Here is a 67890-nt window from a genome sequence, read left to right on the forward strand (position 1 = left end):
TGTTTGTCAGGGTGCTGCTTGTTTGTCAGTGTCAGGGTGCTGCTTGTTTGTCAGTGTCAGGCTGCTGCTGGTTTGTCAGTGTCAGGCTGCTGCTGGTTTGTCAGTGTCAGGCTGCTGCTGGTTTGTCAGTGTCAGGCTGCTGCTGGTTTGTCAGTGTCAGGCTGCTGCTGGTTTGTCAGTGTCAGGCTGCTGCTGGTTTGTCAGTGTCAGGCTGCTGCTGGTTTGTCAGTGTCAGGCTGCTGCTGGTTTGTCAGTGTCAGGCTGCTGCTGGTTTGTCAGTGTCAGGCTGCTGCTGGTTTGTCAGGCTGCTGCTGGTTTGTCAGGCTGCTGCTGGTTTGTCAGGCTGCTGCTGGTTTGTCAGGCTGCTGCTGGTTTGTCAGGCTGCTGCTGGTTTGTCAGGCTGCTGCTGGTTTGTCAGGCTGCTGCTGGTTTGTCAGGCTGCTGCTGGTTTGTCAGGCTGCTGCTGGTTTGTCAGTGTCAGGCTGCTGCTGGTTTGTCAGTGTCAGGCTGCTGCTGGTTTGTCAGGGTCAGGCTGCTGCTGGTTTGTCAGGGTCAGGCTGCTGGTTTGTCAGTGTCAGGCTGCTGCTGGTTTGTCAGGCTGCTGCTGCTTTGTCAGGCTGCTGCTGCTTTGTCAGGCTGCTGCTTTGTCAGGCTGCTGGTTTGTCAGTGTCAGGCTGCTGCTGGTTTGTCAGTGTCAGGCTGCTGCTGGTTTGTCAGTGTCAGGCTGCTGCTGCTTTGTCAGTGTCAGGCTGCTGCTGCTTTGTCAGTGTCAGGCTGCTGCTGCTTTGTCAGGGTGCTGCTTGTTTGTCAGTGTCAGGCTGCTGGTTTGTCAGTGTCAGGCTGCTGCTTTGTCAGTGTCAGGCTGCTGCTTTGTCAGGCTGCTGCTTTGTCAGGCTGCTGCTTTGTCAGGCTGCTGCTTTGTCAGGCTGCTGCTTTGTCAGGCTGCTGCTTTGTCAGGCTGCTGCTTTGTCAGGCTGCTGCTTTGTCAGGCTGCTGCTTTGTCAGGCTGCTGCTTTGTCAGGCTGCTGCTTTGTCAGGCTGCTGCTTTGTCAGGCTGCTGCTTTGTCAGGCTGCTGCTTTGTCAGTGTCAGGCTGCTGCTTTGTCAGTGTCAGGCTGCTGCTTTGTCAGTGTCAGGCTGCTGCTTTGTCAGTGTCAGGCTGCTGCTTTGTCAGTGTCAGGCTGCTGCTTTGTCAGGCTGAGGCTGCTGCTTTGTCAGGCTGAGGCTGCTGGTTTGTCAGGCTGAGGCTGCTGGTTTGTCAGGCTGCTGCTGGTTTGTCAGGCTGCTGCTGGTTGGTCAGGCTGCTGCTGGTTGGTCAGGGTCAGGCTGCTGCTGGTTGGTCAGGGTCAGGCTGCTGCTGGTTGGTCAGGGTCAGGCTGCTGCTGGTTGGTCAGGGTCAGGCTGCTGCTGGTTGGTCAGGGTCAGGCTGCTGGTTTGTCAGGCTGCTGCTGGTTTGTCAGGCTGCTGCTGGTTTGTCAGGCTGCTGCTGGTTTGTCAGGCTGCTGCTGGTTTGTCAGGCTGCTGCTGGTTTGTCAGGCTGCTGCTGGTTTGTCAGGCTGCTGCTGGTTTGTCAGGCTGCTGCTGGTTTGTCAGGGTCAGGCTGCTGCTGGTTTGTCAGTGTCAGGCTGCTGCTGGTTTGTCAGTGTCAGGCTGCTGCTGGTTTGTCAGTGTCAGGCTGCTGCTGGTTTGTCAGTGTCAGGCTGCTGCTGGTTTGTCAGTGTCAGGCTGCTGCTGGTTTGTCAGTGTCAGGCTGCTGCTGGTTTGTCAGTGTCAGGCTGCTGCTGGTTTGTCAGTGTCAGGCTGCTGCTGGTTTGTCAGTGTCAGGCTGCTGCTGGTTTGTCAGGCTGCTGCTGGTTTGTCAGGCTGCTGCTGGTTTGTCAGGCTGCTGCTGGTTTGTCAGGCTGCTGCTGGTTTGTCAGGCTGCTGCTGGTTTGTCAGGCTGCTGCTGGTTTGTCAGGCTGCTGCTGGTTTGTCAGGCTGGTGCTGGTTTGTCAGGCTGGTGCTGGTTTGTCAGGCTGGTGCTGGTTTGTCAGGGTCAGGCTGCTGGTTTGTCAGTGTCAGGGTCAGGCTGCTGCTTTGTCAGTGTCAGGGTCAGGCTGCTGCTTTGTCAGTGTCAGGGTCAGGCTGCTGCTTTGTCAGTGTCAGGGTCAGGCTGCTGCTTTGTCAGTGTCAGGGTCAGGCTGCTGCTTTGTCAGGGTGGTGCTGCTTTGTCAGGGTGCTGCTGCTTTGTCAGGGTGCTGCTGCTTTGTCAGGGTGCTGCTGCTTTGTCAGGCTGCTGCTGCTTTGTCAGGGTGCTGCTGGTTTGTCAGGCTGCTGCTGGTTTGTCAGGCTGCTGCTGGTTTGTCAGGCTGCTGCTGGTTTGTCAGGCTGCTGCTGGTTTGTCAGTGTCAGGCTGCTGCTGGTTTGTCAGGGTCAGGCTGCTGCTGGTTTGTCAGGGTCAGGCTGCTGCTGGTTTGTCAGGGTCAGGCTGCTGCTGGTTTGTCAGTGTCAGGCTGCTGCTGGTTTGTCAGGGTCAGGCTGCTGGTTTGTCAGGGTCAGGCTGCTGGTTTGTCAGGGTCAGGCTGCTGGTTTGTCAGGGTCAGGCTGCTGGTTTGTCAGGGTCAGGCTGCTGCTGGTTTGTCAGTGTCAGGCTGCTGCTGGTTTGTCAGTGTCAGGCTGCTGCTGGTTTGTCAGGCTGCTGCTGGTTTGTCAGGCTGCTGCTGGTTTGTCAGGCTGCTGCTGCTTTGTCAGGCTGCTGCTGCTTTGTCAGGCTGCTGCTTTGTCAGGCTGCTGCTTTGTCAGGCTGCTGCTTTGTCAGGCTGCTGCTTTGTCAGGCTGCTGCTTTGTCAGGCTGCTGCTTTGTCAGGCTGCTGCTTTGTCAGGCTGCTGCTTTGTCAGGCTGCTGCTTTGTCAGTGTCAGGCTGCTGCTTTGTCAGGCTGCTGCTTTGTCAGGCTGCTGCTTTGTCAGGCTGCTGCTTTGTCAGGCTGCTGCTTTGTCAGTGTCAGGGTGCTGGTTTGTCAGGGTCAGGCTGCTGCTTTGTCAGGGTCAGGCTGCTGCTTTGTCAGTGTCAGGGTGCTGCTGGTTTGTCAGGGTGCTGCTGGTTTGTCAGTGTCAGGCTGCTGCTGCTTTGTCAGGCTGCTGCTTTGTCAGGCTGCTGCTTTGTCAGGGGGCTGCTGCTTTGTCAGGGTGCTGCTGCTTTGTCAGGGTGCTGCTGCTTTGTCAGGGTGCTGCTTTGTCAGGGTGCTGCTTTGTCAGGCTGCTGCTTTGTCAGGGTGCTGCTTTGTCAGGCTGCTGCTGCTTTGTCAGGCTGCTGCTGCTTTGTCAGGCTGCTGCTGCTTTGTCAGGCTGCTGCTGCTTTGTCAGGCTGCTGCTGCTTTGTCAGTGTCAGGGTGCTGCTTTGTCAGTGTCAGGGTGCTGCTTGTTTGTCAGGGTGCTGGTTTGTCAGTGTCAGGCTGCTGGTTTGTCAGTGTCAGGGTGCTGGTTTGTCAGGGTCAGGCTGCTGCTTTGTCAGGGTCAGGCTGCTGCTTTGTCAGTGTCAGGGTGCTGCTGGTTTGTCAGGGTGCTGCTGGTTTGTCAGTGTCAGGCTGCTGCTGCTTTGTCAGTGTCAGGCTGCTGCTGCTTTGTCAGTGTCAGGCTGCTGCTGCTTTGTCAGGGTGCTGCTTTGTCAGGCTGCTGCTTTGTCAGGCTGCTGCTTTGTCAGGCTGCTGCTTTGTCAGTGTCAGGCTGCTGCTTTGTCAGTGTCAGGCTGCTGCTTTGTCAGTGTCAGGCTGCTGCTTTGTCAGTGTCAGGCTGCTGCTTTGTCAGGGTGCTGCTTGTTTGTCAGGGTGCTGCTTGTTTGTCAGGGTGCTGCTTGTTTGTCAGGCTGCTGCTGGTTTGTCAGGCTGCTGCTGGTTTGTCAGGCTGCTGCTGGTTTGTCAGGCTGCTGCTGGTTTGTCAGGCTGCTGCTTGTTTGTCAGGGTGCTGCTTGTTTGTCAGGGTGCTGCTTGTTTGTCAGGGTGCTGCTTGTTTGTCAGGCTGCTGCTGGTTTGTCAGGCTGCTGCTGGTTTGTCAGGCTGCGGCTGGTTTGTCAGGCTGCTGCTGGTTTGTCAGGCTGCTGCTGGTTTGTCAGGCTGCTGCTGGTTTGTCAGGCTGCTGCTGGTTTGTCAGGCTGCTGCTGGTTTGTCAGGCTGCTGCTGGTTTGTCAGGCTGCTGCTGGTTTGTCAGGCTGCTGCTGGTTTGTCAGGCTGCTGCTGGTTTGTCAGGCTGCTGCTGGTTTGTCAGGCTGCTGCTGGTTTGTCAGGCTGCTGCTGGTTTGTCAGGCTGCTGCTGGTTTGTCAGGCTGCTGCTGGTTTGTCAGTGTCAGGCTGCTGCTGGTTTGTCAGTGTCAGGCTGCTGCTGGTTTGTCAGGCTGCTGCTGGTTTGTCAGGCTGCTGCTGGTTTGTCAGGCTGCTGCTTGTTTGTCAGGCTGCTGCTTGTTTGTCAGGCTGCTGCTGGTTTGTCAGGCTGCTGCTGGTTTGTCAGGCTGCTGCTTGTTTGTCAGGCTGCTGCTTGTTTGTCAGGGTGCTGCTTGTTTGTCAGGGTGCTGCTGGTTTGTCAGTGTCGTGCTGCTGGTTTGTCAGTGTCGTGCTGCTGGTTTGTCAGTGTCAGGCTGCTGGTTTGTCAGGCTGCTGGTTTGTCAGGCTGCTGCTTTGTCAGGCTGCTGCTTTGTCAGGCTGCTGCTTTGTCAGGCTGCTGCTTTGTCAGGCTGCTGCTTTGTCAGGCTGCTGCTTTGTCAGTGTCAGGCTGCTGCTGCTTTGTCAGTGTCAGGCTGCTGCTGCTTTGTCAGTGTCAGGCTGCTGCTGCTTTGTCAGTGTCAGGCTGCTGCTGCTTTGTCAGTGTCAGGCTGCTGCTGGTTTGTCAGTGTCAGGCTGCTGCTGGTTTGTCAGTGTCAGGCTGCTGCTGGTTTGTCAGGCTGCTGCTTGTTTGTCAGGGTGCTGCTTGTTTGTCAGGGTGCTGCTTGTTTGTCAGGGTGCTGCTGGTTTGTCAGGGTGCTGCTGGTTTGTCAGGGTGCTGCTGGTTTGTCAGGGTGCTGCTGGTTTGTCAGGGTGCTGCTGGTTTGTCAGGGTGCTGCTGGTTTGTCAGGGTCAGGCTGCTGCTGCTTTGTCAGGGTCAGGCTGCTGCTGCTTTGTCAGGGTCAGGCTGCTGCTGCTTTGTCAGTGTCAGGCTGCTGCTGGTTTGTCAGTGTCAGGCTGCTGCTGGTTTGTCAGTGTCAGGCTGCTGCTGGTTTGTCAGTGTCAGGCTGCTGCTGGTTTGTCAGTGTCAGGCTGCTGCTGGTTTGTCAGTGTCAGGCTGCTGCTGGTTTGTCAGGCTGCTGGTTTGTCAGGCTGCTGCTGGTTTGTCAGGGTCAGGCTGCTGGTTTGTCAGGGTCAGGCTGCTGGTTTGTCAGGGTCAGGCTGCTGCTGGTTTGTCAGGGTCAGGCTGCTGCTGGTTTGTCAGTGTCAGGCTGCTGCTGGTTTGTCAGTGTCAGGCTGCTGCTGGTTTGTCAGTGTCAGGCTGCTGCTGGTTTGTCAGTGTCAGGCTGCTGCTGCTTTGTCAGGCTGCTGCTGGTTTGTCAGGCTGCTGCTGGTTTGTCAGGCTGCTGCTGGTTTGTCAGTGTCAGGCTGCTGCTGGTTTGTCAGTGTCAGGCTGCTGCTTGTTTGTCAGTGTCAGGCTGCTGCTTGTTTGTCAGTGTCAGGCTGCTGCTGGTTTGTCAGGCTGCTGCTGCTTTGTCAGGCTGCTGCTGCTTTGTCAGGCTGCTGCTGCTTTGTCAGTGTCAGGGTGCTGCTGGTTTGTCAGGCTGCTGGTTTGTCAGTGTCAGGGTGCTGGTTTGTCAGTGTCAGGGTGCTGGTTTGTCAGGCTGCTGGTTTGTTTGTCAGGCTGATGCTGGTTTGTCAGGCTGCTGCTGGTTTGTCAGGCTGCTGCTGGTTTGTCAGGCTGCTGCTGGTTTGTCAGGCTGCTGCTGGTTTGTCAGGCTGCTGCTGGTTTGTCAGGCTGCTGCTGGTTTGTCAGGCTGATGCTGCTTTGTCAGGCTGCTGCTGCTTTGTCAGGCTGCTGCTGCTTTGTCAGGCTGCTGCTTTGTCAGGCTGCTGCTTTGTCAGGGTGCTGCTTTGTCAGGGTGCTGCTTTGTCAGGGTGCTGCTTTGTCAGGGTGCTGCTTTGTCAGGCTGCTGCTTTGTCAGGCTGCTGCTTTGTCAGGCTGCTGCTTTGTCAGGCTGCTGCTTTGTCAGGCTGCTGCTTTGTCAGGCTGCTGCTTTGTCAGGCTGCTGCTTTGTCAGGCTGCTGCTGCTTTGTCAGGCTGCTGCTGCTTTGTCAGGCTGCTGCTGCTTTGTCAGGCTGCTGCTGGTTTGTCAGGCTGCTGCTGGTTTGTCAGGCTGCTGCTGGTTTGTCAGGCTGCTGCTGGTTTGTCAGGCTGCTGCTGGTTTGTCAGGCTGCTGCTGGTTTGTCAGGCTGCTGCTGGTTTGTCAGTGTCAGGCTGCTGCTGGTTTGTCAGGCTGCTGCTGGTTTGTCAGGCTGCTGCTGGTTTGTCAGGCTGCTGCTGGTTTGTCAGGGTCAGGCTGCTGCTGGTTTGTCAGTGTCAGGCTGCTGCTGGTTTGTCAGTGTCAGGCTGCTGCTGGTTTGTCAGTGTCAGGCTGCTGCTGGTTTGTCAGTGTCAGGCTGCTGCTGGTTTGTCAGTGTCAGGCTGCTGCTGGTTTGTCAGTGTCAGGCTGCTGCTGGTTTGTCAGTGTCAGGCTGCTGCTGGTTTGTCAGTGTCAGGCTGCTGCTGGTTTGTCAGTGTCAGGCTGCTGCTGGTTTGTCAGTGTCAGGCTGCTGCTGGTTTGTCAGTGTCAGGCTGCTGCTGGTTTGTCAGTGTCAGGCTGCTGCTGGTTTGTCAGTGTCAGGCTGCTGCTGGTTTGTCAGTGTCAGGCTGCTGCTGGTTTGTCAGTGTCAGGCTGCTGCTGGTTTGTCAGGCTGCTGCTGCTTTGTCAGGCTGCTGCTGCTTTGTCAGGCTGCTGCTGCTTTGTCAGGCTGCTGCTGCTTTGTCAGGCTGCTGCTGCTTTGTCAGGCTGCTGCTGCTTTGTCAGGCTGCTGCTGCTTTGTCAGGCTGCTGCTGCTTTGTCAGGCTGCTGCTGCTTTGTCAGGCTGCTGCTGCTTTGTCAGGCTGCTGCTGCTTTGTCAGGCTGCTGCTGCTTTGTCAGGGTCAGGCTGCTGCTGGTTTGTCAGGGTCAGGCTGCTGCTGGTTTGTCAGGGTCAGGCTGCTGCTGGTTTGTCAGGGTCAGGCTGCTGCTGGTTTGTCAGGGTCAGGCTGCTGCTGGTTTGTCAGGGTCAGGCTGCTGCTGGTTTGTCAGGGTCAGGCTGCTGCTTTGTCAGGGTCAGGCTGCTGGTTTGTCAGTGTCAGGCTGCTGCTTTGTCAGGGTGCTGCTTTGTCAGGGTGCTGCTTTGTCAGGGTGCTGCTTTGTCAGGGTGCTGCTTTGTCAGGGTGCTGCTTTGTCAGGCTGCTGCTTTGTCAGGCTGCTGCTTTGTCAGGGTCAGGCTGCTGCTTTGTCAGGGTCAGGCTGCTGCTTTGTCAGGGTCAGGCTGCTGCTTTGTCAGGGTCAGGCTGCTGCTTTGTCAGGGTCAGGCTGCTGCTTTGTCAGGGTCAGGCTGCTGCTTTGTCAGGGTGCTGCTGGTTTGTCAGGGTGCTGCTGGTTTGTCAGGGTGCTGCTGGTTTGTCAGGGTGCTGCTGGTTTGTCAGGGTGCTGCTGGTTTGTCAGGCTGCTGCTGGTTTGTCAGTGTCAGGCTGCTGCTGGTTTGTCAGTGTCAGGCTGCTGCTGGTTTGTCAGTGTCAGGCTGCTGCTGGTTTGTCAGGCTGCTGCTGGTTTGTCAGGCTGCTGCTGGTTTGTCAGGCTGCTGCTGGTTTGTCAGGCTGCTGCTGGTTTGTCAGGCTGCTGCTGGTTTGTCAGGCTGCTGCTGGTTTGTCAGGCTGCTGCTGGTTTGTCAGGCTGCTGCTGGTTTGTCAGGCTGCTGCTGGTTTGTCAGGGTCAGGCTGCTGCTGGTTTGTCAGGGTCAGGCTGCTGCTGGTTTGTCAGGGTCAGGCTGCTGCTGGTTTGTCAGGGTCAGGCTGCTGCTGGTTTGTCAGGCTGCTGCTGGTTTGTCAGGCTGCTGCTTGTTTGTCAGGCTGCTGCTTGTTTGTCAGGCTGCTGCTTGTTTGTCAGGCTGCTGCTTGTTTGTCAGGCTGCTGCTTGTTTGTCAGGCTGCTGCTTGTTTGTCAGGCTGCTGCTTGTTTGTCAGGCTGCTGCTTGTTTGTCAGGCTGCTGCTTGTTTGTCAGGCTGCTGCTTGTTTGTCAGGCTGCTGCTGCTTTGTCAGGCTGCTGCTGCTTTGTCAGGCTGCTGCGTCAGGGTCAGGCTGCTGCGTCAGGGTCAGGCTGGTTTGTCAGGGTCAGGCTGGTTTGTCAGGGTCAGGCTGGTTTGTCAGGGTCAGGCTGGTTTGTCAGGGTCAGGCTGCTGCTGGTTTGTCAGGCTGCTGCTGGTTTGTCAGGCTGCTGCTGGTTTGTCTGTCAGTGTCAGGCTGCTGCTGGTTTGTCTGTCAGTGTCAGGCTGCTGCTGCTTTGTCTGTCAGTGTCAGGCTGCTGCTGCTTTGTCTGTCAGTGTCAGGCTGCTGCTGCTTTGTCTGTCAGTGTCAGGCTGCTGCTGCTTTGTCTGTCAGTGTCAGGCTGCTGCTGCTTTGTCTGTCAGTGTCAGGCTGCTGCTGCTTTGTCTGTCAGTGTCAGGCTGCTGCTGCTTTGTCTGTCAGTGTCAGGCTGCTGCTGCTTTGTCTGTCAGTGTCAGGCTGCTGCTGCTTTGTCTGTCAGTGTCAGGCTGCTGCTTGTTTGTCAGGGTGCTGCTTGTTTGTCAGGCTGCTGCTTTGTCAGGGTGCTGCTTGTTTGTCAGGCTGCTGCTTTGTCAGGCTGCTGCTTTGTCAGGGTGCTGCTTTGTCAGGGTGCTGCTTTGTCAGGGTGCTGCTTTGTCAGGCTGCTGGTTTGTCAGGCTCAGGCTGCTGCTTTGTCAGTGTCAGGCTGCTGCTGCTTTGTCAGTGTCAGGCTGCTGCTGCTTTGTCAGTGTCAGGCTGCTGCTGCTTTGTCAGTGTCAGGCTGCTGCTGCTTTGTCAGGGTCAGGCTGCTGCTGCTTTGTCAGGGTCAGGCTGCTGCTGCTTTGTCAGGGTCAGGCTGCTGCTGGTTTGTCAGGGTCAGGCTGCTGCTGGTTTGTCAGGGTCAGGCTGCTGCTGGTTTGTCAGGGGGCTGCTGCTTTGTCAGTGTCAGGCTGCTGCTTTGTCAGGGTGCTGCTGGTTTGTCAGTGTCAGGCTGCTGCTGCTTTGTCAGTGTCAGGCTGCTGCTGCTTTGTCAGGGTGCAGCTTTGTCAGGGTGCTGCTGGTTTGTCAGGGTGCTGCTTTTGTCAGCTCTAACATGGGAAGTCTAAATTGAGACCACTCTATACTGGAAAAAAAATCTGCTTGTTTAAAGCTGGTTTTGCTGGCAGAAAGGTACGCTGAGCGTCAGGTTGCTTCCAGGTTCTAAGTACGCAAGTGTACTTATATGGTGAAACGGGAGACACTGAGAAAGGCCAGAAAGCAGCCAGGTAAAGGGTGGAAACGACTTCCCAATGCTTGAGATGCCCGTTCACTTATCCGACAGTGCCTCATGAATCATGACCTCAAGTGACCTGTACTTGGTGGAAACGTTAAGTGCAGGTGTGAGGTGCACTGCTAGGACAGTTCATAACAGGCTCATAGAAGCAGGGCTGAAGTCCCATAAAGCAAGGAAGAAGCCCTTCATTAATGAGAAGCAGGAAAGAACCAGGCTGCAGTTTGCAAAAGAAAAAAAAAACATTATTCACAGATCCATACCCATAAAGGAGAACTGAGTGAAACAAAAATTGGTGCTATGGTCTCTAACTTTTTTCCATAGTTATATGTAATGAATGGGGAAAGGCGGGGGGGTTGAATATGCTGTGTCAGGCCTTGACCCATCTGGAATCACAGGCTAGGAGGCTTTGTTACAGAAAGGGAGAGTGTCCCCATACACTGAGATACTTCGACTGAGCCCAGCTAAGGGACTCCTGATGAGTGAGCACGGGAAGCTGTATGGTGGTTGTTCCTGTGTAGCCTGACTCAGAGTCTACAGCTTGATGGGACCAGCCCATCAAGTAAAGGTTTCAGCACCACGGACAGTGACCTGTGTTAAACTGACCTCAGGTTCCTACATTGGCTCTATGGAATTTTCTGTAAATAATGAAATGCCACTGGCCCCCTACATGCGGAAATGTTTCCCCCTCCCCCAGACTTCTTCAGAGAGCTTTGGAGGACATTGTCTGCACGCTACCAGAGGCAACTAAGAATGTGCTTGAGTTGGGAGGAGGCAGTAGTCCCCATTTTTCCCTCCTGCTGTAGAGGGTCATCGGGAGGAGGTGGGTTTGCTGCTCTCTTTCGTGTCTCCTCAGCAGGTGGCTCTTAGAGATTTGTCTGAGAAAGGTCTGTTCCAGGTTTGTGTTAAAGTGCTGCATTTTCGGGCACTGAGTGGACTGGCAGATTCTAGGTGGTCAGGTTTGTTGAGGCCTGGATCTTCCCCGCAGGGATGTTGGAGGTCCCTGTACAAGCCCCCCATTGAGAAGCACACGGTGGATCTTCAGTGGCAGATTGTACACGGGGCAGTGGCCACAAATATGCTTATTATCGTTCATCATTGTTTGTGTCAGTAACGATAACATAAACACGGGTAGGCACCAGGAGAACATCATTGGCTCTTGCATCGATTACTTTTCCCGTAACACCCTTTAGATTGTTTCCCTGAAGGGCAGCAAACCGACAATTTCGGTGTGATTGAGCTGATCACGTGTGCATGGGGAGGGAATGCGGACCACATGACCTTCCCGGCGAGCTCAGCGCATCCAGCATCGCTTCGCAAATACTGCGATTATTGCTATCGAAAATGCTCAGAGCGCTTTACTTTATTATTCACATTGACAGAAATGTGCTTCATTACTTAAAATCATTACGGTTATAGGGGTTTTATTTGCTAAAACAGGCGCTCCGCCGGCGTAGCCATTTTTAAAGGGGCGTCGGCGTGGGTGCGCATGCGCCAAACGCCGGACTAGCGATCGTCCATTCCGACCCGCGTTGTTCAAACAGGGCAGTCGCATGTGTCGGAGCTCCAGGATCGTTTCGTCCTATTTCTTCTAAAAGTTTGCCGCTTACATGCTTTCTCAAACCTGGTAAATATAACTAAAGTCTTTCGTGTTGGTTAAATGTAATGAGTGATCGCTTCTTTTAAAACGACGGGCTTGTTTGTTGTTTTCGCTTGTTTAAATTTGCTGTTCTGCTGCTTCTTTCGGGCATGTTTGTTTAAATTCACACTGCTTTTCTTTTAAAATAACACTAAGGGTTTTCTTCTTTAACACACTTGGTGCTTTCTTCTTTTAAAACATTTGGGCGCTTTCTTTTAAAATACGCCGCGGCGCTTACTAACAACACAGGGCCGGACGGACGCCCCCTCTGAACGTGTATGCGCTAGCTTGCCATTATCCTGTTCTATGTTTTATTATTATTATTTACCTTAAAAACGTAATTAAAAAAGCACATTAATAAAATACATGTAATGTATTTTTATTCTATTAAAGTTTAATCTCCCAAACCCCCCTATCTGCAACACGTGGCATAAGCATGTATTGATACCATATATGGGCATAAACCCTCGACCAATCAGCATCAAGGATAAGCCACTTCCTCTTATGACGTCAGAAGCGGAGAATTAAGCTCCGCCCAAGGTACCACATAATATTTTTTCACATAAATATATAAAATGTACATATACAGGGGAGAGGGAAAGCCCCCCCCCCCAATCAGGATTACATTTAGTTATATTCTAGCCAGAGAGAAAATGTATAATACTATATTTTTCGTGTTTAATCAGCTCACTGAACACAGGCATTTATTTTTGTCAAACATACAGTACTGTGCAAAAGTCTTAGGCAGTCCAAAGAAATGTTTAAAGCTGTTTATCTGGGTAGCAAGTGTACTTTGGCTTAGAACAAAAAATACAATTTAACATTAGAACGTGTGCAAATTAAGAGTAACACAATAAAAACTAGTAATAATTTCTTCTGTGTTCTAAAAAGTTACTGATATCTAGTTGGATGGCTAGATGAACACCACATCAGTTCCCAAACTTCTCCTCAGGGGCACCTCAGCCGTTCCATGATTTTGCTAAATTTCACCAACAGCTCAATTAAATTATTAAATATATTGGTTAAAAAAGTCAGTGCGAGATTGACTAGCTGTATGAGGTCTGCTAGTGGCCAAGTCAAAAAATACTGGCCAAGTCAAAAAATACATGGCTGCACTGGACGGTCGCTGCAAATACTAGGATGATTTTAGCAGAGGTTCTGAAATGGCGAAGATGACACACTTTCAGAGTGAAAAGGATTATAAAGGTTAAAAAGCAGAGATTTCACCTTTTTGCCAGGAGAACCAGCAACATGTCACAGTGACACTGAGGAGTCACTATAAACCCAAAACCCTGGATAGAGGGACTGAGTGAATGAGGAGGTGAATCTGTGCAGGGGGGTCAGTCCATCAGAGAAGACTCTGTAGAAGGACAGAGCACCAGCCCCCCAGTCCAGATACACTCCTACTCTGCGGGAGCCTGAGGGCCGTATGGGTATGAGAGTCTCTTTATTATTGTGCCAGACAGAGTAACTGTCAGTATAACAGCACAGAATCCATGACTTGTCATTGTATCCAAGGAGACAGTCCCTCCCTCCTTTCCTCCTGATCCCTTTATAAGTCACTCCTATCCAGGCTTCATATCCATCCCACTCAGCCTCCCAGTAACAGCGGCCAGTCAGACTCTCTCTGCACAGAACTTGGGGGCGGCTGTCAAATCTCTCTGGATGATCAGGATATGGCTGCCGCTCTGCCCCCTCTGTCACCTTCCTGTTCCCCCCTGACAGAGACAGGCGTCTGTTTGCTGTGTTGGGGTCCAGCGTCAGCTGGCAGGAGTCTGTAGGCAGGAGGAAGAATTATTAATCCCATCAGGCCGCCTGTACTTTATGTTTCTGTACGATATAAAAACAGCACAGCTTCCCCTAACGAAGCGGGAACTGAAGCTTATGAAACAGCTCAGGAAATGTCGGAGGGAAGCGAGCTAAACTAACAGCTTAATTAGTGAAATTACGGGGAAGTAAAATTACAAAGCAGCGATATTCATCAGACATATTCATCACAAGCATATTTACCACAAAACGGCACCAGAGATCAATACTAAAGTCAGTGTCTTTCCTTCTAACTGCTAATTCCGGCGAGTGCGGCATGAAAATGGCCATCAATAACAGAATATTTAAGTAATATTATTACATATTTAAAGTGACATTTAATAAAAGTTTGGACCTGGATTCTGATACAAAAGCTGTTTCCGGCGCCGGAGTTGCGCTCCATGAGGATTCAGTATTTACAGCGATTGCTAAAGATGGTCTTTAGTCACAGCAAAGCCGGTCTGAATGCATTTCAAATGCATCGGCTTATTTCCATGAAGCATATGTCATACTGTATCTACTGATCCGGGAGAAACGCTGCAGTGTGGAGCGGGGCGGAATAGGTGCCGCGCAAAGCCGGCAAACTAATGATAATACCGTCTACAAACCATCAAAAAAAGCGGATTAAACTACACAGTGAGACGTGCATCATGAAAAACAGAAAGGTTCTCATTACCTCATTAAACAGAAAAATATTGCTCAGAAAAACGGGATTATTATTTTATTAATTCGAAAAAACAGACTTGATTTTTTTCCCAGATGAATGCAATACGCTTCCATAGCGAACCGCTTACCACGCGCGTGACTCTAGATACGGCGCCGCTACCGCGAGGCGTGAGCCCCGCATCTCGCGCACGCGGCCGCTCTAATCTGTTAACATGGGCGCCGAAATGAAATTTGATATTTTCCGCCGCACATGATGCACATCCAGTGTGTCCTGGGCGCTAATTTCTTTTAGCACCGTGGATCAGGAGAACTTTTTAATATTCATGAGTGAAGCCCTACACGATTGGCTGGCTGATTAATATTTATGAGAGGGGCACTACCTCATTGGCCAGTTAACATCGACTTGTGCTGCCTGTTTCTTCTACCTAAAGCAGGGGTGTCCAAATCCAGTCCTGGGGGGCCGGTGCCCTGTGTAGCTCAGCTCTTTCCCTGTTCCACCATAAATAATTCAGCTCAAGAGCTGTGTGGTTATTAGCACAAGGAGATGAATCAGGTGTGTTAAATGAGGGGAAACCCAAAAATGTGCAGGACTCTGGCCCTCCAGGACTGGATTTGGGCTCCCCTGGTTTAAGGCATTCAGTGACCAATCAGTAATATTCTCTCATGAATATTAATGAGTGTTACAGAACCACCCTGTAAAAATGCAAATTCACATTTCGCACATTTGCACGGAAAAGATGGCGGCAGGTGCAGTATTTATCAGAACAGTTTTGGTCACGTTGGAAAAAGGAGTATCTGTCTAACATCGCAACAAGACAGAAATGGCACTCTCCAAGGAGAAACTTGAAGGTTGGAGATGTTGTGATGGAGAAAATGGATGACTTGCCACGCAATGAATGGAGATTAGCACGTGTAATGGACACAACAACTGACAAAGATGGACTTGTAAGAAAGGTAAAGCTTCGTTTTGGAGAAAGGAAGATGGACAAAGGACAATGTTACAGTAAACCTTCTGTAGTGGAACGCCCAGTGCAGAAACTGGTTTTGCTATTGGAGACTGTTTAATTACATTCTGAAGTTTAAGGTTTATTCTGTCATGTAAACTGTGTTTTCATACAATGTAATGTTTACAGGTCAACGGTTACAGGTCATTTCTTCATTAGGAAATCATTATCACTCCGTTTGGTTCCCATTTGAGCTCTAATGATTTGGTGGGAGTTTAAATGACCGTATTAATATTTCGTTTATTCCATTTATTAGTTACAAATGTTATTCCTTGTTTAACTGTATAAGACGAGTGATGCCTTTTATTGTGAAAGAACGGCTTTTATTTTGAAGGAACATAGAACAACAAGCTGCCGTAAACCAGTGTTGCAAACCGCACAGTAGCGGGAAAACTTCATGGAAGTCGAAGCAAGGTGTGTTCCGTGAAAAAGGAATAGTTATATTACGATTCTTTTTTGGTTAATTTCTTAAATACCAGTGATGGTTTTAGCTCCTGGTTGATGAGGAACAAGGTGGGTTTTGAAGGTTGATTTGTAAATGTATATATGTTTAATATTTCTGTTGTAAGGTGTTTTGCCGAGTAAAATGGACTACGTTTTTGCTCACTACAAGGTGCTAAAGAGCACGGATAAATTAAGCGTGTTAAAGGGTTATAATTTACAAGCTGCTTTGTTTTATTTGTCATGTAAGGTCACGGACAATTTGATAATGATTTACTTTAGTTTATTTCGTGATTCAAAGGTGTTTAAAAGCAAGTGTGACGGTGCGTCACGACGTAACGTGGCTGCGTATAGCAGGGCAGTGGAGTTGGCGGGAGAGAGAGGGGGAAAGGAGGTTTTTTTTTGGTTCGTTCGGGTGATGTAGAGTAAGTAGGGAGAATTCCTTAATGTAGTCACACAGGACCAGATTAGTCTGAAGGCAGGTTCGAGCCACGTTGGTGCTCCGGAGAAGGGAAATTGCTGTGTGTTACCAGAACGACAGAGGAGAGCTGCTCCCGGTGCCGCGCAGTGGGAACCGGAGCTTGGAGGAATCGCGGTAGCTTCCCTGCTATACAGAGACGACTCATCAGCTCCAGTACCAAGGACGACGCAGGTGATATTTAATAAAGTTTATTTCGGCGAATGTACATCAGGGTGATCAGCAACTTGGCCAAGAAGTAGAAGACTTCTGCTAACGTGACGGACACTAAGCGGAGTTTTAAAAGATCGCTGCTGCACACCCCATTTTCTGCGCACGCTACCACCTGGCAGGGCAGGCCCGCTATGTTCTAACTGCATGCCCGGATGCCTGATTTCTCTGGCGGTCATTTTTGGAAGTAAATGTACTGAACAGACTTTCGCATGGGAGTGTTGATGTTATCGGACGGATTATTACAATGTGCCGGTGGTATAAAGTGCTAAATGAATAAGGTTCATTTCTGTTATGAGGTTGTTGTGCATGTTTAATATGAATGTGTCCTGTTGTAAGGTTACTACGAACGTGTTATATGAAGGGTAAAAAATATCCCGTCGGAGGTAAACGGGAGTTCTTGCTTGAAGCCTCCACCATTAGACACTGAGCGCTCAGTAGGGTGACTGGGGCTGGGGTTTCATTAATAGAGGGGAGTCAGGTGGTTGGTGAAACTCAATTTGGTAATTGCAGTCCTTTGTTTTATGTGAGCTTTGGTTCTTTCCATCTAATAATTTAGTAATCTTACAGAGAATAAACTGCCTATGTGTTCAATTTACCCTATCCTGGTGTACAGTGGTTACCCTGCTTCTATTATTTAGGCTCTCTCCGGAGTAGGGGCGTCTCACCTGCTACTGCTGGGTACTTCGGTCGGGGGGTGGGGGTACGGTGTGGGTACTTAAACATCACGCTATCCCCAACAGTACTACACTCCAGGTTGGCACCGTGACGCTGATAGGGAAGTGCTGGAGCCTTAGCCGATCTGCTCACGTAGTGCATGTAGCAGACTAGGGAGGCGATTGGTGAGGGTACAGGGACCTACATCCTGCTGTACCTTCTCCGTTTGGAGGATTGGGCAGCCTAGACCTCTACTACGCAGGCTGTGGCCCAGTCTGTTACATGTTGTTAAAATGGTTTAATTGAATATACGTGTAAAAGATAATCCATGTAGAAAACGTTAACAAAATTAGAACTTAAAGGAAAGAATTCATTTATGTTTTGGAATAAGGAAAGGTGTTAAAGGTAACTTGCTGTCTGAGCTACTAATGGTGATTATTTTCTGTACACTTTATAGCTCTTACGGTGAGTTCACAAGGCAAGGTTAAATAAAGGATTGTGAACCATCAGTTTGAGAGACCATCATTTCAACCGGGGACGCTACATTCTGTACTTTGCCTATTTTGACGCTAGTTTCATCACCTGATTCTACTCATCAACTCTGATCTGAGGAACTTTGTTTCTAGTGTCGACGACATTCCTAGGGTGAGTTACGCCCACTTCCGGTTTTGTTGCTAATATGCTAACATGATTGTAGTTTTTTTTTCGGTACATTGCCTATTTTGACGCTAATTTCTTCACTCGATTCTACTCATCAAGCCGGATCTGAGTAACTTTGTTTCTAATCTCTAGGGTATTCCTAGGCTGTGAGATGCCGACTTCTGGTTTTGATGCTAATATGCTAGCATGATTGTAGTTTTTTGTACATTGCCTGTTTTGATGCTAGTTTTATGTCTTTACTCTACTCATCAACTCTCATCTGAGGAACTTTGTTTCTAGTGTCGACGACATTCCTAGGGTGAGTTACGCCCACTTCCGGTTTTGTTGCTAATATGCTAGCATGATTGTAGTTTTTTTGTGCATTGCCTGTTTTGATGCTAGTTTAATGTCTTTACTCTACTCATCAACTCTCATCTGAGGAACTTTGTTTCTAGTCTCGACGACATTCCTAGGGTGAGTTACGCCCACTTCTGGTTTTGATGCTAATATGCTAACATGATTGTAGTTTTTTCTGTACATAGCCTGTTTTGACGCTAGTTTTATTTCTTTACTCTACTTATTAAGATGGATCTGAGGATCTTTGTTTCTAATCTCTAGGGCATTCCTAGGCTGGTGAGATGCCGACTTCTGGTTGTGATGCTAATATGTTAACATGATTGTAGTTTTTTGTACATTTTGATGCTAGTTTTATGTCTTTTCTCATCATGTCTAATCTGAGGAACTTTGTTTCTAGTCTCTACGAGATTCCTAGGCGGAGATACGCCCACACATCTGGTTTTGATGCTAATATGCTAACATGCTAAGTTTTGAGATTACTCCATATTCTGAATCTGGGTGTTGCTATACGCCTAGATCAAACCTTTCAGCCTGATCTGAGCATGCCAAGGCATTTTACATGCTAACAGGCTAGCATGCTAACTTTTGAAATAATTAAAATGCTTGTAGCTTTTTTATACAGTGCCTATTTTGACGCTAGTTTCATCACCTGATTCTACTCAACTCTGATCTGAGGAACTTTGTTTCTAGTGTCGACGACATTCCTAGGCGGAGATACGCCCACTTCCGGTTATCTCACTGCTGATTTCCTGGAGCTGCTAGATTCCCTCAACCTACAACAACATGTTGATGTCCCCACACATTCCAGGGTTCACACACTTGACTTGGTCATTTCAAACTTCGCCCCCATCAGTAATCTACAGGTATATGATCTTGGTATCTCGGACCATAAAGTAGTGTCAATGGAGCTGGCCTTTCTCTCCGCCCCATATCAAACCAAAACGTCAGATCCATTTCAGAAATCTGAAGACCATCAATGCAGATGCCCTGGCCCTGGACCTTAAATTTCTCTCCTCTGAACCTGTCAGCAGTGCAACAGCAGAGGTGCAACATGCACATCAATTTCTTCAGACAAAATGTTGATAATATCCGTTCATACCTCTCCATCACGAATATCTTGCCTCCTCCAACTGTCGACCTACTACCTGAGAAGGTCCAGCCACTTTGCTCCTTCTCTGCTACCACACGGGAAGAGGTGGAGAACGTCATCAGGAAAATGAAACCATCTACCAGTTCCCTGGACCCTTTCCCTTCAGCCCTGCTAAAGGTCAACATCTCTGCCGTCTCTCCACTCATCACCAGGATCATAAACCAATCCCTCCTGACTGGCCATATTCCTTCTACTTTAAAAACTGCTGTCATCAGACCTCTATTGAAAAAACCCACCATGGACTCTGAAGTTCTCTCTAACTATGGGCCCATCTCCAATCTTCCATGCCTCTCTAAAGTTCTGGAAAAAAAACAGTTGCAGCACAACTTCATGATCACCTCAAACTGAATAACCTGTTTGAAAAATTTCAGTCCGGTTTCCGCCCTGGCCATAGCACAGAAACAGCCCTGGTCAAGGTCACCAATGATCTTCTGATGACTGCAGATACTGGTTCCCCTTCTATACTCATCCTCCTTGACCTGACAGCTGCTTTTGACACAATAGACCATAACATCCTCTTTCACCGCCTGCAATGCACCATGGGACTCTCAGGAACTGTTCATAACTGGTTCACGTCATACCTAACTGGCAGAACCGAACATGTCACCCTTAGCAGCGCAAAATCTCACATCCACAACGTCACCTGTGGTGTCCCACAGGGCTCTGTGCTTGGCCTCACTTGACACCAAGTCAAGTGTGTGACCCCTGGAATGTGTGGGGACATCAACATGTTGTTGTTGTAGGTTGAGGGAATCTAGCAGCTCCAGGAAATCAGCAGTGAGATAACCGGAAGTGGTCTTTACTCTACTCATCAACTCTGATCTGAGGAACTTTGTTTCTAGTGTCGACGACATTCCTAGGGTGAGTTACGCCCACTTCCGGTTTTGTTGCTAATATGCTAACATGATTGTAGTTTTTTTTTCGGTACATTGCCTATTTTGACGCTAATTTCTTCACTCGATTCTACTCATCAAGCCGGATCTGAGTAACTTTGTTTCTAATCTCTAGGGTATTCCTAGGCTGTGAGATGCCGACTTCTGGTTTTGATGCTAATATGCTAGCATGATTGTAGTTTTTTGTACATTGCCTGTTTTGATGCTAGTTTTATGTCTTTACTCTACTTATTAAGATGGATCTGAGGATCTTTGTTTCTAATCTCTAGGGCATTCCTAGGCTGGTGAGATGCCGACTTCTGGTTGTGATGCTAATATGTTAACATGATTGTAGTTTTTTGTACATTTTGATGCTAGTTTTATGTCTTTTCTCATCATGTCTAATCTGAGGAACTTTGTTTCTAGTCTCTACGAGATTCCTAGGCGGAGATACGCCCACACATCTGGTTTTGATGCTAATATGCTAACATGCTAAGTTTTGAGATTACTCCATATTCTGAATCTGGGTGTTGCTATACGCCTAGATCAAACCTTTCAGCCTGATCTGAGCATGCCAAGGCATTTTACATGCTAACAGGCTAGCATGCTAACTTTTGAAATAATTAAAATGCTTGTAGCTTTTTTATACAGTGCCTATTTTGACGCTAGTTTCATCACCTGATTCTACTCAACTCTGATCTGAGGAACTTTGTTTCTAGTGTCGACGACATTAAACAGCCATAAACGCTTTTCCTTTAATGATCTGAATGTGGGTGTTGCAGTCATAACAGTAAGTAATTCACAGAGATGTGTAAGGAGTAGATTATTCAGATGCCACCTCTGCACTTGACAGGTTCCCCAGCGAACCCAGTTAGCACCTTTTAATGACAATTAAACACAGCATGTTATTTGTAATAAGCTTGTTCAGGGATTCGTCAGGCATGTTCGTAATAATAGGAAAGCAGTTCACATTAATTACAGACTTTTGCATCACTGGTAAAAGGCTCAGGGCTCCGGCTGTTGATTTAATTACTCCAGTAATTAAATGAGTCACAGCTCACAAGTGACATTGCAGGCTGTGTTCGACGGGAGCTAGATTATGAAACATTTTGTACGTTAATGGTGGTTTCTTGGTGGGAACCCCCCCTCCCCCCCCCACAGTTTTCAGGTCGTTCAGCTTGAAGCTCATATTCCCCTCGCCATTTTTCTACCTTGCAGGTGTGCAGGTCAGGAACGTTCTGGCCTCATCCCAGCTCATTCAGACTCAGCTAGCCACTGTTTGGTGAGTGTCCACTGAATTCTTCACGGCCGCAGTGGTGCGCTTGGTTTATTTGCCCCTCTTAAATTACGTAGCTCAATCCTTTCAGCATCCACTCTATGCGGGCAGTGTGTGGCTCCACAGGTGAGGACCATATGTCTGTAACCGCAAGGTCGACAGTTCAAGTCCCCGGATTGGCAGTGATTTCTCTGCTGGTCCCCTGAACAACCTCTAATTGCTCCAATTGACCCTGCGCTGATTTCAGAAGCCATCATGATATTTCCAGGGCTGGTTGCTTTTCTTAAGTGGTCTGTTCCTGTTAGCACGCGTCAGGCAGCTGGTGCGACGGCTCGAGGCAGGAGGTCTGTACTTCTGAGTTGTGACTCATGGGATCCTACTGATAATCAACTAATAGGAAGCGTGTCGCAGGTTTTTAATGTGCTGCAATAATCACTGCTTTAAAAAAAAATAAAAAAATTTAAAGGCATTTTGTTTTTTATATGTCTGTCTCTCAAAATACTGCTAAAAAATATATTGTTAGGTGAGAATACATTTTATTATTACAGCTCACCTAACAAACTTCATAGCCTAGCCTAGCATACCTTAAACATGCTTGGAACACTTGCATTAGCCTACAGTTGGACAAAACTCAGGGTAAGTTGTCATTTTTTTGTAGGTTAGTTTGGTTTTTAAATTGGACCCCTCATGGTCTGGGTGAAGTTATGCTGGTCTTCGCCATCTGTGCACCCGGTTCGATTACTGACCTTCCCACATGTTCTCCCAAGGAACCTGGCAGATGTGGACAAGGACGGCCAGCTGACAGGGGAGGAGTTCATCCTGGCTATGCACCTGGTGGACATGGCGAAGGCCGGACAGCCGCTGCCCCTCACGCTTCCCGGGGACCTGGTGCCCCCCTCCGTCAGGTAGACAGCCGCCGCCGGTGGCCAATCGGTGAACCCGGCAGAGCAGTAAATAGAGCTCTGGAAAAAAATTGAGACCACTCTATACTGGAAAAAAAATCTGCTTGTTTAAAGCTGGTTTTGCTGGCAGAAAGGTACGCTGAGCGTCAGGTTGCTTCCAGGTTCTAAGTACGCAAGTGTACAAGAATATGGTGAAACGGGAGACACTGAGAAAGGCCAGAAAGCAGCCAGGTAAAGGGTGGAAACGACTTCCCAATGCTTGAGATGCCCGTTCACTTATCCGACAGTGCCTCATGAATCATGACCTCAAGTGACCTGTACTTGGTGGAAACGTTAAGTGCAGGTGTGAGGTGCACTGCTAGGACAGTTCATAACAGGCTCATAGAAGCAGGGCTGAAGTCCCATAAAGCAAGGAAGAAGCCCTTCATTAATGAGAAGCAGGAAAGAACCAGGCTGCAGTTTGCAAAAGAAAAAAAAACATTATTCACAGATCCATACCCATAAAGGAGAACTGAGTGAAACAAAAATTGGTGCTATGGTCTCTAACTTTTTTCCATAGTTATATGTAATGAATGGGGAAAGGCGGGGGGGTTGAATATGCTGTGTCAGGCTGGACATTGACCCATCTGGAATCACAGGCTAGGAGGCTTTGTTACAGAAAGGGAGAGTGTCCCCATACACTGAGATACTTCGACTGAGCCCAGCTAAGGGACTCCTGATGAGTGAGCACGGGAAGCTGTATGGTGGTTGTTCCTGTGTAGCCTGACTCAGAGTCTCAGGTTCTAGCACCTTCTACCTACACGGAGGCATGTTGTATTTTGCAGAACGGGGAAGCAGGGGGAATTGCTTCCTTTGAATCGCACCATCGTCCCTGAAGAAATTCAAGTTGAACCACCCCAGAAGACAAAGAGTAATGGTAGCATTAGTAGAACGGACAGACGGATTTACACACACACACACACACACACACACAAAGACAGGCACCTTCAGCTAGTGAATGTTTTTGGTGACACAAGTGTGTATTAGTGATGTGCCGTTCTTAGTATCTTTACAAAGAATCACCTGATTCACATTGAATTGCAGGAGGTCAAAGGTCACTGCCCCTATTGCCATGGTTACCACGTGTGCGTGTGCATGGCCCTCCTTGCAGTTTCGTTCGAGGACAAGCTAAAGGAGAACTTCCAGCGGGGAAACGCTGAGCTGGAGAGGCGGCGGCAGGTCTTACAGGAGCAGGAGCGGCGCGAGCAAGAGAGGCGGGCCCAGAAGGCCCGGGAGGAGCAGGAGCGGCGTGAGCAGGAGGCGCGGGAGCAGGAGAGGAGGCGGCAACAGGAGCAGGAGCGGCGGCTGGAGAGGCAACGCGAGCTGGAATGGCAGAAGGAGGAAGAGCGCTTAAAGGAGCTGGAACGCAAGGAGGTCAGTCTTTCTAGTATGGAATGCTAGCATTGTACTTGGGGTTAGGCAGTCGCTCTTTGGTCATTGGTCCAGTCCCAGCCAATCACATTTGGGTTTAGCAAATTAATGTTGTTGGCGATTCACCAGCACTGTTGCCTCATACCTTTCAGAGCTGGGGGTTGGAATCCCACCTCCACTCTTTGAGAGTTTCCATGTTCTCCCAGTGTTGTGTGGCCTTCCTCCAAAAACATGCCCTTAGGTGGTCTGGTGCCTTTAAATTCTCTGCAGTGCGAGGTTCTAGTGTAAGTGCATGTTTTGTGCCCTGCGATGGGCTGACATCCCGTCCAGGGTGTACCCCCCCAGCCTGGTGCCCTGTGCTGTCCTGGATAGACTCCAGGCCCCCCTGTGATAATTGGCTGGAAGTTAATAAAACTTCATTATTGTAACCCTGTGTTGGGCAAATACAGCATTATAACTAATTAAACTAGTTTACTGGTGAAACTCCGTTTATGTACATCTCTGAATGGCTGGGAAGGTTTGACAGCATGTATTTGGTTATTGGTTTAGCTTGTGTGTGAACGTGTGCGACCTGTGATTAGCGCGTGTGTGTGTGTGTGTGTGTGTGTGTGTGTGTGTGTGTGTGTGTGTGTGTGTGTGTTTGGTCGTGATCATGTGTGTGTCCCTGCAGGCTGCTAAGCAGGAGCTGGAGCGTCAGAGGAAGATGGAGTGGGAGTGGAGGAGGCGACAGGAGCTGCTGAATCAGAGGAACCAAGAACAAGAGGACATCATCAAGCTTAAGGCCAAGAAGAGGAGCTTGGAGCTGGAGCTGGAGGCTGTGGTGAGGACCAGGCCGTCCTGCACCTGTTTGCCCCGACCGACTGCATTCCCCTTCAGGAACGAGGAACAGCCAGCTGTTGAAATCGCACTATCAGAGACGCACGTTTTCCTTTCAGATGTCAATGGTACACATGCTTGTGTCCACAGCGACAATATTCCCGCCCTCAGGACTCATAAGACCACTGTTTAATTTCAGAGAGACAAGCACAAGCAGATCTCTGACCGACTCAGGGACGTCCAGAGCAAGAGGAGCATCCAGAAGGGAGAGCTGGAACTGATCAGTCAGAAGCAGGACAGCTGCCTGCTGGAGGTCAACGCCCTGCAGCGGCAGCTTGAGGTCTGCGGCCTTCCTCCGCTGCCGTCCAAGATCCCAGCAGCTATGGGACGAGCACCAGCTGCAACACTGATAAATAGATTCAACACGGTTCTTTTTCCATGTGATCTGGCGTTATGTCTGCTGTGCGTTATACAACAGCTGTGCCACTCCTGTCTGATTAGCAGTCTTCAGATTTTGGCAACCAAGGGAGAGACTGTTCTTCACACCTTTCCTGGAGAATGTGCAGTTTTTTTGGGGGGGAATTTACTATAAAAGCAATAGATAGATAGGGTGAAGTTTCCAGGGAGGGTTTATTTCAGGATTCTCCAGCTTTCTGAGGGAGTTTGGCCTGTTTTTGTGCAGGAGGGGCAGAGAAAACATTCTCAGCTGATTGTGGAGCAGCAGAGATGCAAGGAGATCCTATGCAACATGGGGCTGAACAGTAGGTCTGGTGAGTCTGATCTCCCTGCTTCTCCCTGCGTTACCTGGCGCCCCCCCCCCCCTGCAGTCATTCTTGAAGTACTTAAATGTCATGGTGGCACATGGGTGGTACATGCTTCTTGTGCTTCTAAAATGTAGGTGTACACTACCAGACAAAAGTTTGGATGCACCCACTTGTAATACATCTTTATATTTTAGCTACATTATTCACCTTAGACTAAAAGGCTTGGAGGCAGTCGACAGTTTTGCTTCGATGACAGCAATGCAGAATCTTGGCGTTCTTTCAGCCAGCTTTCAGATGTAACCCCCCCTGGAAGGCTTTTCCAGCAGTACAGGAGTTTCCAGAAGTTCTGGGCACAAGTCGGCTACCAACTCATCTCGGCTCTGTAGGGTTTGGGTGGAGTGGGGGATTGTGGGGGCCAGGTTATCTGTCACAGCCCTCCCTCTCACATGTCAACAAGAAAATACTTACCATATAACCTTGAGGTGCACTTAGGGTTGTTAATGTAAGGGCCCCCTGCTGATACAGCACGTTGCTGCACCCTCCACACGAACCACCTCAGGGATGAGAACCTGAGTGTAGTCGTGCAGCGGGTGACACCTCAGCATCACACTAGTCCGAATGGAATGGAACAGTGTACATTTTTTTCCGGTGGCTGGAGTGCCAACCCTGCCACCAACCCCCTTGCAGTTTTCCCTGCAAGTTGGAGGACTTCCTTGCAGGGCTTAGATGTAGATTGTCAGTCCCAGGATGAAGCAATTGCAGGTGAAGGGTCTTGCTTAGAGGTAGTGTTTCTGTATACAGGTCCGACACTTTCCTCCGTAAAGAGGGGCGTGACTGAGAAGGACATCGTCTGTCGGAAACTCAAGGAGCAGCTGGATGTGCTGGAGAAGGATACCGTGGCAAAACTGTCGGAGATGGACCAGTACAACGTGGACATCAAGGTGAGGAGGCATTACTGGTGGTAGAAAGGCATCAATGTTGTGGCTTGCCTCTAGTTAGCCCAGTGTGCTGTACAGGGGCCAGTAGCATTTGTAAATAGAATAAAGTGGAGAAGTGAAGCCTCAAAACATCCATAATCTATGGCCCAGAATCCCGTGTGTTCTGAATTGGATCTGGTGTCTGTACCTTGTATAGCGAGTGGTGGTTGGCGGTGTGGCTTGGTGCTCTGCGCTAATGGTGGTGCGGGCCCGGTCCCTTCCCACAGGAGCTCCGGGAAAGCCAGACCAAGCAGCAGCAGGTCCTGGACAGACTGCGGCAGGTCAAGGCCGACAAGCTATGTGACCTGCAGCGGAGGCGAGAACTGGAGTTGGAGAGGAGGAAGAGAGAGGAGGAGGAGGCGGTCAGGTGAGCTAGGCCTCCTGCAAGGCCTGCATGCTCTGTTGTCGTTTTTGCATTTCTGTTGGCTGTCATGGTGCCAGGTTTGGTTTCCCTGCAATGGTGACTGACCTGTCCTAAATCGCTTTTTAATATCACTTTAACACTGTGCTTCCCAAGCTGGTCCTTGGGGATCCAGAGCTCCCTTTTACTTATTTTTTGTTTGTTTTTCTATTTTTAAGTGGGTCAACACATCACCTACATAATGTCAGAACATGTCAGATGGCTAAGAGCAATTTTAATGTCAATTACAGACCCAGTGTGACAAAGTTCAGTTAAAGCATTAAATTTGAATGGATGACGTGACCTTGATGGTTTGTTTAAAGAAAATATAGCTGCATCACGTGATTGAAGGGCCATGATGTGGTGCTGGGCCAAATTCAGCTTCAATGTGATGCATCATGTCATTCACAGGCAAGCCAAGCTGGAGAAAGAGCGGCAGTGGCGTGTGAAGTTGGAGCGGGAGGAGGAGGAGCGGCGGAGGAGGATCCAGGAGGAGCGGGAGGCCAAGCTGAAGGAGGAGGAAGAACGTGAGCGTGAACTCCGGGCCAAACTGCGCGCCGCTCAGGAGCAGGCTGAGCGGAACCGCCGGGCCGCTGGAGAGGAGGAGGCAGGAGGAAGCCCAGAAGAGGGAGGAGGAGAAGAGGATAGAGGAGGAGAGGCGGCGAGAGGAACATAAAAGGGCGGAGGAGGAGAGGAGGCAGAAGGAAGAGGAGAGGAGGCGGCAAGAGGAGGAGCGGAGAAAGGTGGAGGCAGAGAGAAGGAAGCTAGAGCTGGAGAGGAAAAGACTGGAAGAAGAGAAAAAGAGATTTGAGGAAGAGAGGAGGAGGCAGGAGGAAGAGAGAAGGAGGCAAGAGGAAGAGAACAGAAGGAAGAAGGAGGAGGAGCAGGAGCTGGAGAGGGAGGAGGAGGAGAGAAGACGTCAGCGGGCTCAGATAGCTGCTGTCAGGGATGCAGAGGAGCGGAGGAGACAGGAAGAGGAGCGGAGGAGACAGGAAGAGGAGCGGAGGAGACAGGAGGAGGAGCGGAGGAGGCTGGAAGAGGAGAAGAAGAGACAGGAAGAGGAGAGACGGCGAGAGGAGGACAGGAGGAGAAAGCAACAGGAGGAGGAGGCCGTGGCCAGACAGCGGGAGGAAGAGGCCCGGCAGCAAAAGCAGCAGCAGCAGCACAATTTAGGCAAGACAGACATTCATGAGAAGCTGTCGGCCCTGATCAGGGGCCTAGAGGAGCGAAAAGGTAAGGATTATGGCCTCGATGCAGCCCCCTTCGGGAGGTGTGGAAACGCAGTGACAAATCACAATCTCAGACACGTAAAGCTACCATTAGCGGTGGGGTTTGTACAGTTTCTTCATCAGCCTCCAAATGCAAGTGTCCCATCAGCAGACCCGAGGTGTCGTGTGCTGGTTCAATAGCTGCAGTGCGTCATTAGTGACACAGCGTTCTGAAGAACAGTCACACAAGGAGGTGACTGACTCACTGTCGTTGCAGGGAATTTGAGACCCGTCAAGTCAACGCACAGGAAATCGGCCTCCCTGACAACCTACAGAGCCCTGTACCCCTTCACAGCACGGAACGCGGACGAGCTCACCTTTGACACGGACAGCTTGATTGAGGTATACAGAGTGCACCCCCATATGTTAATCTGTTTGTACCATAAATTAAATGTGCTGAATCATTGCCCTGGTGCCTGATTAGCTCTTTTTTTCTGAATCCTTTTCGGGTGTTTTACAGTTAGATCTAGAATCCTTTTGTTCACCATAAAGTGCAACAAGGAGCAGTTTTTTGGGGGGGGGAGGACAGAGGGGTACAAGTGCCCCTGTGACAAAATAAATAAACATGTAGACATATTTAATTTATTAATGGCACATTTCTCCTTTCATATGTTTTAGGGTGTTTTCTGGCCAGTCGTGACCTGGTTTTGGATAGTACGCCCATGTGTGTCATGTGGTAGCCCTTAACCAATCGCCTTGAGTCCGCAGGTGGACGAGAAGACGGAAGGCGAGCAGGGCTGGCTGTATGGCAGCTACCAGGGCAAGATGGGCTGGTTCCCTGAGAGCTACGTCGAGAAGCACAGCCAACCGGAATCTGCGGCCAGCACCAAGCAGGCTCTGATGCCCACAACTGCATCTACCTCAGTCTCTGCAAGGTAATGTTGCCCCTTGGTGTCCAGCATCTAAACTGGTCCTGTGTCATATCTGAATGCTTATGTGGGTCTCACTGACCGTTTTCTCCTGGTCTGTCCCTACTTCAGCAAGGCGGAGGCTAATTCCAGTACCTTCCCAGCAGGACAGAGCACTCCTGGGGGGGCAGGGCAGAACTCTGCCTTCACTCCCACCCACCCTCCAGGCTCTGCCTCTATGGAGTATGGACAGGTAGTTATCCTGGGAGCGCCCCCTACCTGAAGAATACCGTAACTGTCTCGAGTGAGAATTCAGAACTGGCCCCACCCGATCGGTCGTGTTCTTTTTCTGTATTTCCACTGCATGCCTATGCGTATTTATGTGCCAGTGAGTCTGTGGCCTGTTTGCATGGCTGCATCTGAACCATGTCTGTTCAGAAGCCTTCAACTGCTTCTGCGACTGTCTTGCACGTTACTGCAGTATTTTGTTCTGTACTATGCTTTGCTGTTTCTGGGGACCCATTTAAAAAGCCACTTTGGGGCCCCTCCACAAGGTGGTGACTTTGTGGCCAGCAAGGGGCCCCCAACACAAATGCATGATTTTATCGCCATAAACAAGTCAACTATGTTTGCTAATAGTGTAGTTTGTATATATGTTGTTTTTTTGGTCATATTTGTGCATGTGTTTGCACATATATAACAATACACTGAGATGTACCATGTATGCACGAGAGTGTTAACTTTCTAGGTATATTCATAAGTTGGTAAACTTTCATGTTAACATTTATCAAAATGTCCATTTTTGGGGGGATTTTTAAGGTAGTTTCAAGTACGTCTAGATCAGATCTTGTTTCCTGAGTGGTGTCCCGGCTGACAGACATGTTTTCTGCGTTGTCAGGTGGCAAGTGGCCTCCAGGTGCAAGCGCTGTGCTCCTGGACGGCCAAGACGGACAACCACCTGAACTTCTCCAAGGATGACATCATCACGGTGCTGGAGCAGCAGGAAAACTGGTGGCTGGGGGAGCTGAATGGGGTGCAGGGCTGAGCCGGAATGAGTAAGTGACACTCTTGGCGGTTCCTCGGGAGGTTCCAGAAGGGTTCTGGTTCTGCTCAGACCAAAGCCTGTCAGCTACCTGGAGACTGGTGGTCATTTACTGAGCCATTTCCTTATTCTAATTCCATATTTCTACGTATTTATTACTGAAGTGGTATTTGATTTGCATTTTTCGGGGCAGGCATCTAGGAGTGATTTTAAATAATCCCTGCCTTTTCTTTGTGACATGTTTGAGAAAATGTGCTAGATTTAGTATGGTAAATTTGGTTTGACTGATTGACTCAACACTTATGAATGCTATTGTGATGTTTTTGTGCTTATATTATTGGTTGAGATAAGCGAGATCAATTTGTAAGGGATTTTTTTCTTTTTCTATTGAAAAATGCGTATGAGCAGAATCGCCGATCCATTTTTTTTCACTTTATTTTGCCAGACCCCTATATTCTTCTGTGGATGAGTTCAATAACCCTGACAATACTCTACAAGAAGGTAAGTTTCTTTTCCAGGGAAGAATTTGAATGAAAAGAAGTTAAATTAAGCTAAGCAGAAGCGCATTTTGCATACATTGTGTCTTTCTTTGATACCCAACATTCCATTTTAGCCAGTCACTACTCTTCACTTTGTTTGGCCATATTGTCATCTTGACTTCTCTTGCGTACCTTTTAATCATCTTGATATTAATGGTATTGCTGCTAGCATGTCAGAAGTAACCTTGAAACAGGGTCTGGTGTGAGAGGCCATTGTCGAAAAGGAGAAAGCCGGATTTTGTCACTGGCTGTTGACCGTTGATTTTCTGTCTAATCAGAAGGCAGGTTTTGTGGCAGTTAAAAATCATTTGGCCATTCTGTCTCTCATCCAATCAGAGTATGTAGCCTTATATACCTATGAAAGCCCAGAGTCAGGAGACCTCACTTTCAACGAAGGAGACACCGTCGTTGTGACGGAAAGAGAAGGGGACTGGTGGAAAGGGTACATCGGAGACAGGAGTGGAGTCTTCCCCTCCAACTACGTAACGCCAAAGGAATCTGAAGTAAATTGTCATGAACGACTTTTCTCAGAGATACTTAAACTGCAGAGTTTATTGTCTATAAATAATAAATCATGACAGGCTAACTTTTGCTACTCTGACCTCTACCAATATGTGTGTCTGTCTACAGACATATAGCACCACTGGAAAGTCAGGTGGAGTCGGCAAAAAGCCAGGTAAGGATGCGGGATCCCACAGTCACCACTCAGTAAAGAGCCAAGAAATTCACTGGCAGCCACCACACACCTTTATCTTTGCCTTTCCATTGATGCTGGTGCATCTGCAGCTAGGCTGTGTGAAACACAGCTGTGTTCAATAGTCTTTGCGAGTGCCGACTGTTGCGAAGCTCTATCTACCTTGAACACGTGTGCTTGTTTGCGTTCGCATTCATTTGTGAATGTGTATGACAGAGGTTGCCCAAGTGACGACTGCGTACACGGCCACCGGAGCGGAGCAGCTGAGCCTGGCCCCGGGACAGCTTATCCTCATCCAGGGCAAGAACCCATCTGGGTGGTGGCAAGGGGTTCTGCAGGTCTGTGGACCCGTGTTGTCATGATAGTGACGTTAATCAAATGTGGAGGCCGCCCATAATGAGGTCTAATCCTGGGCTGTTTTTGGGAGGAGGCATTGAAGTTGAGTTGCGGGTCTCTCTCAGGTCAGATGCATTTGTCCTAAATTAGGTTGGCATGTATGTCCTGATGAGGAACCTCTTGTCTTGTATCTGTCCAGGCTAGGGGTAAAAAACGCCAGAACGGATGGTTCCCCGCCTCCCACGTCAAGCTCTTGGGCCCCACCAGTGGGAAGTCCACACCAGCTCCAGTTCCAAGTAAGATCAACAGCATCACATGCCAAGATCTGCGATGATCTCCGTCTGCATCTTCCGTAACAGCCTTTCCTACATGTTGGCTGTTCCTTCAGTTTGCCAGGTCATCACCATGTACGACTACAAGGCGGGCAACGAGGATGAGATGAGCTTCTCCAAAAGTCAACTGATCAATGTGCTGAACAAGGACGATGCTGATTGGTGGAAAGGGGAGCTGAATGGCGTCGTCGGCTTGTTCCCCACCAATTACGTCAAGATGACCACGGAGTCCGATCCCAGTCAACAATGTAAGTTTAATTTTTTTCCCCCCCCAAGTAATATTTGTTTGTCTTGTTGATAGTTGCAAATGTCTTAAGATACAAAGTTTGCAGCCTAGTGTTTCATGCTGTTGGCAATAAATGAGAGAGCGGTAGTTCCAAAATCTAAGGTGGAAAGTGACCTTCGGGTAAAAGTTGACCCACGTTACAGTGCCCACCTGCATTGTATGGGTCTCTCAAAGGGCTGTTCTCCTGCTGACTGCAGCTCTACCAAGGCTACGGTTTGGCTTCCTGCTTGGGTCTGACTTTCTGAACAGAAATGGTTTGTGTCCAAAGATGAATCGAGAGAGTTTGCAGTAGCTGTGTGCTGCAGGGGAAACCTAAACACAGATAAGAAATGATTCATTGGTGACCTCATGGGAGGCCTGGTGATGTGAAGTAGGGCAGTTTGAAAGATACTACCTGGTATTGGCAAATGTCTTCATAAAAAACCATGATGAGAGGGTCGATGAGTTTCCACATCATGGCGTGCATACTCTCTCTTCTGCCATCCGCCTATTAGGACTGGGTTTCTTCTCAGAGTTGTGCTTCAGAGAAGCACTCCTCTCCTTCCATCCATCCGTCCACCCTCCTTACACTCTTCTCCTGCCATCTTTCCCTTCTTTCCCCCCCACCTTTCCCTCCATCTTTCCCTCTATCTGTGTTGTTCTTGTAGGACGGCATCGTTGCCTCTTCCTCCACAGCTTCTCAGAGCTGTTCAGATACCCTTTAGGTGCTCCATATCAGTCAATGCTTCCTCGCTGGATAGGGCCTGCCTTCTCATCAAATTCACTTTCTTTTACTTCTGCTTTAATATTATTATTATTATTATTATTTAAATTTTTTTCCTCATGTGTTGAAGCAGGTCCCACACACCTACCAGTCCAACAGCAAGTGCCCCCCTCTGTAATTTTTATATTCATGTTTTTAGTCTTTAAAATTGTTCTTGCTTATGATGCAAAGCAATTACAATGCCAGTGATAGATGCTGATGCCATATTTAAAGTATAAAGCATATCATTTAAACAGCTTTTTGGGAGAGCGTGAAGGTATGTAGAGTCATAGTCATTAACTATTTAAAACATATTTTTCTTTCAAAAATGGCTTTTTACCCTAAGTGCAATTGAGTATCCTAACTTTTTTTTGTTTGTTTGTTAAAACGTCTCTCACTGACAGTTATATCTGAATGTTACTGCGCAGATGGAAAATCTGGGATAATCTGTGCAGGCAACGGTGCGTTTACGCTTAGCTTGTAGTTCAGTTATGGGCTACGTACCGTTGGGTAATTGCATAAGTGTGTGTGCGTGTGTTCACAGTATGAATTCACATGTACACAGACACATGCTTTCCATTGGTAGGTTTTTTTTGCCAACCCCATGAGTGCAAACCTAACCCTAACCCTAACCCTAACCCTGCTAACCCTAACCCTAACCCTAACCCTAATCCTCTCCCTCTACGAAATCCCATGGCTTTAGCTATAGTACTGTGCTCAGTGCTGGTCAACCCATTAGGTGACATAGGCAGCCACCTGGGGTGCCATCTTTTGGTGAGGCGCTGCCTTAGCCAGCCAATATCACTTTGTCGCAGACAGGGGGCCCTGGTGGTGTAGCTTGCCTACGGCGACACATGAGCTTCAACGATTACTGGCTGTTTACGTACTTCTTTAAGTACTGTGTTTTGCCTATGGGTATAGTGTGTAGAATATTCGTCATACATACCTAGACTAAGGGGAAACCTTTGTTGCCTTACATGTAGTTGTGTATTTTGAGGGTGTTATTTGTTATAATGTATGGAGTGGAAGGGTATTCAAGCAGGCAGTCATACACTGGTTGCAGCCTTCATCTTTTCCCTATGTGGGGGTCGGTGAGCCATTCGAGGGTCAAAGTTCTGGGTCCTTGCTTCACTGTTTGCTGTTTTTTCCGAACACTCGCGGCGGGCTTTGGTGGACTTTGGTTTGCCCTGTTAGTGCCCCGGTGCAGTGTCTGCCGCTTTCCCGCCTGAGGGGGTTTGGACCAGGATGCTGTGAGTTTTCAGCTGATCTGCCATAATACTGGAAATGTTTTAGAATATATTTTTTTTTGCTTTAAGTGACCTTAGGGAGGTAACGTCAATGTAAATGCCCCCCCCCCCCCACCAAGATGGAGTGGTTAATTCAGGTAATTATATGCATAACCTTTAACGAAACAAGGCCTGCTGGTGTTTAACAGTACATGTTTTGCGGTTTCTGGGTTCTAACAAGTTTAAAAACTAGTTATAACTAAGATACATGTCTTTATTTAATAATAATTGATACTTTATTGAGCCCTATGGGGAAATTCTCTTTACGCCACCCCCAGTTTGCTTTCTGTAAGTGACAGCAAGCTGGCCGCAAAGGGTAGCCACCCATAGCAGCATCCAGGGAGCTGGGGGTTAAGGGCCTTGCTGAAGGACCCGCAGATGTACTGAGGCTGGGCGAAAAACGAGGCTTTAGCCCACTGAGCCTCACACTTTGCTTTTTCATGCAACTTAAAATGAAAATCTGCCTTGCAGTTAGATACCATTGATTATTTGGTTATTGATAAAATTCAGATGTTAGATGGGCTAATTCTTTTTTTGGTCACTAAGGTTTAGACTCTGAAGATTATCCTTCTGCATGGTGCCTGCTGACTATTTGGTCCATGCCAGTGTAACTATTAGCCAGAGGTAAATTCATGTGTTGACAATGTCCTTGGAACAAATGCTAAAGAATCGTATTACTCGGTTAAGGATAAAAATGGCAGATTTGGTGGTTTATAAAGTGTGGTCTTTTGCTCTCACATCAGGGTGAAACTCTCTGTGCCTCAGTGTTCAAGAAATCATCACTGCTGCGGCACTTTGTAGTAAAACTACAAGCATTTTGAATGTAACCTGGTTTGCCCAGATTTTACTCTTAGTTGTATTGACTTATTTTATTTTATATGAAAGTGCAGTTTAATGAAAAAAAAATGGATGACTGTGATATTGTGTGCTCAGTCTACAATATGTGTGATTACTTGCAGTAAGGCATAGAAATGTCTGAATAAGGTATTTAACAGCTGAAAAATATCCTCTACTTGGAAAACATTTTGCAAGCAATTAAAGGTTTGCTCTGTTTATGCAAATTTGCAATCTGTTTATGCTGCTGGCAAGAGAGATGCATTTTGAATGAATCCCTTGCATTAATTGTTAAACAGTCTATGCAGTTTGAGGTTTCATTTGGCCCCACTGGGAATTTACCCACAGTGCATTGGCAGTAGTCAAGTCAGTTTGTCTGTGTTAAAGTTCCCAAGCTGTGTTACTTTGAAAATGTGCCTCAAATTATACATATGTACATTTATCGTGAAAATAAAGGATTTGCTTAAAAAGCACCTGCTTTTTTTTGGCAAGTCATTGTCTTACACAAGGATGGTGTGAGGTTTGGTTATTAGCGTCTAATATATATATATATCCAGGACCAGGTTATTCAAGAAGCTAAGCACTAGGATGGTTACAGTCCCAGGCAAAATGGGTTCGAGAGAGGAAACCTGGCTGCGGTTTTTAAGGCTTGGGGATGAGGCTCATGCAAAAAGGCGTATTGAAAGTTACCCAATGGAGTTTCAGCGTCTGCGCGCATCTGAATTTTCAGCAAAAGGTAAGACGGACGGGAGGGTTGTTCTCGCGCAGTGACTTAGCGACAGCTCCGGGTAGCGGCTTCTCAAGCCAGTGGTTTAGCCACATGTTTGGGGCCACGCAAGACAGCTGCTGACCGCGGCTGCCCCCCCCCCCACTCCCACCCCCACCCCCGTCATCCCCGACCCTGCAGGGTGTGCTGACCTGACCAGCCTGGACACCATGAGTCCGCAGGAGAGGAAGCGACAGGGTTACATCCACGAGCTCATTGAGACGGAGGAGCGATACATGGCTGACCTTCAGCTGGTCCTGGAGGTATGATCTGCAGTGGGGCCCCCGTGAGGTCTTTGCACTTCAGTCTGCTTTAAGCATTTGCAGTTTTGAGTTTTTATATTCTTGTCATGGATCTCATGTATAGGGCTTTGAGTGTAGGTTTTTGTGCCAGAACATGTTTAACTTATTTTCCCTAACATTTTGTTATCCCTCTTAACCTTTACTAACCCTTTCCAACTTTGCCCGTCTCTCATTTTTTTTTCTCCAGGTGTTTTACAAGCCCATGTCTGAGTCGGGACGCCTGACAGATGTTGAAATGGCCATGATCTTCGTCAACTGGAAGGACCTGATTATGTCCAACACCAAACTTCACAAGTGTGTCTTTCCACAAGCTTGTTTCTTCTTGGTAGCTGAAATTCTTGGGAATGAAACGTGATCCGATGCTGCCACCTTGCTCTAGGAATACGAACTGCGAGTATCGTGTCCCACAACAGCAAATGTCATAGGCAGAGTGAAGTCCCAGAAATAGAGAAGTGCCAGGAAAAGGAATTATCTATGCAGTCGATGGATAATAACAAAACAGGCTGCACAGTTTTTGCACTTAAAGATCATGGAAACTGGAATGTTTGTTGAGAATGGCACTGGCCAGCATTCTGTTTTTGAAACTCACCTGAACTTTTACGAAGAAATTGCTTGGTACTGGACTTGGCGGCCTTTGCGGTTTTGGTGATTGTGTTTGTGAATGGCAGGGCACTGAGGGTGAGGAAGAAAACGGGTGGCGAGAAGATGCCGGTGCAGATGATTGGGGACATCCTGGCCTCGGAGCTCTCGCACATGCAGGCCTACATCCGCTTCTGCAGCTGCCAGCTTAACGGTGCAGCCCTGCTGCAACAAAAGACTGACAAGGAACCCGAGTTCAAGGACTTCCTCAAGGTGAGGAATGGTGGGCAGCAGCCCTGGAACAAATGGGAGGGGTAGATAGTTCATTGTTAAAGGCTGTTCCAGAGCGATCGGTAAGCGGGAGAATTGCAGCCGTCCAAATGTCCTCAGTGAAAAAGCGGTAGCGGGTTAAATGGATGTTGAACTGTTCTTTATTTTCTTCTGAAATGAATTACAAAGATATCTTGCGGGCCAATACTATGTTCTATGAGACCTCTGGACTCAACTCTTCTAAAGCACCTAGACTGAAATTTAGAGTGGTGCTTTAGATAAGGACGTAGGCTAGGGTTTCTGACTCCTAAGTGTGTGTGTGTCTCTCTCTCAGAAAATCGCTACAGATCACCGGTGTAAAGGTATGCCACTGTCCAGCTTCCTGCTGAAGCCTATGCAGAGAATCACCCGCTATCCACTCATCATAAAGAACGTAAGTCCTGCACATTGTCACCCGTGGTCCCTCCTTCAGTGTGCGATGTGGGAGGCATGACGAATTAGCCTCATCCAATTTGCCTTGGATTTAGCTCAATTTGGGTTGCTGCTACGTATGACTTTGCCCTGCCAAAGATGCAGTTCGTGTCAATTCCTTTGGGGACCAAATGATAATGGTTGTGACCATCATCATGGTCAGCAAATACAAGAAAGAATGTGCTGTTTTGCTGGAGTTAAATACCAATGAAATGCAAAAACTTCAGGCAGAAGAGTGAGTGTTGGGGAAAGCGCCCGGCGTTTCCACCCCAACTCCACATTTACGAGACACACACAGGTTACAGTTTTACTTGCAAGGGTACCCACACTCTCTGCAATGCAAACTACAGCAGAATGTGTTACAAAGGGTGGTTCCCCTTGGCTTCTTTATTTATAGTCAATGGGGGGCGCAAGAGAGGGAAGTGAGATTCTTATCTAAGTAGGCAGCTGTTAACCACCTACTTAGAGTACAATAGCTAAGAGTATGTGGCTAGAAGATAAGAAATAACGTATACATATATATTTACACTCATTGCTGATCATACAGAAATGATTAACAACTGTTTCTTCAACCTAACAGTCCCTCCTGTTTATCATGACAGTATGATCAGAAGCATCAACATTGTAGAAGTTGCAAAAGCACTTTAGGTACAACCTTCATTTAGACCACATTGTCATTATCCTGGAAAACATTTAATTCCGTTTCTTCAGGTCCGAGCCCTGCACGGGTGCTTTCGGCTCGGCCGTCATTATGAATTATATGTCTTCTTCATCGCCATCGCTGGAAACAGGCTCTGTCTCTATAGTTTGGGTAAGGGAGAGAAACATTGTACTGCGTGTCCGAAAAGCAGCATTAAGAGCTTGATTAATAAACATTTTCAAACATGGTATAACAGTAATAAAACAACAGAAAAATAAAATGAAAAACAAAAGAAGAGGTAGGCATGTTTTCATCAGTATTGACCACCATGTTCCTGTAATAAACCAGTCTAACCAGGATGAGGAGGACTGCGGTCGACTGTCCATGGTCATCACTTTTTGTAAGTTTCGGAGGCGGTCTAAGGCAGATGTCATATTGGGTGAGTGCACATTGTCAGGAATGTAAGTGCAGCACGTTTGGTTCAGGAGGACACATACTCCTCCTTGTGCGGCTGTCAGTAGGTCTAATGCCATACGATTCTGGATTACCATCTGTCTGGTTATGTCTAATTGTTCATTTTGTTTTTGGTTAATCAGTATCGAATCATTCATAAATAGACCTAGTCTATAATTTAGAGTTTCTACGCGTAGCATGAGTTTTCCAATTCCTAGCCCAGGGAACAGGGCCAGCATAACTTTACTGCCTGTTCCCCACAATTTATGTTCAGCGGGCACGTCGGTTCCCCACACACTATCATGGGGTTGTATTGATATCGAACGCCTTCTCCTGCTTCTGAAGAAAGTTTTACTTTCCTGTGCTATCAGGAAGGTGTGATCTGAAACAAAAATAAGAGCGCACACTCCAAACCAGTTCGGTGGTAAGACAAAGTATGCACGAGGTCCACACAACCTAACATATGTTCCATTACTGGGGCGAAGCATCGAAATTGGAGATCCATACATGCTGTCTACATATGTTAGGTTACAGTTCGTGGTGTTTCCTCCTATCCATCGCGTACCATTATCTTGCTTAAAACAAATGGCATGCTGATATGTCAGTGGGTCTCGGTCCATCAAGACAGAAAAAGGAAGTGAGACATTAGTTTTAGCAACAGCGAAGTCTACCCAGAAATCCTGTATACAGGTACCATTTTGAAACCCAACGTCATCTGGGTAGTTTCCTGTAGCCTCCTGATACTTAATTCGGACCACTGTCATTCTATTAGTCCCAGGTATAGTTATGTTCACATCTTCCCCTGCTAGCGAAAATATAAGGGAAAGACGGCTCTGGTATCCTATTCCTGCGAAAGAAGCAGCGCACTTGGCTTGGGATATGTTCATAGCTTTACCATACACCGTAGGTCCTTCACTATGAGTGGGCATTACTGAACAAACATAGCAATTTGTCACATTTTTCGCTGTTACAGTATCATGTACATATCGGTACCAGTAGTTTTGCATAAATGGATGTGAGTGGTCAGCGGGCAACGGGCGTAGATGGAAGTCATCATGGGTCCATCGCCGTAGGTGCTGTAATGGAGCTGGTGAGAGCCAGGACAACCATACAAGTCCTACAACAAGAATGACCCCTAGAGTCACTTTACCACATCCCCACCCTATCAGGGCCATCCTAAATAGAGTGCAGCTCAGTTGTTTTCTTCACCGGGTTGAGACAACAGCACCCTATTGGTTACTGTGCCTTTGTAGCGGACTTCCACTGCTACTCTGTTGCTGAGGCCTCTGATAAGGGCTTGATGGGTTTACAGTGACTTTTGTGTATCCAGGAAGGTCGTTCTGCGATCTTTACTGCTGTTGGTGTTGTGAGGAGGACTTGATAAGGACCGTCCCACCGAGGTGTGCTCCAATCTTTCCGCAACAGGACCTTGACCAGGACCCAATCTCCCGGCTGCAAGTTATCCTGTTGAGTAGAAACAGAATTTACCGGCAGACTACTGGGGCTATGTTTTTGTTGTGATGTTAGTAGTTTACGCATCCAATCAGCCAGCGTATTTTCTCGGTCTGCTTTTTCTATGTCATTCATTTCAGTTGCTAGGGGAAATGGTCTACCATACACTATTTCAAAAGGTGTTAATCCTGCAGGAGTGGGAGTTATTCTCATCCATAATTTTACTAGAGACAAACATTCTGGCCACGGCCTTTTTGTCTCTTCCATTGTCTTTTTTAGCCTTGTTTTAATAGTGCCGTTGGTCCTTTCCACTAAGCCTGCGCTCTGGGGGTGATACGCACAATGATTCTTAAGCGTAAAACCTAATGCTTGTGAGCAAAGGGACATAGTCTGATTTACAAAATGAGTCCCATTGTCTGATCTTATAATATGAGGTATGCCATAGGTAGGGAAATAATGGCTTACCAAACATTTTGCAACGGTCATTGCATCACAATGCTTTACAGGGTATATTTCTACCCACTTAGAAAAGGTGTCTATAATAACTAGACAGTATTTCTTTCCTTGTGACCAAGATAATTCAATAAAATCCATATGTACAACTTGAAACGGATACTCAGCTGTGGGGAACTGGCCACGTTTTGGTCTGATGTTTCCTTGTGCATTGTGTTTACAACAAATTAAGCATGTCCTACAAAATTGTTTTGCATAATCAGAAAAATTTATAGCATAGAAATATTGTTGTATGATATGTACCATCCCTCCTGTTGAGACATGAGTATTTCCATGGCTCACCAAAGCAGCTGTTTTGTATAAATTTTTTGGTAGGATGGGCTTGTCATTCATATAGTAAACTTTCTCTCGTTGTATTGCTCCTCTTTTGATCCAACTTTGTACTTCTATTTTAGGAGCATGAATCTGTGCATCACATAGCACATCGCTATCTATAAAAAGAATGTCTGCCACTGATAAGGTAGGTTGTTTCAGTGCCGCTTCTTTGGCGGTTTTATCTGCAAAACTATTTCCTGCGGTTTCTGCAGAGTCATCAGTCTGGTGTGCTTTGCATTTGCACAGTGCAAAGTGAGTCGGTAAATGCACAACGTCTAATAATCTAAGTAGCAAATTCGTATGAGTAAGAGATGTGCCCTGTGATGTTCTAAAACCTCTATTTTTCCAGACTCTTGCATGGTGATGGACAGCTGCAAACACATATTGACTATCAGTGTAGATAGTAAGTGACTTGTTCTTGAACAGTTCACATGCCCTGATCACAGCATAAAGTTCAGCCGCTTGTGCTGAACAAGTAGAAGGGAGTGCATTGGCTTCTAACACTTCAGTAGATGTAACTACAGCATACCCAACTTTATTTTTTTCCATATCATTTTTTGATGCTGAGCCATCTACATAAACAACTTCTGATCCTGGTATAAAAGTTTGCAGAATATCTGCTCTTGGTTTTGTTTGTTCTTCTATTGTTGCTTTGCAAGAATGTGGCTCCCCATCCTCTGCGGTAGGGAGAAGCGTACTAGGGTTCAATAGGCCACACCGCTGAAGTTCAATGTTACGTTGTGAGAGCAAAAGTGACACTAAGGTAAGATGTCTTGTATGTGTTAAGAATGGAAGCGGTGTCTGCAACAAGATTAGAGACACAGAATGAGGAACTTTAAGTATGAGGGGGTGACAAAGTACCAATTCTGCTGATACCTTTACTGCTTCTGCAGCAGCTGCACAGGCCTGTAAACACTGTGGAAAGCCAGCTGCTACTGCATCTAATCGTTTTGAATAGAATGCTAACGGTCTCTCTTTTGCTCCGAATGGCTGTGTTAATACTGCTTTCATATAACCTTGATTAGCATCTACACATAGGGTGAATGGTTGTTGATAATCTGGTAGAGCAAGGGTCACATTGGTTTGCAACATTCTTTTTAAATTTGTAAAAGCATTTTCTCCGTCCTCAGTCCATTGTATTTTGTCCTTTAGAGTCATCTCCTTCCCGTATATTAAATTTTGCAAAGGTTGAACTAGAAAAGCATAATCTGGTAACCATTCTCTACAATAATTGCATCTGTTGTTTAGTCTGTGGTTTAGGTGCTTCCTGTATAGCTTGTTTCCTTATCTCTAGCAGCGAGCGACCTTTTTGTGAAAGGTTATGCCCTAAATAGACAACTGTCTTTTTGCAGTACTGCAACTTCTGTTTAGAAGCTTTATGTCCAGTATTGTATAAATGCTGAAGCACAGTTAGGGTAGTTTCTTTGCAATGTTGTTCTGAATCTGCTGCTATTAAGATATCATCCACGTATAGTAATACCTGACTATGTGATGGTATTTCACAGGTACTCATAGAGTATCTAAGGGCCATGGTATATACATGTGGGCTTTCAGAAAATCCCTGAGGGAGTCTAGTATATGTATATTTTTTCCCTTTATAGGTAAATCCAAATAAATGTTGAGAATCAGGGTGCAATGGTACTGAGAAAAATGCATTACTAAGATCCACTACTGAGAAGTAGCTTTTATCAGGAGTCAATGAGTTGAGCAATAAGTGTGGGTTAGGCACGTCTGGTGCTGCATGTTGCACTATGTTATTAACAGGTCTTAAATCCTGCACCATGCGCCATTTCCCTGTATGTCCCTTCTGGACTGGAAAGATAGGAGTGTTGCAAGTGGCTTCAGGAGCCTCTCGCAATATTCCTGATGCTAACATGTCTTGCACTACAGGGGCTATACCTTTCTCTGCTTCAGGTTTTAATGGGTATTGCCGGACGGTGTTCTGATTTCACAGTTACTTTGTAAGGTGGGAATCCCTTTACCAGCCCTACATCAGTGGGGGAGGACGACCACAACCCTTCTGGAAGGCGATCTAGATCTGGACATGATCCCTCCTCCAGGGTTGAAAAAATTTGTCAGGTTGGGTCCTTTAAGTGTGTGGTGGGAGTGGTTTGAACTCTCCATCCCAAAGGAAACCGCCACACATTGTGTTTCTCATCATAGCTCCAACAGGAGCCAGATACGGGTTGGTAGTCATTGTAACTGTGCATAGAATCTCGTAAGAACATCTCTACATCTCTCCACTGCATCTGGGGTGGTTTTGAAAGAGATACGTGTGGTGTTCTCTCTCTAAATACAGCTTGTTGCTTGTTAGATAAAATGACTGAGGCTGCTGAAAACCCAGTGGTGGGGTTAACATACATATATTATACAAGTGTCTTGGAGGGCATGAAACGTTTTGTCATAGACGTAATCTGGTCCAAGGGTGTCTTTGTACCACATAGTGACGTGTAAGGCATCGTCAGGCATGAACTGGGCCTGTCTAGGGGACTGCTTTTCTCTAGTTTTCCGCAATAATTCTCGTGTCTGTGCAGTTCCCCCTAGGTCCAGAGACCAGTAATATTGTGGTGTTGTGGTTCCTTGCACAACATAAGCTTCCTCATTTACGATTGCTTTCATGCCAGTGGCTGTGGCAACCACGCTAATGCCCATTTGTACCATAAGGTCTCGACCTAACAAGTTAACAGGACAAGAAGGGCTTATTAACACCTGTGCTTGACATTCAAGTCCAGTTTCCTTATCTTTTACTGCAACTGGGTTTGTTAACTGATGTCTGTCTGTCTGACCTCCTGCCGTTTTTATATTTATGACTGATGAAGAATATGTGACTCCGGGAGGACTGGAGGTTAGGACAGTCCTACATGCTCCAGTGTCACACAGACATTCATATACTTTGCCGTTTATGACTAACTTCCGACTTGGCAAGGTTTCCCACTGCCTTTCTGCTAATAACTGACACACTGCTTGTAAATCTATTTCCTTATCTAAAAGGTCTTGTAAAGTGACCTCCGTTTCCTTTCTTAAAATCACCTCTGTTTTGCCTCGGATGGTGTCGGTAACAGGGGCCTCCGAGGGGGGTCATTGATCATTGTTTTCAATGGAGTTTGGGTTATATGGTTGTTTCCCTACTCTACAATTCCTAGCTAAGTGTCCAGGTTTCCTGCATGTCCAGCAAATGTTATCTTGCTGAGACGAATTCCTGTAATTGTTTCTGAAAACACCTCTCCCCCTTCCTCGGCCTCTTGACCTTCCTCTGAATCCTCCCCTCCCCGGAGGATTCATTTGCACTAACGCTACTACATCTGAGGCGCTGAATATTGTGTCTGTCTTTTCCTGTTTCTGCGCTCTCTGCGCGTGTTGGGCATATTCTAGTGCTTGTTGGACTGAACCAGTATTCTGATGTACCCAATGTTTGTCAAGATATTTTCGCAATTCGGGCTTTAGGCCTGCGACAAAAGCTCGTTTTAGCTGTTGTTGGTACACTCCTACTGCCTCTTCATCAAATGGGATCCCTGAGTTTCCTCTAAATACAACTCTCATTCTATCCATAAAATCCTCAGGTTCCTCTCCATCTTTTTGTTTACATTGCGCTATTCTGCCATAATCTGCTCGTCTCATAAACACTATCTCTATCCTTCCATGTAATTGTTGCATACTCTGTTTTCTACGTACATCTCTTAACTTACTTTGTTCCAACCATGCATCAGAAAAAACATATTCTTTTTTTCTGTCTTTACCTTCTTTCTTATTGGTAGTCTGTAACATCTCCAGTTTTAAGTTTAGCTTTTATACAAAAGTCTGTGAGCTTTTATATATATCTGGAGTGTGGAGTTTTCCTTCAAACCCATGTTTTTTCCTCCATCTACTTATTTGTCCTGATCCTGGCTTATATCCTTCCATAAACTTCTCATCTCCCTCTAGTTCCATTTGTTTACTTTGATTCTTCCCCATTGTTACCTTTTAATGGATACACTACAAAAAATAAAAAATCCTAAAAGCAAGTATCTGGCATGAGACCTCAGGAGGACACTAACACGGCCTTCTACTGCTCCCTATTAGAGCAGCGGTGTTAGTTTTCAGGGATGAAACCCGTCCTTGATCCTTCAGTCACCAGTATGTTGTTGCTTTTAGGGTGGATCGTGTAGGTTAATCTAAAACCTATAAAAACACATCCACATACATCAATATATATATTTCCAACAACGCCTACTTTCTCTCCCGGTTAATTTCGGCTAACCTCAACCACATGCATGTCTTGGCCACCTACTCACTTAGGTGCCGTATCTCTCACCTGTATAGTGTGCTCTCTGATCCGTCACCGAGGTCCTTCAGACATCACCAGACGTCGAGCGCAGTTCTAACCACCGGCCTGATGACGAATTCACATCACAGGTCTTTCTTGCACCCGACTTCGAGTGGCTGTCGACAGACTTCGGTGTCGCTTCTCTCGGCGTACTGGAGACGTCTTCGGGGTTCCTCGGATCCGGCTCGAAGGACCAAATTCTATGTTGGGGAAAGCGCCCGGCGTTTCCACCCCAACTCCACATTTACGAGACACACACAGGTTACAGTTTTACTTGCAAGGGTACCCACACTCTCTGCAATGCAAACTACAGCAGAATGTGTTACAAAGGGTGGTTCCCCTTGGCTTCTTTATTTATAGTCAATGGGGGGCGCAAGAGAGGGAAGTGAGATTCTTATCTAAGTAGGCAGCTGTTAACCACCTACTTAGAGTACAATAGCTAAGAGTATGTGGCTAGAAGATAAGAAATAACGTATACATATATATTTACACTCATTGCTGATCATACAGAAATGATTAACAACTGTTTCTTCAACCTAACAGTGAGTATGGGTATTGTGAAATGTTGGATGTCAACTGTTACAAAACGTGCTGCACCAGTTTATTTATGGATGGATGGATGGGATGGATGGATCTGATTAACATCAAACCGCCAGTAACTTCACTCTACCCTGAACTCCACAGTCCTTGTCCAAAGACAGAGTTCATTCTTAGGCAGGTCCCAGACCTATTTCCAAATCTCCTGCTCCCCAGATTCTCGAGAACACTCCAGAGAATCACTTGGACCATGGACACTTGCGGGAGGCTCTGGACAGGGCCGAGGAGCTCTGTCTGCAGGTCAACGAGGGGGTCCGGGAGAAGGAGAACTCCGACAGGTTAGAGTGGATTCAGAGCCATGTCCAGTGTGAAGGCATCACTGAGGTGAGCACATCTAATGCAACTATATCACGAAGCTCTTGTCTATAGCCTGGGTTTTATATAATCTACAATATTCCCTCCTGAAGTTCTTAACAAATGTTTGTTTACATGCACAGCCTCTAACAAAGTCGTCTACAGAGTTAATCCTACTACAAGTTAGGGTCTGGATTTTTGCAGCTTTCCTACAGTTTACTGGACACTTCCAATTGTTCCATTTCCCTACAGAACTTGATATTCAACTCCTTGACCAACTGCCTGGGTCCCCGAAAGCTGCTACACAGCGGCAAGGTCTATAAAACTAAGAGCAACAAGGAGTTATACACCTTCCTCTTCAATGACTTCCTGCTGCTCACCCAAGCAGTGAAGCAGTTCACCTCATCAGGGACGGATAAGCTCTTCAGTCCCAAGTGCAACATGCAGTTCAAGATGTACAAGAACGTGAGACTCTTTTTCATGCTGGGGAGTAATGGAGGGGGCTAGCAATACCAGACAGTTACATTTACGGCACAAAATCATACATTGCGTTTTAAATGAACTTTTCATATCCATACAATTCGGAGTAGAACTTTCTAGAAAGAGGTGCCATTTCCTTAGTTGTATGTTTAGCCCATTTTTACGGGCTTTCTCTACTGTGTGTACTTCCAATTTAATGCGAGTCTATGACCCGATTTTGGTCTTCTATCCAACCAGCCCGTGTTTCTAAATGAAGTTCTGGTGAAGATGCCCTCCGATCCGTCTAGCGATGAGCCAATCTTCCACATCTCCCACATCGACCGTGTTTATACTCTCAGGACAGAGAACATCAATGAGTGGGGAAGGAAGGGAGTTAGAGAAGAGACTAAGGAGAATTGAACAAGGAAGCTGTGGCTTCAGTCCACAAGGAGGCTCCCTCGGTGTCCTGTTCTGGTAACAAATCAGGTGTTTCTTCTTATTTAATCAATCAGGACTGCCTGGGCGCAGAAAATCAAAGCTGCTTCAGAACATTTCATAGAGACTGAGAAGAAGAAGCGAGAGAAAGCTTACCAAGGTGAACTATTTTATTTGCATTTAATCCTTTTCAGTGTCTTAGCATAACCCTTCAGTCCAGTTTGATTATGTAATGGTTTTATTCATCTGTCTACAAAATTGCTTGTCCTTTTCCTATTTAATTTAGTTATATGTATGTGTGTGTGTGTATATTTATGTATCTGTAATATAAAATCCTCTAAGTCACCAGTATATATTCATTACCCTATTCAGTGTTTCAGAACCCTGACCCCATGTTTTAGTCCATGTTGGACGTTTCACAGCCAGAACCTACAAACCCCATGAGCAAGAATTTGTTTCTTCCAACCAGTTGAGCATAGAGAGTCAGTCAAAGGCTACTCAACTGGTTTGTAAAAACAAAATCTTGGTCTGAGTTTGTAGCTGAGCACTGGTTTTTCCTGAATTTGAGTTTCCCTCTTTTACACAGCCTGTCCTTCCAGTGAACACATCCGTTGCAGTTTAAGAACCTACTACTTTCCCTTTTGGTTGCTGTACAGTCTATTTATGCAGACCTTCATTACTGAACCCTTGATAACCCTATCATAGACTGCAGTGCCCCATTAACTACAGTTTTTTTTTCCAGTTGCTGTATCTTATTTCTGCCAATTCCTTGGGAGTTCCTTGCATCTTAACTTCTTTATTATGAATCTTATTTATTGTTCCTTGGTCTTTCGACTCATGCATCACTTGCTGTATGCATTTCCAGCTCGTTCCCTGAAAACCAGTGGCATTGGCCGCCTGCTGGTCACTATTTTGGAGGCCACAGAGCTCAAGCCCTGCAAGCCCAATGGTGAGGGTCAAAGGTCAAGTCCTATCTCCCGAAACTCCAGCCGCTAACCCCCTAATGCCTTGTACCTCATGTATGGCTTGATGGTTGGGTTTAATGGTTTTTTTTGATGGCCTACACCCTCCAGGAAAGAGTAATCCATATTGCGAGGTGACCATGGGGGCACAGTGTTTCACCTCCCGGACAATAAATGACACAATCAACCCCAAGTGGAACTTCAACTGTCAGTTCTTCATTAAGGACCTGTACCAGGATGTTCTATGTGTCACCATCTTCAAGAGGGACCAGTTCTCTCCCGATGGTTAGTCCTTTCTTCAGATGTTTATTTCTCCTCTTTTTACACGTTGACACTTCCTGAAATTCGTCTTGGGAACAGTTCTGATGTTAAATGTGCTGATGTTAAATTTCCCTTAGAAAAATTTGGGTGTCATATTTGAAGTTTCGTCTTGTTTTTTTTTTTTTTAATTTAACTTTTAATTTATTTTTAATTTATTTATTTATTACACGTCATTTTAAGTTTCTCCATGGGGTATCACTGTGGTTTCATGCTTCAGGGTTCTGGTTCCATATCCTCCCCCTGGTTCTGTGTGTGTGAGTTTGAACATTCTCTTTGTATTTGTACGGGTTACTCCTACAGCCCAAGAACACATACAGATGAACTACGTTCTCTACTTTATGCCCTGGTATATTCTGCAGTCTCACTGCAACCCTTCTACTAGATAATTTCTTTTGTGTTTGACCGTTTATTTCTTTCCCCCCCCTATTGCTTAATTTCTTTCATTGTGCCACAATGGCCTGTGTTCTATTACTAGCGTTTGATGGTGGCCGCTTTCATCATGGCTGCTTGTATCATTGTTAGACTTCCTGGGCCGCACTGAAGTTCCTGTGGCCACCATCAAGAAGGAGCTGGAAAACAAGGGAGCAGCGACAAGGCGCCTGCTGCTGCACGAGGTGGCGACAGGCGAGGTGTGGGTGCGCCTGGACCTGCAGCTGTTCGACCAAAAATCTCTCAAATGAGGCGACGCGGATTGGTGCCATGCCATACGCCCCCCGCCCCGCCCCCGCCTCCACCCCGCTTCCCAAGACAAACGGACAGAGCTGAGGCTTCCTGACGAGATGCTCATTCCGATCCCCGGAACCAGCGGCAAGCATCAGCAGAGCAGGTTCTAGGCTGATGCCACGGGCAGTCCGGCTCCAGCACAGACAGGGTTCTGCCACGTTCACTCGCCAGGTGGCGTCTGTGAGCTGAGAGCTGTATGCCAGTGCTGCTGGAGACCGTCTGGACTCCTGAGTACTTCTGATAATGTGGACGTTTGACACAAATGCAAAATATAGGAAAGCCCTTTTGGGACTGATTATTGTTTACCACTGGATATGGTAATATCTCAGGTTTTTGTTTTTCCTGTCAGTTGTTTATAAAACCAAAAATATATTATGTCAATATCTTATCTTATTTTAATTATACAAATTCGGTACCTGTGAGACAAACCAACTTTACCAAGGAACAAATTTTTTTTTTTTTTTTAAAGAAAAATCTTCCCTCACTGAAAGCAAGATGGATGTATGCAGTGTATGTTGTACTGAATACTAACACAGGACTTTGGTAAAACTAAGTTTATTACAAGAATCACACTACCCTGTAACTGTCAATAGGTCGTTTTTTTGTTTCCCCTAACATTATTTAGTGTCAGCAAACCACAGCACATACAAATGTTTGGAAACATATTGTCACTCCTAGATACATCACATTTTACTACTAAAGACGTTATGTTGCTTCATGTGGATTTAACTAACAGTTCCTTAATTGCTTATGCATTCATTCCACTGTTAAAATATTGTTATATGATTTTAACATTTCCACTCAGAAAATCTTAATTCATAAAGGTATGAATGGAAACTAAAACAGGTAATTCTGAACCTTATATGTAAGACACACATCAGGTCAGGGTCAGGGTGCTGGTTTGTCAGGGTGCTGGTTTGTCAGGCTGGTGGTTTGTCAGGCTGCTGGTTTGTCAGGCTGCTGGTTTGTCAGGCTGCTGGTTTGTCAGGCTGCTGCTGGTTTGTCAGGCTGCTGCTGGTTTGTCAGGCTGCTGCTGGTTTGTCAGGCTGCTGCTGGTTTGTCAGGCTGCTGCTGGTTTGTCAGGCTGCTGCTGGTTTGTCAGGCTGCTGCTGGTTTGTCAGGCTGCTGCTGGTTTGTCAGGCTGCTGCTGGTTTGTCAGGCTGCTGCTGGTTTGTCAGGCTGCTGCTGGTTTGTCAGGCTGCTGCTGGTTTGTCAGGCTGCTGCTGGTTTGTCAGGCTGCTGCTGGTTTGTCAGGCTGCTGCTGGTTTGTCAGGCTGCTGCTGGTTTGTCAGGCTGCTGCTGGTTTGTCAGGCTGCTGCTGGTTTGTCAGGCTGCTGCTGGTTTGTCAGGCTGCTGCTGGTTTGTCAGGCTGCTGCTGGTTTGTCAGGCTGCTGCTGGTTTGTCAGGCTGCTGCTGGTTTGTCAGGCTGCTGCTGGTTTGTCAGGCTGCTGCTGGTTTGTCAGGCTGCTGCTGGTTTGTCAGGCTGCTGCTGGTTTGTCAGGCTGCTGCTGGTTTGTCAGGCTGCTGCTGGTTTGTCAGGCTGCTGCTGGTTTGTCAGGCTGCTGCTGGTTTGTCAGGCTGCTGCTGGTTTGTCAGGCTGCTGCTGGTTTGTCAGGCTGCTGCTGGTTTGTCAGGCTGCTGCTGGTTTGTCAGGCTGCTGCTGGTTTGTCAGGCTGCTGCTGGTTTGTCAGGCTGCTGCTGGTTTGTCAGGCTGCTGCTGGTTTGTCAGGCTGCTGCTGGTTTGTCAGGCTGCTGCTGGTTTGTCAGGCTGCTGCTGGTTTGTCAGGCTGCTGCTGGTTTGTCAGGCTGCTGCTGGTTTGTCAGGCTGCTGCTGGTTTGTCAGGCTGCTGCTGGTTTGTCAGGCTGCTGCTGGTTTGTCAGGGTCAGGCTGCTGCTGGTTTGTCAGGGTCAGGCTGCTGCTGGTTTGTCAGGGTCAGGCTGCTGCTGGTTTGTCGTGCTGCTGCTTTGTCAGGGTCAGGCTGCTGCTTTGTCAGGGTCAGGCTGCTGCTGGTTTGTCAGTGTCGTGCTGCTGCTGGTTTGTCAGTGTCGTGCTGCTGCTGGTTTGTCAGTGTCGTGCTGCTGCTTTGTCAGTGTCGTGCTGCTGCTTTGTCAGTGTCGTGCTGCTGCTTTGTCAGTGTCGTGCTGCTGCTTTGTCAGTGTCGTGCTGCTGCTTTGTCAGTGTCGTGCTGCTGCTTTGTCAGGCTGCTGCTGCTTTGTCAGGCTGCTGCTGCTTTGTCAGGCTGCTGCTGCTTTGTCAGGCTGCTGCTGCTTTGTCAGGCTGCTGCTGCTTTGTCAGTGTCAGGCTGCTGCTGCTTTGTCAGTGTCAGGCTGCTGCTGCTTTGTCAGGGTGCTGCTTGTTTGTCAGTGTCAGGGTGCTGCTTGTTTGTCAGTGTCAGGCTGCTGCTTTGTCAGGCTGCTGCTTTGTCAGGCTGCTGCTTTGTCAGGCTGCTGCTTTGTCAGGCTGCTGCTTTGTCAGGCTGCTGCTTTGTCAGGCTGCTGCTTTGTCAGGCTGCTGCTTTGTCAGGCTGCTGCTTTGTCAGGCTGCTGCTTTGTCAGGCTGCTGCTTTGTCAGGCTGCTGCTGCTTTGTCAGGCTGCTGCTGCTTTGTCAGGCTGCTGCTGCTTTGTCAGGCTGCTGCTGCTTTGTCAGGCTGCTGCTGCTTTGTCAGGCTGCTGCTGCTTTGTAAGGCTGCTGCTGCTTTGTCAGGCTGCTGCTGCTTTGTCAGGGTGCTGCTTGTTTGTCAGGGTGCTGCTTGTTTGTCAGGGGGCTGCTGGTTTGTCAGGGGGCTGCTTGTTTGTCAGGGGGCTGCTGGTTTGTCAGGGGGCTGCTGGTTTGTCAGGGGGCTGCTGGTTTGTCAGGGGGCTGCTGGTTTGTCAGGGGGCTGCTGGTTTGTCAGGCTGCTGGTTTGTCAGGCTGCTGGTTTGTCAGGCTGCTGGTTTGTCAGGCTGCTGGTTTGTCAGGCTGCTGGTTTGTCAGGCTGCTGCTTTGTCAGGGTCAGGGTGCTGGTTTGTCAGGGTCAGGCTGCTGCTTTGTCAGGGTGCTGGTTTGTCAGGCTGCTGCTTTGTCAGTGTCAGGCTGCTGCTGGTTTGTCAGTGTCAGGCTGCTGCTGGTTTGTCAGTGTCAGGCTGCTGCTGGTTTGTCAGGCTGCTGCTGGTTTGTCAGGCTGCTGCTGGTTTGTCAGGCTGCTGCTTTGTCAGGGTGCTGCTTTGTCAGGCTGCTGCTGCTGCTTTGTCAGGCTGCTGCTGCTGCTTTGTCAGGCTGCTGCTGCTGCTTTGTCAGGCTGCTGCTGCTGCTTTGTCAGGCTGCTGCTGCTTTGTCAGTGTCAGGCTGCTGCTGCTTTGTCAGGCTGCTGCTGCTTTGTCAGGCTGCTGCTGCTTTGTCAGGCTGCTGCTGCTTTGTCAGGCTGCTGCTGCTTTGTCAGGCTGCTGCTTTGTCAGGCTGCTGCTGCTTTGTCAGGCTGCTGCTGCTTTGTCAGGCTGCTGCTGCTTTGTCAGTGTCAGGCTGCTGCTGCTTTGTCAGTGTCAGGCTGCTGCTGCTTTGTCAGTGTCAGGCTGCTGCTGCTTTGTCAGTGTCAGGCTGCTGCTGCTTTGTCAGTGTCAGGCTGCTGCTGCTTTGTCAGTGTCAGGCTGCTGCTGCTTTGTCAGTGTCAGGCTGCTGCTGCTTTGTCAGTGTCAGGCTGCTGCTGCTTTGTCAGTGTCAGGCTGCTGCTGCTTTGTCAGTGTCAGGCTGCTGCTGCTTTGTCAGTGTCAGGCTGCTGCTGCTTTGTCAGTGTCAGGCTGCTGCTGCTTTGTCAGTGTCAGGCTGCTGCTGCTTTGTCAGTGTCAGGCTGCTGCTGCTTTGTCAGTGTCAGGCTGCTGCTGCTTTGTCAGTGTCAGGCTGCTGCTGCTTTGTCAGTGTCAGGCTGCTGCTGCTTTGTCAGTGTCAGGCTGCTGCTGCTTTGTCAGTGTCAGGCTGCTGCTGCTTTGTCAGTGTCAGGCTGCTGCTGCTTTGTCAGGGTGCTGCTTGGTCAGGCTGCTGCTTGGTCAGGCTGCTGCTTGGTCAGGCTGCTGCTTGTTTGTCAGGGTCAGGCTGCTGCTTGTTTGTCAGGGTCAGGCTGCTGCTTTGTCAGGGTCAGGCTGCTGCTTTGTCAGGGTCAGGGTGCTGCTTGTTTGTCAGTGTCAGGGTGCTGCTTGTTTGTCAGTGTCAGGGTGCTGCTTGTTTGTCAGTGTCAGGGTGCTGCTTGTTTGTCAGTGTCAGGGTGCTGCTTGTTTGTCAGTGTCAGGGTGCTGCTTGTTTGTCAGTGTCAGGGTGCTGCTTGTTTGTCAGTGTCAGGGTGCTGCTTGTTTGTCAGTGTCAGGGTGCTGCTTGTTTGTCAGTGTCAGGGTGCTGCTTGTTTGTCAGGGTGCTGCTTGTTTGTCAGGCTGCTGGTTTGTCAGGCTGCTGGTTTGTCAGGCTGCTGGTTTGTCAGGCTGCTGGTTTGTCAGGCTGCTGGTTTGTCAGGCTGCTGCTTTGTCAGGCTGCTGCTTTGTCAGGCTGCTGCTTTGTCAGGCTGCTGCTTTGTCAGGCTGCTGCTTTGTCAGGCTGCTGCTTTGTCAGGGTCAGGCTGCTGCTTTGTCAGTGTCAGGCTGCTGCTTTGTCAGGGTCAGGCTGCTGGTTTGTCAGTGTCAGGCTGCTGCTGGTTTGTCAGTGTCAGGCTGCTGCTGCTTTGTCAGGGTGCTGCTTTGTCAGGGTGCTGCTTTGTCAGGGTGCTGCTTTGTCAGGGTGCTGCTTTGTCAGGGTGCTGCTTTGTCAGGCTGCTGCTTTGTCAGGCTGCTGCTTTGTCAGGCTGCTGCTTTGTCAGTGTCAGGCTGCTGCTTTGTCAGGGTCAGGCTGCTGCTTTGTCAGTGTCAGGCTGCTGCTTTGTCAGGGTGCTGGTTTGTCAGGCTGCTGCTTTGTCAGGGTGCTGGTTTGTCAGGCTGCTGCTGGTTTGTCAGTGTCAGGCTGCTGCTGGTTTGTCAGTGTCAGGCTGCTGCTGGTTTGTCAGTGTCAGGCTGCTGCTGGTTTGTCAGGCTGCTGCTGGTTTGTCAGGCTGCTGCTGGTTTGTCAGGCTGCTGCTGGTTTGTCAGGCTGCTGCTGGTTTGTCAGGCTGCTGCTGGTTTGTCAGGCTGCTGCTTTGTCAGGCTGCTGCTTTGTCAGTGTCAGGGTGCTGCTTTGTCAGTGTCAGGGTGCTGCTTTGTCAGTGTCAGGGTGCTGCTTTGTCAGTGTCAGGGTGCTGCTTTGTCAGGGTCAGGCTGCTGCTGGTTTGTCAGGCTGCTGCTGGTTTGTCAGGCTGCTGCTGGTTTGTCAGTGTCAGGCTGCTGCTGGTTTGTCAGGGTCAGGCTGCTGCTGGTTTGTCAGGGTCAGGCTGCTGCTGGTTTGTCAGGCTGCTGCTGGTTTGTCAGGCTGCTGCTGGTTTGTCAGTGTCAGGCTGCTGCTGGTTTGTCAGGCTGCTGCTGGTTTGTCAGGGTGCTGCTGGTTTGTCAGGCTGCTGCTGGTTTGTCAGGCTGCTGCTGCTTTGTCAGGGTGCTGCTGCTTTGTCAGGGTGCTGCTGCTTTGTCAGGGTGCTGCTGCTTTGTCAGGGTGCTGCTGCTTTGTCAGGGTGCTTTGTCAGTGTCAGGCTGCTGCTGGTTTGTCAGGCTGCTGCTGGTTTGTCAGGCTGCTGCTGGTTTGTCAGGCTGCTGCTGGTTTGTCAGGCTGCTGCTGGTTTGTCAGGCTGCTGCTGGTTTGTCAGTGTCAGGCTGCTGCTGCTTTGTCAGGCTGCTGCTGCTTTGTCAGGGTGCTGCTGGTTTGTCAGGGTGCTGCTGGTTTGTCAGGGTGCTGCTGGTTTGTCAGGGTGCTGCTGGTTTGTCAGGGTGCTGCTGGTTTGTCAGGCTGCTGCTGGTTTGTCAGGCTGCTGCTGGTTTGTCAGGCTGCTGCTGGTTTGTCAGGCTGCTGCTGGTTTGTCAGGCTGCTGCTGCTTTGTCAGGCTGCTGCTGCTTTGTCAGGCTGCTGCTGCTTTGTCAGGCTGCTGCTGCTTTGTCAGGCTGCTGCTGCTTTGTCAGGCTGCTGCTGCTTTGTCAGGCTGCTGCTGCTTTGTCAGGCTGCTGCTGCTTTGTCAGTGTCAGGCTGCTGCTGCTTTGTCAGTGTCAGGCTGCTGCTGCTTTGTCAGTGTCAGGCTGCTGCTGCTTTGTCAGTGTCAGGCTGCTGCTGCTTTGTCAGTGTCAGGCTGCTGCTGCTTTGTCAGTGTCAGGCTGCTGCTGCTTTGTCAGTGTCAGGCTGCTGCTGCTTTGTCAGTGTCAGGCTGCTGCTGCTTTGTCAGTGTCAGGCTGCTGCTGCTTTGTCAGTGTCAGGCTGCTGCTGCTTTGTCAGTGTCAGGCTGCTGCTGCTTTGTCAGTGTCAGGCTGCTGCTGCTTTGTCAGGGTGCTGCTTTGTCAGGCTGCTGCTGCTTTGTCAGGGTGCTGCTTTGTCAGGCTGCTGCTGGTTTGTCAGTGTCAGGGTGCTGCTTGTTTGTCAGGCTGCTGCTGGTTTGTCAGGGTGCTGCTTGTTTGTCAGGGTGCTGCTGGTTTGTCAGGGTGCTGCTGGTTTGTCAGGGTGCTGCTGGTTTGTCAGGGTGCTGCTGGTTTGTCAGGGTGCTGCTGGTTTGTCAGGGTGCTGCTGGTTTGTCAGGGTGCTGCTGGTTTGTCAGGGTGCTGCTGGTTTGTCAGGCTGCTGGTTTGTCAGGCTGCTGGTTTGTCAGGCTGCTGGTTTGTCAGGGTCAGGCTGCTGCTTTGTCAGGGTGCTGGTTTGTCAGGGTCAGGCTGCTGCTTTGTCAGTGTCAGGGTGCTGCTTTGTCAGGGTGCTGCTTTGTCAGGGTGCTGCTTTGTCAGGGTGCTGGTTTGTCAGGGTCAGGCTGCTGCTTTGTCAGGGTGCTGGTTTGTCAGGGTCAGGCTGCTGCTTTGTCAGGGTGCTGGTTTGTCAGGGTCAGGCTGCTGCTTTGTCAGTGTCAGGCTGCTGCTTTGTCAGTGTCAGGCTGCTGCTTTGTCAGTGTCAGGCTGCTGCTGGTTTGTCAGTGTCAGGCTGCTGCTGGTTTGTCAGTGTCAGGCTGCTGCTGCTTTGTCAGGGTGCTGCTTTGTCAGGCTGCTGCTTTGTCAGGCTGCTGCTTTGTCAGGCTGCTGCTTTGTCAGTGTCAGGCTGCTGCTTTGTCAGGGTGCTGGTTTGTCAGGGTCAGGCTGCTGCTTTGTCAGGGTGCTGGTTTGTCAGGGTGCTGCTGGTTTGTCAGTGTCAGGCTGCTGCTGGTTTGTCAGTGTCAGGCTGCTGCTGGTTTGTCAGTGTCAGGCTGCTGCTGGTTTGTCAGGCTGCTGCTGGTTTGTCAGGCTGCTGCTGGTTTGTCAGGCTGCTGCTGGTTTGTCAGGCTGCTGCTGGTTTGTCAGGCTGCTGCTGGTTTGTCAGGCTGCTGCTGGTTTGTCAGGCTGCTGCTGGTTTGTCAGGCTGCTGCTGGTTTGTCAGTGTCAGGCTGCTGGTTTGTCAGTGTCAGGCTGCTGGTTTGTCAGTGTCAGGGTGCTGCTTTGTCAGTGTCAGGGTGCTGCTTTGTCAGGGTGCTGCTTTGTCAGGGTGCTGCTTTGTCAGGGTCAGGGTGCTGGTTTGTCAGGGTCAGGCTGCTGCTTTGTCAGTGTCAGGGTGCTGCTTTGTCAGGGTGCTGCTTTGTCAGGGTGCTGCTTTGTCAGGGTGCTGCTTTGTCAGGGTCAGGCTGCTGCTTTGTCAGGGTGCTGGTTTGTCAGGGTCAGGCTGCTGCTTTGTCAGTGTCAGGCTGCTGCTTTGTCAGTGTCAGGCTGCTGCTTTGTCAGTGTCAGGCTGCTGGTTTGTCAGTGTCAGGCTGCTGCTGGTTTGTCAGTGTCAGGCTGCTGCTGCTTTGTCAGGGTGCTGCTTTGTCAGGGTGCTGCTTTGTCAGGCTGCTGCTTTGTCAGGCTGCTGCTTTGTCAGTGTCAGGCTGCTGCTTTGTCAGGCTGCTGCTTTGTCAGTGTCAGGCTGCTGCTTTGTCAGGGTGCTGGTTTGTCAGGGTCAGGCTGCTGCTTTGTCAGGGTGCTGGTTTGTCAGGGTGCTGCTGGTTTGTCAGTGTCAGGCTGCTGCTGGTTTGTCAGTGTCAGGCTGCTGCTGGTTTGTCAGTGTCAGGCTGCTGCTGGTTTGTCAGTGTCAGGCTGCTGCTGGTTTGTCAGGCTGCTGCTGGTTTGTCAGGCTGCTGCTGGTTTGTCAGGCTGCTGCTGGTTTGTCAGGCTGCTGCTGGTTTGTCAGGCTGCTGCTGGTTTGTCAGGCTGCTGCTGGTTTGTCAGGCTGCTGCTGGTTTGTCAGGCTGCTGCTGGTTTGTCAGGCTGCTGCTGGTTTGTCAGGCTGCTGGTTTGTCAGGCTGCTGGTTTGTCAGTGTCAGGGTGCTGCTTTGTCAGTGTCAGGGTGCTGCTTTGTCAGTGTCAGGGTGCTGCTTTGTCAGGGTCAGGCTGCTGCTGGTTTGTCAGGCTGCTGCTGGTTTGTCAGGCTGCTGCTGGTTTGTCAGGCTGCTGCTGGTTTGTCAGGGTCAGGCTGCTGCTGGTTTGTCAGGGTCAGGCTGCTGCTGGTTTGTCAGTGTCAGGCTGCTGCTGCTTTGTCAGGGTGCTGCTTGTTTGTCAGGGTGCTGCTGGTTTGTCAGGGTGCTGCTGGTTTGTCAGGCTGCTGCTGGTTTGTCAGGCTGCTGCTTGTTTGTCAGGCTGCTGCTTGTTTGTCAGGGTGCTGCTTGTTTGTCAGGGTGCTGCTTGTTTGTCAGGCTGCTGCTTGTTTGTCAGGCTGCTGCTTGTTTGTCAGGGTGCTGCTTGTTTGTCAGGGTGCTGCTGGTTTGTCAGGGTGCTGCTGGTTTGTCAGGGTGCTGCTGGTTTGTCAGGCTGCTGCTTGTTTGTCAGGCTGCTGCTTGTTTGTCAGGCTGCTGCTTGTTTGTCAGGCTGCTGCTTGTTTGTCAGGCTGCTGCTTGTTTGTCAGGCTGCTGCTTGTTTGTCAGGCTGCTGCTTGTTTGTCAGGCTGCTGCTTGTTTGTCAGGCTGCTGCTTGTTTGTCAGGCTGCTGCTTTGTCAGGGTCAGGCTGCTGCTTTGTCAGGGTCAGGCTGCTGCTGGTTTGTCAGTGTCAGGCTGCTGCTGGTTTGTCAGGCTGCTGGTTTGTCAGGGTGCTGCTTTGTCAGGGTGCTGCTTTGTCAGGGTCAGGCTGCTGCTTTGTCAGGGTGCTGGTTTGTCAGGGTCAGGCTGCTGCTTTGTCAGGGTGCTGCTGGTTTGTCAGTGTCAGGCTGCTGCTGGTTTGTCAGTGTCAGGCTGCTGCTGGTTTGTCAGTGTCAGGCTGCTGCTGGTTTGTCAGTGTCAGGCTGCTGCTGGTTTGTCAGTGTCAGGCTGCTGCTGGTTTGTCAGTGTCAGGGTGCTGCTTTGTCAGGGTGCTGCTTTGTCAGGGTGCTGCTTTGTCAGGGTGCTTTGTCAGTGTCAGGCTGCTGCTGGTTTGTCAGGCTGCTGCTGGTTTGTCAGGCTGCTGCTGGTTTGTCAGTGTCAGGCTGCTGCTGCTTTGTCAGGGTGCAGCTTTGTCAGGCTGCTGCTTTGTCAGGCTGCTGCTTTGTCAGGCTGCTGGTTTGTCAGGCTGCTGCTGGTTTGTCAGGCTGCTGCTGCTTTGTCAGGCTGCTGCTGCTTTGTCAGGCTGCTGCTGCTTTGTCAGGCTGCTGCTGCTTTGTCAGGCTGCTGCTGCTTTGTCAGGCTGCTGCTGCTTTGTCAGGCTGCTGCTGCTTTGTCAGGCTGCTGCTGCTTTGTCAGGCTGCTGCTGCTTTGTCAGTGTCAGGCTGCTGCTGCTTTGTCAGTGTCAGGCTGCTGCTGCTTTGTCAGTGTCAGGCTGCTGCTGCTTTGTCAGTGTCAGGCTGCTGCTGCTTTGTCAGTGTCAGGGTGCTGCTGCTTTGTCAGTGTCAGGCTGCTGCTGGTTTGTCAGGGTCAGGCTGCTGCTGGTTTGTCAGGGTCAGGCTGCTGCTGGTTTGTCAGGGTCAGGCTGCTGCTGGTTTGTCAGGGTCAGGCTGCTGCTGGTTTGTCAGGGTCAGGCTGCTGCTGGTTTGTCAGGGTCAGGCTGCTGCTTGTTTGTCAGTGTCAGGGTGCTGCTTGTTTGTCAGTGTCAGGGTGCTGCTTGTTTGTCAGTGTCAGGGTGCTGCTTGTTTGTCAGTGTCAGGGTGCTGCTTGTTTGTCAGTGTCAGGGTGCTGCTTGTTTGTCAGTGTCAGGGTGCTGCTTGTTTGTCAGTGTCAGGGTGCTGCTGCTTTGTCAGGGTGCTGCTTTGTCAGGCTGCTGCTTTGTCAGGCTGCTGCTTTGTCAGGCTGCTGCTTTGTCAGGCTGCTGCTTTGTCAGGGTCAGGCTGCTGCTTTGTCAGGGTCAGGCTGCTGCTTTGTCAGGGTGCTGGTTTGTCAGGGTCAGGCTGCTGCTTTGTCAGGGTGCTGGTTTGTCAGGGTGCTGCTGGTTTGTCAGTGTCAGGCTGCTGCTGGTTTGTCAGTGTCAGGCTGCTGCTGGTTTGTCAGTGTCAGGCTGCTGCTGGTTTGTCAGTGTCAGGCTGCTGCTGGTTTGTCAGGCTGCTGCTGGTTTGTCAGGCTGCTGCTGGTTTGTCAGGCTGCTGCTGGTTTGTCAGGCTGCTGCTGGTTTGTCAGGCTGCTGCTGGTTTGTCAGGCTGCTGCTGGTTTGTCAGGCTGCTGCTGGTTTGTCAGGCTGCTGCTGGTTTGTCAGGCTGCTGGTTTGTCAGGCTGCTGGTTTGTCAGGCTGCTGGTTTGTCAGTGTCAGGGTGCTGCTTTGTCAGTGTCAGGGTGCTGCTTTGTCAGTGTCAGGGTGCTGCTTTGTCAGGGTCAGGCTGCTGCTGGTTTGTCAGGCTGCTGCTGGTTTGTCAGGCTGCTGCTGGTTTGTCAGGGTCAGGCTGCTGCTGCTTTGTCAGGGTGCTGCTTGTTTGTCAGGGTGCTGCTTGTTTGTCAGGGTGCTGCTGGTTTGTCAGGGTGCTGCTGGTTTGTCAGGCTGCTGCTGGTTTGTCAGGCTGCTGCTTGTTTGTCAGGCTGCTGCTTGTTTGTCAGGGTGCTGCTTGTTTGTCAGGCTGCTGCTTGTTTGTCAGGCTGCTGCTTGTTTGTCAGGGTGCTGCTTGTTTGTCAGGGTGCTGCTGGTTTGTCAGGGTGCTGCTGGTTTGTCAGGCTGCTGCTTGTTTGTCAGGCTGCTGCTTGTTTGTCAGGCTGCTGCTTGTTTGTCAGGCTGCTGCTTGTTTGTCAGGCTGCTGCTTGTTTGTCAGGCTGCTGCTTGTTTGTCAGGCTGCTGCTTGTTTGTCAGGCTGCTGCTTGTTTGTCAGGCTGCTGCTTGTTTGTCAGGCTGCTGCTTGTTTGTCAGGCTGCTGCTTGTTTGTCAGGCTGCTGCTTGTTTGTCAGGGTCAGGCTGCTGCTGGTTTGTCAGTGTCAGGCTGCTGCTGGTTTGTCAGGCTGCTGGTTTGTCAGGGTGCTGCTTTGTCAGGGTGCTGCTTTGTCAGGGTCAGGCTGCTGCTTTGTCAGGGTGCTGGTTTGTCAGGGTCAGGCTGCTGCTTTGTCAGGGTGCTGCTGGTTTGTCAGTGTCAGGCTGCTGCTGGTTTGTCAGTGTCAGGCTGCTGCTGGTTTGTCAGTGTCAGGCTGCTGCTGGTTTGTCAGTGTCAGGCTGCTGCTGGTTTGTCAGTGTCAGGGTGCTGCTTTGTCAGGGTGCTGCTTTGTCAGGGTGCTGCTTTGTCAGGGTGCTTTGTCAGTGTCAGGCTGCTGCTGGTTTGTCAGGCTGCTGCTGGTTTGTCAGGCTGCTGCTGGTTTGTCAGTGTCAGGCTGCTGCTGCTTTGTCAGGGTGCAGCTTTGTCAGGCTGCTGCTTTGTCAGGCTGCTGCTTTGTCAGGCTGCTGGTTTGTCAGGCTGCTGCTGGTTTGTCAGGCTGCTGCTGCTTTGTCAGGCTGCTGCTGCTTTGTCAGGCTGCTGCTGCTTTGTCAGGCTGCTGCTGCTTTGTCAGGCTGCTGCTGCTTTGTCAGGCTGCTGCTGCTTTGTCAGGCTGCTGCTGCTTTGTCAGGCTGCTGCTGCTTTGTCAGTGTCAGGCTGCTGCTGCTTTGTCAGTGTCAGGCTGCTGCTGCTTTGTCAGTGTCAGGCTGCTGCTGCTTTGTCAGTGTCAGGCTGCTGCTGCTTTGTCAGTGTCAGGCTGCTGCTGCTTTGTCAGTGTCAGGGTGCTGCTGCTTTGTCAGTGTCAGGCTGCTGCTGGTTTGTCAGGGTCAGGCTGCTGCTGGTTTGTCAGGGTCAGGCTGCTGCTGGTTTGTCAGGGTCAGGCTGCTGCTGGTTTGTCAGGGTCAGGCTGCTGCTGGTTTGTCAGGGTCAGGCTGCTGCTGGTTTGTCAGGGTCAGGCTGCTGCTTGTTTGTCAGTGTCAGGGTGCTGCTTGTTTGTCAGTGTCAGGGTGCTGCTTGTTTGTCAGTGTCAGGGTGCTGCTTGTTTGTCAGTGTCAGGGTGCTGCTTGTTTGTCAGTGTCAGGGTGCTGCTTGTTTGTCAGTGTCAGGGTGCTGCTTGTTTGTCAGTGTCAGGGTGCTGCTTGTTTGTCAGTGTCAGGGTGCTGCTTGTTTGTCAGTGTCAGGGTGCTGCTTGTTTGTCAGTGTCAGGGTGCTGCTTGTTTGTCAGTGTCAGGGTGCTGCTTGTTTGTCAGTGTCAGGGTGCTGCTTGTTTGTCAGTGTCAGGGTGCTGCTTGTTTGTCAGTGTCAGGGTGCTGCTTGTTTGTCAGTGTCAGGGTGCTGCTTGTTTGTCAGTGTCAGGGTGCTGCTTGTTTGTCAGTGTCAGGGTGCTGCTTGTTTGTCAGGGTGCTGCTTGTTTGTCAGGCTGCTGGTTTGTCAGGCTGCTGCTTTGTCAGGCTGCTGCTTTGTCAGGCTGCTGCTTTGTCAGGCTGCTGCTTTGTCAGGCTGCTGCTTTGTCAGGCTGCTGCTTTGTCAGGCTGCTGCTTTGTCAGGCTGCTGCTTTGTCAGGCTGCTGCTTTGTCAGGCTGCTGCTTTGTCAGGCTGCTGCTTTGTCAGGCTGCTGCTGCTTTGTCAGGCTGCTGCTGCTTTGTCAGGCTGCTGCTGCTTTGTCAGGGTCAGGCTGCTGCTGCTTTGTCAGGGTCAGGCTGCTGCTGCTTTGTCAGGGTCAGGCTGCTGCTGCTTTGTCAGTGTCAGGCTGCTGCTGCTTTGTCAGTGTCAGGGTGCTGCTTTGTCAGTGTCAGGCTGCTTTGTCAGTGTCGTGCTGCTGCTTTGTCAGGGTGCTGCTGCTTTGTCAGTGTCAGGGTGCTGCTGGTTTGTCAGGCTGCTGCTGGTTTGTCAGGCTGCTGCTGGTGTGTCAGGCTGCTGCTTGTTTGTCAGGCTGCTGCTGGTTTGTCAGGCTGCTGCTGGTTTGTCAGGCTGCTGCTGGTTTGTCAGGCTGCTGGTTTGTCAGGCTGCTGGTTTGTCAGGCTGCTGGTTTGTCAGGCTGCTGGTTTGTCAGGCTGCTGGTTTGTCAGGGTCAGGCTGCTGGTTTGTCAGGGTGCTGCTTTGTCAGGGTGCTGCTTTGTCAGGCTGCTGCTTTGTCAGGCTGCTGCTTTGTCAGGCTGCTGCTTTGTCAGGCTGCTGCTTTGTCAGTGTCAGGCTGCTGCTTTGTCAGGGTCAGGCTGCTGCTTTGTCAGTGTCAGGCTGCTGCTTTGTCAGGGTGCTGGTTTGTCAGGGTCAGGCTGCTGCTTTGTCAGGGTGCTGGTTTGTCAGGGTGCTGCTGGTTTGTCAGTGTCAGGCTGCTGCTGGTTTGTCAGTGTCAGGCTGCTGCTGGTTTGTCAGTGTCAGGCTGCTGCTGGTTTGTCAGGCTGCTGCTGGTTTGTCAGGCTGCTGCTGGTTTGTCAGGCTGCTGCTGGTTTGTCAGGCTGCTGGTTTGTCAGGCTGCTGGTTTGTCAGGCTGCTGGTTTGTCAGGCTGCTGGTTTGTCAGGCTGCTGGTTTGTCAGGCTGCTGGTTTGTCAGGGTGCTGGTTTGTCAGTGTCAGGGTGCTGCTTTGTCAGTGTCAGGGTGCTGCTTTGTCAGTGTCAGGGTGCTGCTTTGTCAGGGTCAGGCTGCTGCTGGTTTGTCAGGCTGCTGCTGGTTTGTCAGGCTGCTGCTGGTTTGTCAGTGTCAGGCTGCTGCTGGTTTGTCAGGGTCAGGCTGCTGCTGGTTTGTCAGGGTCAGGCTGCTGCTGGTTTGTCAGGGTCAGGCTGCTGCTGGTTTGTCAGGCTGCTGCTGGTTTGTCAGGCTGCTGCTTGTTTGTCAGGCTGCTGCTTGTTTGTCAGGCTGCTGCTTGTTTGTCAGGCTGCTGCTGGTTTGTCAGGGTGCTGCTGGTTTGTCAGGCTGCTGCTGCTTTGTCAGGCTGCTGCTGCTTTGTCAGGGTGCTGCTGCTTTGTCAGGGTGCTGCTGCTTTGTCAGGGTGCTGCTGCTTTGTCAGGGTGCTGCTGCTTTGTCAGGGTGCTTTGTCAGTGTCAGGCTGCTGCTGGTTTGTCAGGCTGCTGCTGGTTTGTCAGGCTGCTGCTGGTTTGTCAGGCTGCTGCTGGTTTGTCAGGCTGCTGCTGGTTTGTCAGGCTGCTGCTGGTTTGTCAGGCTGCTGCTGGTTTGTCAGGCTGCTGCTGGTTTGTCAGTGTCAGGCTGCTGCTGCTTTGTCAGTGTCAGGCTGCTGCTGCTTTGTCAGTGTCAGGCTGCTGCTGCTTTGTCAGTGTCAGGCTGCTGCTGCTTTGTCAGTGTCAGGCTGCTGCTGCTTTGTCAGGGTGCTGCTTGTTTGTCAGGGTGCTGCTGGTTTGTCAGGGTGCTGCTGGTTTGTCAGGGTGCTGCTGGTTTGTCAGGGTGCTGCTGGTTTGTCAGGGTGCTGCTGGTTTGTCAGGGTGCTGCTGGTTTGTCAGGCTGCTGCTGGTTTGTCAGGCTGCTGCTGGTTTGTCAGGCTGCTGCTTGTTTGTCAGGCTGCTGCTTGTTTGTCAGGGTGCTGCTTGTTTGTCAGGGTGCTGCTTGTTTGTCAGGGTGCTGCTTGTTTGTCAGGGTGCTGCTTGTTTGTCAGGGTGCTGCTGGTTTGTCAGGCTGCTGCTTGTTTGTCAGGCTGCTGCTTGTTTGTCAGGCTGCTGCTTGTTTGTCAGGCTGCTGCTTGTTTGTCAGGCTGCTGCTTGTTTGTCAGGGTGCTGCTTGTTTGTCAGGGTGCTGCTTGTTTGTCAGGGTGCTGCTTTGTCAGGGTCCTGCTTTGTCAGGGTCCTGCTTTGTCAGGGTCCTGCTGCTGGTTTGTCAGGCTGCTGCTGGTTTGTCAGGCTGCTGCTGGTTTGTCAGGCTGCTGCTGGTTTGTCAGGCTGCTGCTGGTTTGTCAGGCTGCTGCTGGTTTGTCAGGCTGCTGCTGGCTTGTCAGGCTGCTGCTGGTTTGTCAGGCTGCTGCTGGTTTGTCAGGCTGCTGCTGGTTTGTCAGGCTGCTGCTGGTTTGTCAGGCTGCTGCTGGTTTGTCAGGCTGCTGCTGGTTTGTCAGGCTGCTGGTTTGTCAGGGTCAGGCTGCTGCTGGTTTGTCAGGGTCAGGCTGCTGCTGGTTTGTCAGGGTCAGGCTGCTGCTGGTTTGTCAGGGTCAGGCTGCTGCTGGTTTGTCAGGGTCAGGCTGCTGCTGGTTTGTCAGGGTCAGGCTGCTGCTGGTTTGTCAGGGTCAGGCTGCTGCTGGTTTGTCAGGGTCAGGCTGCTGCTGGTTTGTCAGGGTCAGGCTGCTGCTGGTTTGTCAGGGTCAGGCTGCTGCTGGTTTGTCAGGGTCAGGCTGCTGCTGGTTTGTCAGGGTCAGGCTGCTGCTGGTTTGTCAGGGTCAGGCTGCTGCTGGTTTGTCAGGGTCAGGCTGCTGCTGGTTTGTCAGGGTCAGGCTGCTGCTGGTTTGTCAGGGTCAGGCTGCTGCTGGTTTGTCAGGGTCAGGCGGGTGCTGGTTTGTCAGGGTCAGGCGGGTGCTGGTTTGTCAGGGTCAGGCGGGTGCTGGTTTGTCAGGGTCAGGCGGGTGCTGGTTTGTCAGGGTCAGGCGGGTGCTGGTTTGTCAGGCGGGTGCTGGTTTGTCAGGCGGGTGCTGGTTTGTCAGGCGGCTGCTGGTTTGTCAGTGTCGTGCTGCTGGTTTGTCAGTGTCGTGCTGCTGGTTTGTCAGTGTCGTGCTGCTGGTTTGTCAGTGTCGTGCTGCTGGTTTGTCAGGGTGCTGCTGGTTTGTCAGGGTGCTGCTGGTTTGTCAGGGTGCTGCTTGTTTGTCAGGGTGCTGCTTGTTTGTCAGGGTGCTGCTTGTTTGTCAGGGTGCTGCTTGTTTGTCAGGGTGCTGCTTGTTTGTCAGGGTGCTGCTTGTTTGTCAGGGTGCTGCTTGTTTGTCAGGGTGCTGCTTGTTTGTCAGGGTGCTGCTTGTTTGTCAGGGTGCTGCTTGTTTGTCAGGGTGCTGCTTGTTTGTCAGGGTGCTGCTTGTTTGTCAGGGTGCTGCTTGTTTGTCAGGCTGCTGCTTGTTTGTCAGTGTCAGGCTGCTGCTGGTTTGTCAGTGTCAGGCTGCTGCTGGTTTGTCAGTGTCAGGCTGCTGCTGGTTTGTCAGTGTCAGGCTGCTGCTGGTTTGTCAGTGTCAGGCTGCTGCTGGTTTGTCAGTGTCAGGCTGCTGCTGGTTTGTCAGTGTCAGGCTGCTGCTGGTTTGTCAGTGTCAGGCTGCTGCTGGTTTGTCAGTGTCAGGCTGCTGCTGGTTTGTCAGTGTCAGGCTGCTGCTGGTTTGTCAGTGTCAGGCTGCTGCTGGTTTGTCAGTGTCAGGCTGCTGCTGGTTTGTCAGTGTCAGGCTGCTGCTGGTTTGTCAGTGTCAGGCTGCTGCTGGTTTGTCAGTGTCAGGCTGCTGCTGGTTTGTCAGTGTCAGGCTGCTGCTGGTTTGTCAGTGTCAGGCTGCTGCTGCTTTGTCAGTGTCAGGCTGCTGCTGCTTTGTCAGTGTCAGGCTGCTGCTGCTTTGTCAGTGTCAGGCTGCTGCTGCTTTGTCAGTGTCAGGCTGCTGCTGCTTTGTCAGTGTCAGGCTGCTGCTGCTTTGTCAGTGTCAGGCTGCTGCTGCTTTGTCAGTGTCAGGCTGCTGCTGCTTTGTCAGTGTCAGGCTGCTGCTGCTTTGTCAGTGTCAGGCTGCTGCTGCTTTGTCAGTGTCAGGCTGCTGCTGCTTTGTCAGTGTCAGGCTGCTGCTGCTTTGTCAGTGTCAGGCTGCTGCTGCTTTGTCAGTGTCAGGCTGCTGCTGCTTTGTCAGTGTCAGGCTGCTGCTGCTTTGTCAGTGTCAGGCTGCTGCTGCTTTGTCAGTGTCAGGCTGCTGCTGCTTTGTCAGTGTCAGGCTGCTGCTGCTTTGTCAGTGTCAGGCTGCTGCTGCTTTGTCAGTGTCAGGCTGCTGCTGCTTTGTCAGTGTCAGGCTGCTGCTGCTTTGTCAGTGTCAGGCTGCTGCTGCTTTGTCAGAGTCAGGCTGCTGCTGCTTTGTCAGAGTCAGGCTGCTGCTGCTTTGTCAGTGTCAGGCTGCTGCTGCTTTGTCAGTGTCAGGCTGCTGCTGCTTTGTCAGTGTCAGGCTGCTGCTGCTTTGTCAGTGTCAGGCTGCTGCTGCTTTGTCAGTGTCAGGCTGCTGCTGCTTTGTCAGTGTCAGGCTGCTGCTGCTTTGTCAGTGTCAGGCTGCTGCTGCTTTGTCAGTGTCAGGCTGCTGCTGCTTTGTCAGTGTCAGGCTGCTGCTGGTTGGTCAGGCTGCTGCTGGTTGGTCAGGCTGCTGCTGGTTTGTCAGGGTGCTGCTGGTTTGTCGTGCTGCTGCTGGTTTGTCGTGCTGCTGCTGGTTTGTCGTGCTGCTGCTGGTTTGTCGTGCTGCTGCTGGTTTGTCGTGCTGCTGCTGCTTTGTCAGGCTGCTGCTGCTTTGTCAGGCTGCTGCTGCTTTGTCAGGCTGCTGCTGCTTTGTCAGTGTCAGGCTGCTGCTGCTTGTTTGTCGTGCTGCTTGTTTGTCAGTGTCAGGGTGCTGCTTGTTTGTCGTGCTGCTTGTTTGTCAGTGTCAGGGTGCTGCTTGTTTGTCGTGCTGCTTGTTTGTCAGGGTGCTGCTTTGTCAGGGTGCTGCTGCTTTGTCAGGGTGCTGCTTTGTCAGGGTGCTGCTGCTTTGTCAGGGTGCTGCTTTGTCAGGGTGCTGCTTTGTCAGGGTGCTGCTGCTTTGTCAGGGTGCTGCTTTGTCAGGGTGCTGCTGCTTTGTCAGGGTCAGGCTGCTGGTTTGTCAGGCTGCTGCTGCTTTGTCAGGGTCAGGCTGCTGGTTTGTCAGGGTCAGGCTGCTGCTGGTTTGTCAGGGTCACGCTGCTGCTGGTTTGTCAGGGTCAGGCTGCTGCTGGTTTGTCAGTGTCAGGGTGCTGCTGGTTTGTCAGTGTCAGGCTGCTGCTGCTTTGTCAGTGTCAGGCTGCTTTGTCAGTGTCAGGCTGCTTTGTCAGTGTCAGGCTGCTTTGTCAGGCTGCTTTGTCAGGCTGCTTTGTCAGTGTCAGGCTGCTTTGTCAGTGTCAGGCTGCTTTGTCAGTGTCAGGCTGCTGCTTTGTCAGGGTGCTGCTGGTTTGTCAGGGTGCTGCTGGTTTGTCAGGCTGCTGCTGGTTTGTCAGGCTGCTGCTGGTTTGTCAGTGTCAGGGTGCTGCTGGTTTGTCAGGCTGCTGCTTGTTTGTCAGGGTGCTGCTGGTTTGTCAGGCTGCTGCTGGTTTGTCAGGCTGCTGGTTTGTCAGGCTGCTGGTTTGTCAGTGTCAGGCTGCTGCTTTGTCAGTGTCAGGCTGCTGCTTTGTCAGTGTCAGGCTGCTGCTTTGTCAGTGTCAGGGTGCTGCTTTGTCAGGGTGCTGGTTTGTCAGGGTGCTGCTTTGTCAGGGTGCTGGTTTGTCAGGGTGCTGCTTTGTCAGGGTGCTGGTTTGTCAGGGTCAGGCTGCTGCTTTGTCAGGGTGCTGGTTTGTCAGGGTCAGGCTGCTGCTTTGTCAGTGTCAGGCTGCTGCTTTGTCAGTGTCAGGCTGCTGCTTTGTCAGTGTCAGGCTGCTGCTTTGTCAGGGTCAGGCTGCTGGTTTGTCAGTGTCAGGCTGCTGCTGGTTTGTCAGTGTCAGGCTGCTGCTGGTTTGTCAGTGTCAGGCTGCTGCTGGTTTGTCAGTGTCAGGCTGCTGCTGCTTTGTCAGTGTCAGGCTGCTGCTGCTTTGTCAGGGTGCTGCTTTGTCAGGGTGCTGCTTTGTCAGGGTGCTGCTTTGTCAGGGTGCTGCTTTGTCAGGGTGCTGCTTTGTCAGGGTGCTGCTTTGTCAGGGTGCTGCTTTGTCAGGGTCAGGCTGCTGCTTTGTCAGTGTCAGGCTGCTGCTTTGTCAGTGTCAGGCTGCTGCTTTGTCAGTGTCAGGCTGCTGCTTTGTCAGGGTCAGGCTGCTGCTTTGTCAGTGTCAGGCTGCTGCTTTGTCAGGGTCAGGCTGCTGCTTTGTCAGGGTGCTGCTGGTTTGTCAGTGTCAGGCTGCTGCTGGTTTGTCAGTGTCAGGCTGCTGCTGGTTTGTCAGGCTGCTGCTGGTTTGTCAGGCTGCTGCTGGTTTGTCAGGCTGCTGCTGGTTTGTCAGGCTGCTGCTGGTTTGTCAGGCTGCTGGTTTGTCAGGCTGCTGGTTTGTCAGGCTGCTGGTTTGTCAGGCTGCTGGTTTGTCAGGCTGCTGGTTTGTCAGTGTCAGGGTGCTGCTTTGTCAGTGTCAGGGTGCTGCTTTGTCAGTGTCAGGGTGCTGGTTTGTCAGTGTCAGGGTGCTGGTTTGTCAGTGTCAGGGTGCTGGTTTGTCAGGCTGCTGCTGGTTTGTCAGGCTGCTGCTGGTTTGTCAGGCTGCTGCTGGTTTGTCAGGCTGCTGCTGGTTTGTCAGGCTGCTGCTGGTTT

General features: G+C 49.8%; 1 protein-coding gene across 1 annotated transcript; it reads left to right on the forward strand.

Annotated features, from left to right (window-relative positions):
- Window positions 1-20568: 20568 nt before the first annotated feature.
- LOC125728342 (intersectin-2-like) lies at window positions 20569-48033 on the forward strand. The gene is made up of 32 exons (XM_049005324.1): window positions 20569-20584; window positions 20688-20751; window positions 21513-21650; window positions 22472-22563; window positions 22798-23060; window positions 23728-23877; window positions 24073-24213; window positions 24556-24643; window positions 25439-25578; window positions 25842-25981; window positions 26426-26585; window positions 26707-27247; window positions 27500-27624; window positions 27991-28157; window positions 28263-28383; window positions 29029-29163; window positions 29990-30214; window positions 30342-30387; window positions 30622-30743; window positions 30941-31051; window positions 31117-31321; window positions 35129-35250; window positions 35477-35583; window positions 35958-36141; window positions 36473-36571; window positions 45039-45206; window positions 45429-45641; window positions 45894-46012; window positions 46148-46230; window positions 46936-47019; window positions 47144-47317; window positions 47876-48033. The coding sequence occupies exons 1-32, from the start codon at window positions 20569-20571 to the stop codon at window positions 48031-48033; spliced, it is 4701 nt and encodes a 1566-aa protein (XP_048861281.1).
- Window positions 48034-67890: the final 19857 nt, after the last annotated feature.

The sequence above is a fragment of the Brienomyrus brachyistius genome, unplaced genomic scaffold, assembly GCF_023856365.1.
Source record: "Brienomyrus brachyistius isolate T26 unplaced genomic scaffold, BBRACH_0.4 scaffold250, whole genome shotgun sequence".
In the NCBI taxonomy this organism is placed as follows: domain Eukaryota; kingdom Metazoa; phylum Chordata; class Actinopteri; order Osteoglossiformes; family Mormyridae; genus Brienomyrus; species Brienomyrus brachyistius.

What these genes read in the sequence shown, in the direction of transcription:
- LOC125728342 (XM_049005324.1), top strand. An exon ending in GGGCCTAGAGGAGCGAAAAG is followed by an intron (nt 27,248 to 27,499) that starts GTAAGGATTATG and finishes CTGTCGTTGCAG; the next exon opens with GGAATTTGAGACCCGTCAAG. An exon ending in CCTCTATGGAGTATGGACAG is followed by an intron (nt 28,384 to 29,028) that starts GTAGTTATCCTG and finishes CTGCGTTGTCAG; the next exon opens with GTGGCAAGTGGCCTCCAGGT.